At 43.2% G+C, this 71,430-nt stretch overlaps 1 protein-coding gene across 3 annotated transcripts; it reads left to right on the forward strand.

The window, feature by feature from the left end:
- The first annotated feature begins 11,164 nt into the window (after positions 1 to 11,164).
- On the forward strand, positions 11,165 to 57,321 carry USP31 (ubiquitin specific peptidase 31). 3 transcript variants are annotated; one of them, XM_036279262.1, is made up of 15 exons: positions 11,165 to 11,330; positions 12,520 to 12,608; positions 12,699 to 12,791; positions 13,371 to 13,506; positions 15,830 to 15,974; positions 33,712 to 33,889; positions 36,572 to 36,683; positions 37,290 to 37,384; positions 39,239 to 39,316; positions 39,981 to 40,110; positions 44,206 to 44,325; positions 46,543 to 46,768; positions 50,107 to 50,265; positions 53,330 to 53,482; positions 55,716 to 57,320. In XM_036279262.1, the coding sequence occupies exons 2-15, from the start codon at positions 12,541 to 12,543 to the stop codon at positions 57,260 to 57,262; spliced, it is 3,240 nt and encodes a 1,079-aa protein (XP_036135155.1). In that variant the 5' UTR covers positions 11,165 to 11,330; positions 12,520 to 12,540; the 3' UTR covers positions 57,263 to 57,320. The 3 variants fall into 3 exon arrangements, with proteins under 3 accessions (XP_036135155.1, XP_036135156.1, XP_036135157.1); XM_036279263.1 differs by lacking the exon at positions 11,165 to 11,330 and having other exon boundaries at positions 12,587 to 12,608; positions 13,391 to 13,506; positions 55,716 to 57,303; XM_036279264.1 differs by lacking the exons at positions 11,165 to 11,330; positions 13,371 to 13,506 and having other exon boundaries at positions 12,589 to 12,608; positions 55,716 to 57,321.
- Positions 57,322 to 71,430: the final 14,109 nt, after the last annotated feature.

Raw genomic sequence — 71,430 nt, forward strand, 5'->3', positions numbered from 1 at the left:
CGGGCTGATACTAACCGCTGAGCCAAACGGGCCAGGGCAGATAATGTCTATTTTGATAAGAATAATGTCTAAATTATTGTAGAAAACTTGGAAAATACATAAAAGTTAAAAGAGGAAAATTGAAAATGTATAAAAGTTGTTTGGCATATCTTTTTTTTGCTTTTCCCCCCTTCTCTGTGTGTTTCCACATAATTAGGATCAAACTGCATATACAATTTTACATTATGTGATTTTATTTCAAATGCTATCATGAGAAATTTTTGTCAAAGAAACTTTTCAGATCATTGTATGACAGCACGATAACCTATTTTTGATGGTTTCTGGTTGCATAAATATATTTTTTATGAGCAGAAAATGGTTATTATATATGAGTTACTAAAATCAGTAAGAAAACTACAATTACTTTTGACTATTTTTTAGGATATATAGAAGTGAAATTCCTGGTCAGTGGTTATCTGTTTTGAAGATTCTTCAGTCTAATGCTCTCCCAACTGAGCTATTTTGGCCAGGCCCTATTTTGAAGGTTCTTAAGTCATATTGTTACCTTATTTTACAGAAGGATTGTGCCATGAGCAGTGTGTTAGAATGTCTGTTGTACCTTATGTTGCAGAATAGGCATCTTTAAGTTGATAAGTGGAAAAGAGCATTTTATGTTTTTAAATTGCATTACCTTGTTGATAGTGAGGTAGGACAGCCTTATCTGTTCCTAAAGTGTAAGTACACCTCTGCGATGGTAATAGTTCAGTAATTCAGGGAGTTTTCCTATTTTGATTATATGGAATTCTCTTTGTTTACTCTCTATGTATTCATACACTCTACCATTTAGGTTTCACGTTCTACAGGCAGATGATCAAGGTCTGAACCAGCTAGGCTTGGTCAGGATTGGGGCAGGCCAGACCAGGCCAAAGCTGGGAAGCTTCTCAATTATACTTTACCAGGAAAAGCCTGAAGCCACGATGAGCTGCAGGCTTGTACCTCTTTTTATGCGATCTGATTCTTGTGAGGGTTGGGAGAACCTGTGGAGGCCAAGTTTGATTTGGAGACTGCCCCTGTGTGTGGCTTAGGCATCATCAGCCTGGCTGACTCTCAGGCATGCATGGCATTGGGTATTGAGAAGAGGGATATGGCCTGGGCCTTGAAGGCATCTCCAGCCAGTTCAACTTTATTGGAGTAATCTGGGTTTATGGCACTAAACGCGTAACTAATATGTGCTTTAAATCAAGATTATTTCCAGAATATTTTGGATCCTTTATAAAATTGGCTGTTTAGTAAAAAACATTTTAGAGTTGTTTATCATCAAATACCAATATATTCAAAACCAAGAGGATATATACTTTGCCTCTTGGTGCACGCATGTGTTCACATATGCACACACTGATTATAGAAGAAATACTTGCATGTTTGACCTTGTGATAGTTCAAGGCCTGACCTCCTGCTTCCTCCACTCCTTGTCTTTCCCACCCCGTTCCACCTTGAAGGATGTGTAGATCACTTCACTTCTACTCTAAAGAAGAGTGCCACTATCAAGAACATAGATTGACAGGACCATGTGCTGATTTTTTAAGCCAAGCCCATGTTCCCCATCTTCTTCCCTCTAGTTGATTGAGAAGCTGACTCTGATGTTCTTTTTTTTTTTTCTTTTCCTAGGGCTAAGCTTTCACCTGCTACCTGGCAAGCCACAGTGGCCTAAAAAAGTCCCTGATGGATGTCTAAAGGCATAAACTCTTCTTTTTCCCTCATTTTTCTTTGATGCTGGCTGCTGTCACATTTTTTCCTCTAGTGATAAGATCCAAAGCTTCTTTTTGGCTTTAGGTTTAGGATTAATATAGACAGAGATTTGTTGTAAGGCTCCCTAGGTCTGTCTAGTAGAGAAGACAGAAATTCTCAGTGGAGTGTATGTAGCCTACTTCACTGGGATTTGGGGCCAAAGTCTTAGCTAGAAATAAGCTGTCTTTTTGCCATCCTCACTTATGCATAGGATTCCGGTTCCCTGGCCAGGATACCAGGGTGTGCTGCCATCAGGTCATTCTTAAGTTCCATTAGTTATTGTTGTCAACAAATTCATTTTAGAAAATGTGGAAAATACAGAAGAAAGAGATAAATTGCCTAAAACTTGCCATTCTAAGATAATGACAGTTAATGCTTTAATGTATATTTAGAAGGATAAAAGACAAAAAGGTCTTCAAAATGTATTTTAAGTTTGAAATCATGTTCATATGTATTTTGTATCTTCTTTCCACTTAATTTTATTATCTATTTATTTCTCCATGTTTTCTTTTCTTTTTTTTTTTTTTTTGGTATGTGCCCTTAGCGGGAACCGAACCTGGGACTCTGGTCCATAGGCCAACGCTCCAGCCGCTGAGCCAAACTGGCCAGGGCATCTCCATGTTTTCTAAATGAACTTCACACATCTATAACATTCCATAATAGGGATATATAATACTTTTTTAGATATTTAGATGACTTTTCTAGTGTTTTAGTTATATCAGGACTGGGTGTTTGCTTTTTAGATTGTGTTGTTAGCCAGAAATTTCCTCTTCCTCAAAAAACAAAACAAAACATTATTTTACTGTATTGGGAAGAATCTTAGATTGTGTTGGAAAATGATAAGGAGCCCCAAAAGAATACACTATTGTAGACAGTACGGACTTCATCCCCACCAGCAGAGCAGTGACTCCTCTTGCCATTAGCTGATGAGAGGCAGATGGAGTTTTCCAAAGCCACATTCTTGTCTCTTTCTTCTTTGCTCTCTGTTGCAACTGGGGACACTCAGGCCAGACTGCGTTCTTCACAAGCTGCAACTTGATCTTCTGACATAGTCTGAATTCCTCCTTATTCCTCAGATAACATCTCAGTGAGATAAACTACATTTTTGGTTTTGGGCCATATTTCAGTCATAGGGAAAAAATGCAAATTACAACAAAACAAACACTGATTAACAAGGATTTATTTAAAAGCAAATAAACTCCCAGAAGCCTTAGCCTTGGTACAACTGTAGTTCAATCTCCTACATGTTTTATGTCTGCATTGAGAATTGACCCCCAGAATGAAGAACCTCAAGTCCTATATGATCCTGAATTATATAAGGGAAGGGAATCATTAGTGGAAGAGGATTATTGACAAAATGTTTTTAAGTCTGTTTCTTTTTTTTTTTTATCCTCACCCGAGGATATTTTTCCATTTTTTGTACAGATAGAGTGGGAGGGAGAGAGAGGAAGGGAGAGAGAGAGAGAAACATCGACATGAAGGGACACATCGAGTGGCTGCCACCCGCACGACCATCCAGGGCCGGGGACAAACTGCAACCGAAGTACGTGCCCTTAGCGGGAACCAAACCCGGGTCTCTCCGGACCACAGGCCGACGCTCTAACCGCTGAGCCAAACTGGCTAGGGCAAACATTTTTTTTTTTTTTTTTTTTTTGTACGTGCCCCTAGCGGGAACCGAACCTGGGACTCTGGTCCACAGGCTGATGCTCCAACCGCTGAGCCAAACTGGCCAGGGCTTAAGTCTGTTTCAGTAAGATAAGGTGGAAGAATAATGGTAACTGGACAAGTTACTTCTCTGAGCCCAAATGTTTTCATCTGTAAACAGTAACCATAATGATACTTACAGATAGGGAATTTTCAAGGGATTGATTTTATAGGAAACAATACCTATAAACAATTAGTGTAATGCCTGGTACATTATAAACACTCAGGTATGAACTGTTATTGTTGCTCTTTGTGTCAAGTATTGTGTTTGCTAGGTATGGGATTGGGGGAGCAGATAATATTGAATAAAGTATTCCTGATTGCTGTCTAGTGGTAGAGGCAGATATGAGACGACATTTCCTGATGATATGAATAAAACAAAATGTAATAAGTGATGGTAATCCAGTGAGGACATAAGAGCCTCCCATAAGTTTTAGTGCTTTTAGAAGTGAAACTTCAGAGCTTTTCCAGTGTGGCCATATTCTCTGTCAGTCTTGGCTTCACTTTAGAATTAGAACTGTTAAAGAATCACACTTGATAAATGATTGGCGATGGTCAGATTCCACCACAGACCTGCCTCTGCTGCCAGGACATGGTTTATAAGAACTTAATATGCATGTATGCGTAACCAGTGGACATAGACAACAATGCTGGGGGGGGGCAGGGTGTCTGCGGGGGGGGGGGGGAGGGGAGGAAAATATCAGTAACAAAAATAGTAAAAATTGAAAAAAATAAAATAAAACACTTCCCAGATGATTCTAAATGTGTAGCCACGGGTCAGGAGACAAAGCCTTAGATATTTTTTCCTATGCTTTCTTTTTATGATTTCCCAGGGTAATTCCTTTCTTTATTCTTGACTTTTTTTGTTTTTATCCTCACTTGAGAATAATTTTTTTAGAGAAAGTGGAAGGGAGGGAGGGAAGGGGACAGAGAGAAAGAAAGAGAGGGAGGGAGAGAGAAACATCGATGTGAGAGAGACACATTGGTTGCCTCCTGCACGTGCCCTGACCAGGTCCAGGGATTGAACCTGCAACACAGATATGCGCCCTTGACTGGGAATTGAACCCGAGACCCTTCGGTGCGTGAGCTGACGCTTTAACCACTGAGCAACACTGGTCAGAGCCATTCTTGACTTTTGAAAGTTACATAACAGCAGTCGTATAGAGTTTTAGAATTTATGAAATGCTTTTATGGTATCTTTGAAGCCCCACAATAATCTTTTGAGAAAAATATTACCATCACCATTTTGCAGTAAAGATAACCAAGGCTAAGAGAGTAAAAGGTGGTAGACAGAATCCAGTCTTTCTGTTTCTGTTTCATTTCTAGTGGAAACTTCTGATCACTGTTACATACTTGGTCTTCTGTCTTTGCTCTTTTCTGCCTGTATAGCTTTATGATCTGTTGGGAAGTCTTTGCTCATTGTTTATCTCGCTGAATCACTTGTCATATTTTCCTTTTTATATTTCATCCTTTTATGCCGACTCTAATGCTCTTGACCATACTTCCACCCTTAGTTATAATTTCTTAAAATGCAGTAATCCTTTCTCAACCCTTTTATAACAGTGTTTTCTTTAAAAAATTTTTTCTTTCCTTAATTGATTTTAGAGAGAGGAATTGAGAGGGAAAGAGAGATAGAAACATCGATGAGAGAGAACATCGGCTGGCTGCCTCCTGCATGCCCCCCCCTGGGGATTGGGTCCACAACCTGGGCATGTGTCCTGACCGGGAATCGAACTGGCATCCTCTTGGTGCATGGGTTGATGCTCAACCACTGAGCCATATTGGCCAGACATCAGTGTTTTATTTTAGACAAGATATATGCCTTCTCCTAGTCTATTCCAAGCAGTGAATTTCTGCCACCAAGTCTTTGTGGTACATAGGAGTTTGTTCAATATCCAAAGTCGGTTTTACAACAGTGCAGATAGCCCTTGCTATCCATGTCTGTTTAGTTCCTGAGTCTGACTCATGAGAACTTGGATACAGGGACACCTAGATTTGAGTTACCGTGTTAGGCCCTCATGTCTGTAAGGGTCAAGGATTTCTGTACCAGCAATAACTCATTTTTCCCTAGGGTGTCTTGACTCCTACTAATTTTCTTTCTCCTGTAACACTAAGGATGGTTAGCAGATTATCCTATGATTTGTTTTACCTGGGGCTAAAGGAAAATCAGTAGTCCTTTGGGTATCTGCAGCAGGAAGATGTCACTGTTGTGAAGGGGCAGAAAGAAGACCCTTTGTGTTTGTGTATGTTCAGTGAGCTCTGTAAACTTTCCTTTAGTTTGTGATGTAGTGATTTAGGGCCAGGTTGACCCAGAGCAGTTTTTGCCCCAGTTGCAGAAGGCTGTAGAAGTCCCTGGGCCTGTTGAATCATGCCCAGCAAGAATCTTGTTGAGCGGCTTTAGCACAGTGCCTGGAACAGAATGATGGGTGGACAGATGCTGGGTGAGTTGAAGTGATAGTGGCAGGAAGCATAAATCAAGTTGGATGCCAGCCTGATAAAGAACTTAATATTGACTCCACCCTGAAATTTGATGGACACTGTAAAATATTTGCTTTGGCACACAATGAAGCATTGGATTTCAGCGAATTTGTTTCTTAGGGTGCTGAGAACTTCCTGCTTCTGCACTGTAAGTTAATGAGAGCAGGTCCTGAGTAGAAGCTTGTCAGCTTCTGGCAGTTTGTGTGCCAGCTGCCTGCCGTGATACTTGTTTTTGCCCTTGCTACACGATTGAGACGTCCTCGTCCCCGTGGTGGTTGTCCTGTTCCCTCCACAAGCAAACCATCCAAAGCATACTTCCCTGCTTTCCTGTCTGTAACTTCTCTGAACCCATTACACATCCTTACCCCTCTTGTTTCTCTCCCACCTCCTTTTTTTTTTTAATCCTCACCCAAGGATATTTTTCCATTTATCTTCAGATTGAGTTGGGAGGGAGGGAAGGTGAGAAGGAGGGAGGGAGAGAGACAGAGACATAGACATGACGTGAGAGAGACACATCAACTGGTTGCCTCCCGCATCCCTCATGACCCTGACCAGGGCCGAGGACCGAACCATAACCAAGGCCCTTGACCGGAATCAAACCTGAGACTCTTTGGTCCGAGGGCCGACCCTCTAGCCAAACCCGCCAGGGCTCTCCACCTCCTTTTTAAGGCAGTTTTTCTACCTCTTCTGAATTCCTCCTTCTCCCCTTACTGAAGAATTGTCTTTCTTGCCCTGGCTGGTGTGGCTCAGTTGGTTGGAGTGTTGTCCTGCACACCAAAAGGTGGTGGGTTCAATTCTGGTCAGGGCACATACCCGGGTGCCTGTGGGAGGCAACCTATCAATGTTTCTACAATGAAGTCTCTCTCTTTCTCTATCTAAAATCAATAGAAAAAAAGAATCTCCTTTCTTGAAGTGTCTTCCTTCTTTTAGCTTTTTCCCTCACCATGTAAGTCCCTCTGCTGTGTCAGTTCCCCCTCTGCGTAGTTATAGCATCTTTTCTCCTTCCTTTTATTACTAAGCTTCTTGGATGTGAAGAGAGGTCTTTCAACCACTCAGTGTTGTTCGTTTTCCTCTCTTTCACCCTCTCTGATCTGCTTCACTGATTGCACAGGCAATTGCTCTCTTAACTTGCCTTCCAAAGGACCTGTCTCAGTGCCTGTCTTGACTTTTCTGTGCTAGTTTACATCGTGGCTTCTGTCTCCTCGGAGGTTCTCCTCCCTCTGCTTGTGTGATGCCACTCTTTCCTGGCTGCTACCTCTTATCTTCTTGGGCTTCTTTTCTGTGACTATGCTAGCATTCTTCAAGATTCTGCCCCGGCTGGGTTATTTACCCCGTGCTCACATGATAGGGATATTCTGCTCTGATTTAACTTTCTAGCTCAGATGTCTTTTCTTAGCACCACACCTAACCTCACTTGGGATCCTGTAGGAACCTCAAACTTGACATGGTCGACACTCTGCAGTCTTCTCCTGTTCCTGACTTCATTATTCGTCTAAGTCAGACACTAAAACCCTTGGTGTCTCCCTCTATATAGTGCCACCAGTCACCTAATTCTCTTCCATCTTGAGTCAGTAGTGCTGACTAGTGCTGATGTTTTTTCTTTCTTTTTTTAAAAATTTTTTTTTATTTTTATGGATTTATAGAGAGGAAGGGAGAGGGAGAGATAGAAACATCGATGAGAGAGAACACTGATTGGCTGCCTCCTGCACAGCCCCCATGGGTTCAGGCCCACAACCTGGGCATGTGCCCTGACCAGGAATTGAACCGGCGACCTCTTGGTGCATGGATCGACACTCAACTACTGAGCAACACCGGCTGGGCTGATGGTTTTTCTTGGTCCATTTTTCTTTACTAGGAATTTCCTCTTTCTTTTGTAGCTCACATTCTTCCATTGTCCATACTAATGGCTCTGGTTTTTTTAAAATGTTTTCATTGATTTTTTAGAGAGAGAGAAAAACATTGAGGTGAGAGGAGAGAACATAAATTGGCTGCTTCCTGCATGCCCCCTCCTGGCGATTGCCCACAACCTGGCATGTGCCCTGACTGGGAATCAAACCAGGACCTCTTAGTCCAGGGGATGATGTTCAATACACTGAGCCACACCGCCCGGGCATGGCTCTGGTTTTGATTCTCCTAAATGAGAACATAAGGCCACAAACCGAGCCATTTCAAGATTAAGGACGATATTAAGTAGATAAACTACTACAGGGAGATTGAGTAAGTTGAGGGCTAAGCAAGAAGAAATTGGGTTTGGTAATTTTGGTGACATCTGACTTCTGGGGGAAGTTTTGTTGTGTGGGGAAGACTTTTCCCCCACAGTCCTGTCTCCTCTTGTGTATCTGTTTCCGAGATGGCGTCCAGGTGGCACCCTTGCTTGTCATCGGGTCCTTCCTTTCCCTTGCTCACTTCATTCAGTTAATACCTTTTGCCAGCAACACCTCAATGTACTCTCCTTTTTGTCCCTTTGACTTTTTTTCCTCCATAAATTTCAATCTTTGTAAATCATCTTTCACATATAATTGACCATCAAATTGTGATGCTGCTTTTTGTTTGTTTGTTTGTTATTTGATAATTTTTGTTCAGATAGAGGGAGAGAGAGAGAGAGAAAAACATCAACGTGAAAGGGACACATCGAGTGGTTGCCACCCACACGACCCAACCAAGGCTGGGGACAAACCGCAACTGAGGTACATGCCTTTAGCAGGAACCGAACCCCGGTCTCTCCAGACTGTAGGCAACGCTCTAACTTCTGAGCCAAACAGGCCAGGGCTGATGCTGCTTTTTCATAATGGAATTTGAAATCTATCCCCTTTTGCCCGGCTGGTGTGGGTCAGTGGTTGAGCATCGACCCATGCACCAAGGGGTCGCCGGTTCGATTCCTGGTCAGGGCACATGCCCAGGTTATGGGCCCAATCCCCAGTGGGGGGCATGCAGGAGGCGGCCAATCGATGTTCTCTCATCAATGTTTCTATCTGTCGCTCCCTCTCATTTCCTTTCTCTCTAAAATCAATAAAGGAAAAATCTCTGTTATCATCTTAATTGGAAAAAATACAGTGGACAGCTTTTATTTCTTTGGCTTATTTTATCATTCTTCAACTTTGAAAACTATTGATCACTTTCTGCATAATTCTCTTCTCTTGACTCCTGGAACTCCATTCTCTTGATTTTTCTTGCCACATCTTTGATGACCTTTTCTTGGTCTCCTTGAGGGCCCCCTCAATATAGCTGTACTCTGGGCTCTGTCCTCTGGCTTCATCTCATGACATACTCATAGTTTCAACTACCACCCATCTGTTGTCTCCCAAATCTTGTCCTTAGCCCAGACTCCTCCATGGAGCCCGGATCTGTATTTTTCACTTGTTTACCAGATACTTCTACTTGCAGGTTCTGCAGAACTCTAAATGCAGTGGATTGGAGGGGGAGCTCGTCGTCGTCTTCCCCAGACTTCTTTCTTTTTTATTTTGTGTATAGATAGACAGATACATAATTTTTTTGAATCCTCACCGAGGATATTTTTCCATTTATCTTCAGATAGACTAGGAGGGAGGGAGGGAGAGAGAAACATCGATGTGAGAGAGACAAATGGACTGGTTGCCTCCCCCACGACCCTGACCAGGGTTAGGGACTAAACTGCAACCGAGGTATGTGCCCTTGACCAGAATTAAAACCGCAACTCTGGTCTGCGGGCTGATACTCTAACCGCTGAGCCAAACTGGCCAGGGCCTTTTTTATTTTGTCTTGGTGAAGTTAACTCCTGTTGCCCATCATCGAAATAAGACACCTGGGTGACTCTAATGCCTCCTTTCTCATTTTCCACATTCATTAGCTCACAAATTCTGATTCTACTGCCTCAATTCCTAAACCTCTCAGATTTGCCATCACATTTCTGATCTCACTGCCTTAGCTTAGACCCTCGTTATTTCTTTCCTCAACTGCTTTAGCTTTGTGCAGTTGTCTCCCCTCCTTCCTCCCTGCTTCCAAGTTCAGTGCTCATAGTTAAAATTGGAGTGCTTATTTATACCTCATTGACACGTGAAACATTTTGCATGCATTCTCACTTAACCATCACACTAAACCATTGTTGTCCTTTTCACTTTGAAGCGGAGTTGGTTCAGACCTTATACATAATGAGAGGTAGGACAGAGATTTGAACTGAGGCTACATGTCCAGAGCCCATGATCTTTTTTTTTTTTGGTGGTATGTGCTTCTAGTGGGAACTGAACCTAGGACTCTCTGGTCCGCAGGCTGATGCTCAACCACTGAGCCAAACTGGCCAGGGCCAGAGCTCATGATCTTAAATCGGTTCTCCTGCAGCCTGTTACTGGCTACTCCTTTTCCATGCTTGAGTCTTTGAAAGCAAGTCACTGTCATAGCCCATTTTCAAGGTGGAGAGTTCAGGCCAACACCTGGAGGGGCATTAATGACATAAATTATTTGGAATTCTTCTATAAGGAAGGTTTGTTTCTTCTTCCTACTTATTTATTCAATCATTTATATGATAGAGACTTGTTTACTTATTATTATTATTTTTTTTATCCTCACCTGAGGACATTTTTTCGATATTTTGTTCAGGTAGAGTGAGAGGGAGAGAGAGAGAGAGAGAGAGAAACATCGGTGTGAAAGGGACACATCGAGTGGTTGCCACCCACACGACCCAACCAGGGCCAGGGACAAACTGCAACCAAGGTACGTGCCCTTAGCGGGAACTGAACCCAGGTCTCTCCGGACCTCAGGCCGACGCTCTAACCGCTGAGCCAAACTGGCCAGGGCGACTTGTTTATTTTAATACTTTGTTCTATAATTAAATACTTTTTCTTTTTTTATTGAGGTATAATTGACATAATATTTTGTTAGTTTCAGGTATACAAAGTAATAAGGTATTTGTAACAGTTCTCATTTTTAAGATTCAAATTATCAAAATAATTTTTTTTTTTGCTATTAAAAAGCCTGATGAATAAATATCCTCTTAAATGTCTTGTTTTGATGGTTTCCTTTAGCTATATTTCTAAAACTGGAATTCCTCGGTAGGCACATTTAAGTCTTTGGTGAATGTTCCAGAGGGTGGGTTTTACATTGAGTGACTGTTTCTTGGTTTGTTTTTGAACACCTGTTTTTACATTGCTCTTTCCGGGAAGTCCTGTAACACCCTTGAGAGCTTGCATCCATCCCTCTTTGGGGTTATGAACAGTTTATCATAAAGCCAGGGCTCACAACTATTCATGCTGATTTATGTACCTCTCTAGAGTATTGTGTCAAAGAATGCACTCCAGTACCGGGGAAATTCCCAGCATGATGCCCAGGAGTTTCTGTTGTGGCTTTTGGATCGAGTTCATGAAGACCTCAATCATGCTGTGAAGCAGACTGGCCAGCCTCCTGTGAAGGTGAGGGCGCCCCGCGCAGCAGTCAGGAAGCAGGGAGCCCAGGGCCCGTTCTTCCAAACCTCCGAGGAACTATTGCGGTTTGGGCTCAGTTAATATAGTGACATTGAGTACGTTCTGGGTGAGTACAGAATTCATGGGTACATAGAGGAGTCTTCCATGTTTACCACCATGTTGGCAGTGTGAGATTCCAGAGGCGCTATCTCCCAGGAGCTTATTCTAATGAGATGGGACACATTTGAATTAGTGTTAGACAAAAATTTAGTGGTTATATCATTAAACTGTTACTAAAGCAAAAATTTGTTTTATAGTCTAGTGAGACCCATAACCTATAGGTCACTGGAATGGACACACAAACAGGAAACGTATGGATGTCTCTGTTGTTGGGATTGGACTCAAGTGCAGGAACTGAACCCCAGGATGTTCCTACTGAGAGAGAGTGATTTATTCTCAGTTTTTATGCACGTAACCTTACTATGATGAGTAAAGTGATTTTTGTAATAGAAATAATTAAGATAAAGAGTTGCCTTTCTCTTGCATCTTTTAAAGTTTTTGATAATTCTGCTCTGTACCTCACGCTTTAAATTTCTAGTTTTGGTAAGTTAAATTATTTTGATTCAAGGTTCTTTTGTGCCGGAACACGGTACTGCCATATGGCTGACTCTCTCCTATCAGATTGAAATGAATATCAGACGCTTTGCCTTATTTTTGTACCCTAAAGCCCTCCACAGTGTTCTCTGCACATAGTAGCAGGTGCTCAGTAACTAATCATTAGGTGGAGGGACACGAGAAGGTTAAGTGAAATATGAAATAGAGTGAGTAGGCACCAAAATCAGCAGCTAATAGGCGCTAGAGAATTTATTTAGGCGTGGGAGGAACCAGTGGCTGGGGTGATTTCCTGGAAGAGGTTAGAGTGGGACTTTGAGAGTTAGAGGGAGATTGGAGTGTTCTAGGGAAGAACTGCGTAGTTGGGCAGAGAGACGGGGATGTGTGGGAGAGCCTGTGAGGAGATGAATTCTTGTGAGCCACGTCCTGGCTGCTGTGTTCTGGTTTAGCAGATACCTGTTACTGAAACATCTGACCTGATGCATAGCTTATATAAGACATCAGAGACATTTGTGACACTTTCAGGGTCATCTTCAGCCAGTAATTGGTACTTCTGGTCTGTGAAATTGTACTTTCTTCTTTTAAGCCACCATCAGATACTGATACGATGTCTGAGGGACCATCTTTTTCGGTCTGTAGCACTTTTGTACAAGAACTTTTTCAAGCCCAGTACAGGTATGAGCAAATTAAATTTCTCTTTATGTTGTTTGCTTATGTAGTTGTAGGTGATCTTAATGTGGGTGTCTTACCTTTTTGTTTTTGAAGATCTTCTTTGACATGCCCTCACTGTCAGAAGCAGAGCAACACCTTTGACCCTTTCCTCTGCATTTCTTTGCCAATTCCTCTACCCCACACAAGGTAAGAACAGGTTTTTAAGGTGGGTCCTATGTGTTCCTTTTTCTCTATAGGCTCTTAAAAGGTCTTACTTATTTAGACGAGTAATGGGATTAAGGATACATTGAATCCAGGCATTGTTAAAACCTTACAGAAATTTATAAATGCCTGTCTGAGTTTGCAGGGTGCATGGGACAGGTGTGTGTATTCAGTTGGTCGTCCATCCACAGCGTGGGGGAAGGGGAAAGGTGGTTGGGTGCCTTCTAGATCCTCTAGAGGCCTCACATTGCACTTTCAGTTAATTGCTTTATTTGAACTGTCCCTCAACATTTTCAGGAGTTACGCTGTTTTAAGGAAATACAAAGCACAGAACCAAGTATTGATATGTTATATTTTTGTTTTTTTGAAACTTACCTTTTCCAGAGATCTCTTGATTATTGTTTGATAGTTTTACTTAGGTCCAAATGAGTTTTTCTGTTTGGCTTCTAAAGAAAGGTGTGGGTTAGCTTCGGTTTTACATTGATTTCCAATCAGGTTTATCTTGCTTCTGCATTTTAGTTGAAATAAGCAACTAATAAGAAGATCTGACTTTGATCTGTACAGGCCTCTCTATGTCACCGTAGTGTATCAAGGAAAGTGTTCTCACTGCATGAGGATTGGCGTGGCCGTGCCCCTGTCTGGGACTGTCGCCAGGCTTCGGGAGGCAGTGTCTATGGAAACAAAGATCCCCACTGATCAGGTAGTACGCCTGCTAACCCTGATTACACAAGGAGCCACGGAAGTGTGGCTTTTTGTTCTGGAATTTCTTTAACAGTTTTCTGCCAAATATGGTTAGATAGAAAACTCAAACCAGTTACTTCTGGGTTGAGGAAAAGGGAAATTAAGACCCAGAGGAGAAGAATGTACACAAAACTTTTTCATGTATCATTTAATTGTGTGTACATTTTCAAGAGGAAAAGCTGTGACTTTATAAAGTATAATTACTTAGCCCCCTTAAATCATCCCTGTGGAGGCTTATAGGGGAGAGCATTACCGTGGTATTTGAAAGTCAAAGAGGCTTAGGGAACCTGAGCAGCACCTCTTGAAAACCTTCCCATCGTGATGATTAGAATGGGTATCTGGCTAATTCCTGCACATAGATGCTCAGTTCTGTTTGTTCTCTGGTTACAGCTGGACCAGTCTCTTACCTTATTTAGATAAGAGAAAGGAAGTTGTATGCTGTAACCACCCCCCCCCCCCCCGCAACTTGCTTTTTAGGCTAAATTTTTGATATTTAAACTGGCCCAAAATACGTTTGACCTGTTTGTGACTTGACATTTTTTGTTTTTGGTACGTGCTGCTAGTGGGAACCGAACCCGGGATGCTCTGGTCCGCAGGCTGATGCTCCACCACTGAGCCAAACCGGCCAGGAATGTATTTTTGTATACATTCTTTACTCAGTTCACTATTATGATTTTATTTGGAAAAATGTTCCCTACTTAGGATTTACTAAGGAAAGATGATTCAGTGACTGAGTTGCTTGTCCCTGTATCACTTGTGGAAGCTGCCATACTTGCATAGTAAAGGGGTCATGTACTTTGGCTGCTGACACCTCATTTGGGAAGTTACCACAGTAAAACAAATGCCGTTAGCAGCATTGCCCTAAGAAGCAAATATGGTGCATCTTCATAGGCCCAGCACTGGTACATTCATAGCGTTCACGTTTTTCCTTACTCTTAAGAGGTCATTGATTTGATTTATTTTCCTTCAGGATGAGGGGAAAGACAGAGAAGGAGGGAGGCTTAGGTGTGTGTCCAAGGCAAATCTGGTTGTCTCTTTAAAGTTCTCAGTGCTGTCTGGTTCTTTTTTCATGCGGTTTGAATGAGTGATATAATTATAAGTTTGTTTTGACCTCAACTTGTTGGAGAAAGTGAATTATATTTGCATGTTCACCTGCAGAGTAACAACATGGTCATTAAAATCATTAAACGGGAAATGTGCCAGGAGTATTTTCCTTGGACTGTTTGTGGACTATGGCACCAGCCCTTTTTACCTCATAGACTCGTATTATGTTTGTGTTCATAAAAGGAACCTCAGGGGTCCAGTGTAAACCCTCATATGAAGGAGGCCCCCAGAAATCATGTGACTTGTTCAAGGTCACAGGGCTGGTTGGTGGCAGGCTGGACTAGGACCTCCTCATGCCCAGTGCAGTGCTTTTTCACTAGACAATGCTGTTGAGCATGCAACGAAGTCTCTAAATGTCTCCATTGTTTTTATCCATCTTTTGTTTTTCTGTTTTACTGTGCAATACTCAACCATTTCAAAAACAAAACTTAGAAAGTATCTCATATTAAATATCTTAGAACTACGGTTTACTAACTGTAATATTATGTTGTACATTCATTCCTATTTTTTCCTGTGCCTATACTATATTTACTATTTTATAAAAATGAACTCACATTGTTCTTTACCTTGATTCTTACTTATTTAGGAGATTTTTTTTTAATGTTAGTGCAAATATTTGTAGCTCAGTCTTTGTAATAGCTTTATAATTCCAGTAAGGCTATGCTATATTTAACTAGTTCCTATTGTTGGACATTTGAGTTGATTTCATTTTTTTTTCTAATACAAGTATTGATGGTTATTTGACATTTTTTAACCTGGAAAGAAGAACATTTAGTGATATAGGAGCAAGTCTTAGAGTCATATGTGGACTCCGTCCTTGCCATGAGACTGAATAGTTGTATTACCTCAGGCAGGTCACTCTGCCTTCTCTTTAGTTTCTTCCCCTATGAAAGAAGAACAAACATTCTGATCTCCTGGGTCTCTTCTCCACCAGAACTTGGAAGAACGCTGGACTTAATGCCATAGGCTCTGAGAGCAGAGTATATTGCTTGTCAGTTACAGAGGATGTTGTGCTGCCAGGATTCTCTTCTTAAAGGCAAATACTGTGAGCTCTGAGACAGGTGTTAGATCCCTCACAGGTTAGGTCCTGGTGGTCTGGGGAAATTTGTGACAAATTAGGAGATCTATTCATACTGACTTCCTGCTTGTCCAACTGTTTACATTTTTCCCATTTTTAGATTGTGTTAACAGAAATGTACTATGATGGGTTCCACCGTTCCTTTTGTGACACAGATGACCTGGAAACAGTGCATGAAAGCGACTGCATTTTTGCCTTTGAGACTCCAGAAATATTCAGGCCTGAAGGAATTCTCAGTCAGAGAGGTAAATGAGCATCTATTTCCATAATGCCACATAATAGGTTTGTGGTCCAGCCACTGTCTGCCCTTTAGATGTATGTTATAAGATGGTGTAATTTTTTAAATTGTAAGATACACAAAACACATGTTTTTCTAATGGTATAAATTTTATGGTAACATATTTTCTGGAAGAGGGCAGTGCTTACTGCTTTAGGCAAGGATATTTCCTTAATTTCTAACATTTCTGGGACTTTCCTTTCTTAAGTAGCCTCCTTGGCATCTTAAAACAGCACTCTATTTCTTTATTTATTGCTGTAAAATTTTTTTGGGGGTATTTTGCTTACCAGCTCTGATGCTCAGTGTCTAAATTCTAAAGTCCTTAATGTAGAAACATTTTCTTGATATTTTCTTTTAAGAAATCTGACATAAACATGTCATATGCTTTTAACTTTCCCTATTGTTTGCTGAGAACTTATATCCCCATCTTCTGTCTCATTAGCTCCCTCTTTGTCTCTCTAAGAACCCCTGCTCCCCACCCCATCCCTTGTCCTTTCCCATCCCAGTCCTAAGCAATCACTTTCTATACATTTCCCTCATCTAGACATGAATGGAATCATATAGCATGTGACCTGTTGTGAATGACTTCTTTCCCTTGGTATTCTGTTTCAAGGCTCATCCATGTTGCAGTGTATATCAGTCCTTCATTCCTTTTTATGGCTGAATATATTCCATTATATGTATATACCACATTTTGTTCATCCATTTATCCATTGATAGACATTTGGGGTGTTTCTACCATTTAGCCATTATGAAGCAGTGAAGTTGTGACCAGTCATGTATAAGTATTTGTTTGAATAAAATGCTTTCGGACTTCTGGTCAAGGTGGCATTGTAGGTAAACAAGTTCTCAGCCTTTCCCACAACCACATCAAACTTACAACTAAGCTGCAGAACAACCGTCGTTCAGAACCGCCTGAAGTCAAGCTGAATGGAAGTCCTACAACTACAAAATTAAAGAAGAGCCACATTGAGACTGGTAGGAGGGGCAGAGATGCAGAAAGGCTGGGCCCACACCTTCATATGATGGATAAAAATCAGGAGGGATATCTTGGCTGTGGAGGTTCTCCCTGAGGAGCAAGAGGTCTTCGTCCCACACCAGGCCCCCCAGCTCAGGATTGCAGTGCCAGGAAGAGAAGTCCCCATAACTTCTAGCTGTAAAAACCAGTGGGAATTGAGGCTGAGGGAGGATGAGGCTGTTGGAGTCCCAGGCAGCTCCTCTTAAATGGCCCACACTTGGATTTACTTGGGCTCACTCCCTCTGAGCTCCAGGGCAGGGGCAACAGCTTGAAAGGCACCAAAGACATATGGGGAGGAACTGAATTATTTGGCATCAGGGTGAGAGCTTGAGGGGCAGCTTTCTCCTGGGCAGAAGTGCTGGCAGAGGCCATTGTTCTTTTGATGAGTCCTTCACCCACAGAGCCAGCAGACAGCACCATAGCAGAGACTCCATCATCCTGACTCACACTGTTTGCCCTACCCTGCTGATTCTCTGAATTCCTCCCTCACCCAACTTGTATGCCCACCCAAGCTGTTTCCAGTGGCTTTTCCATAGGAATGGCCTGCTCATGCTGCAGAGTTTCCTAAAATCTCTTAAACAGGCAGCATCTGGCCTCAGCGAGCTCCATACCTCTCAGTAAATGGCCACAGGTCCGGCACTAGGAGCAGCCAGCCTTGGTTCACAGCTTGGCGTTGCCTGGGCACCTCTAAGCCCAGCACAAGAAGCAGCCAGGTAGAATGCAGGTAGTGGCTGACCTTGACTTACACCTCCTGGGAGGCCCCAGAGGCAGCACACCCAGTGGGCAGCTTCAGACCATGTCAAAGCACCATCACCCAAAACCCTCCACAAGTGACACACTCAAGAACTCTGCTGAGTAAATCTGGCTCTGTGTGGTGAGCCCCTGCACAGCTGATCCTCCGAGGTGGTTAGGTCGGTGGTCAGTGGTCACAGCCAGTTGTTGCAGCTGATCAACCTGAGTAAATCCTCCCGTTGATGTGCCAGTAACAATCAAGACTCAATTACAACAGGGGTGTACAGCCCACACAGAGTGTGCATCTCCAGTGCCCAACTAGGGTGATCAGGGATACTGTGCCACTGGACCCTATGGGACATCTACTAAATTAGGCCACCCTACCAAGCCTAGGAGACATAGCATCTCTACCTAATACATAGAAACAAACATGGGGAGGCAGGCAAAATAAGTGGACAAAGAAACACGTCCCAAATGAAAGCCAAATTTCAGAAAAAGAACTAAACAAAATGGAGAAAGCAAACTACTAGATGCAGAGTTTAAAATACTGGTTAAAAGGATGCTCAGGGAACTTAGTGAGGACCTTAAGAGCATAAAAGAACTAGTCAGAAATGAAGGATGCACTAACTGAAATAAAGAATAAGTTACAGGGAATCAACAGTAGAGTAGGTTGAAGCCAAGAATTAAAACCATCGATTTGGAATATAAGGAAGCAAAAAACACCCTATCAGAACAGCAAAAAGAAAAAGTAATAAAAGAAAATGAGGATAGAGTAAGGAGACTCTAGGACAACTTTGAGCATACCATGGAGGTGCTGGAAGGAGAAGAGAGAGCAAGAAATTGAAAATCTATTTGAAAAAATAATAACAGAAAACTTCCTTAACTTGATGATGGAAATAGACATACAAGTCCAGGAAGTGCAGAGCGTCCCCATCAAGATGAACCCAAAAAGGCCCACACCAAGACACATCATCATTAAAATGTAAAAGGTTAAAGACAAACAGAAAGTGTTAAAGGCAGCAAGAGAAAAGCAGTTAGTTACCACCAAGGGAGCTCCCATGACTGTCAGCTGATTTCTTAAAAGAAACTTTGCAGGCCAGAAGAGGGTTGCAGGAAATATTCAAAGTGATGAAAAGCAAGGACCTACGACCGATATTACTCTATCCCGCAAGGCTATCATTTAGAATTGGTGGACATATAAAGAGCTTCCAAGACAAGAAAAAGCTAAAGAAGTTCATCATCACCAAACCAGTATTACAAGAAATGTTAAAGGGTCTTCTAGAAGAAGAAGAAGAGAAAGAGGAGGAGGAGGACAGGGGAGGGAGAAAGAAGAAGAAGGAGGAGGAGGAGGAGGAGGAGGAAGAGGAAGAAGGAGGAAGAGGAAGAAGGAGGAAGAAAGAAGGAAGAATAAAAATATGGATAATAAAATGGCAATATATACATACCAACAATTGAATCAACAAACAAAATGAACAGCAGAACAGAAATAGACTCATATATACAGAGAAGATTTTTTGGTGGTTGCCAGATGGGAGGGGGGCCATTGGGGGAATGGTGAAAAAGGTGAAGGGGTTAAGAAGTACAAATTGGTTGTTGCAGAATATCATAGAGTGGAAGGGGTCAATGTGGGGAAAAGGGGGGAACATCTGTAATACTTTGAACAATAAAGATTCAATAAAAAAAAGAGAAGCCCTGGCTGGTTTTGCTCAGTAGTTAGAGCGTCGGCCAGAGAGTTGCGGGTTTGATTCCGGTCAAGGGCCTGTACCTGGGTTGTGGCTCTGGTCAGGTTGTGTGGGAGGCAACCAGTAGATATGGCTCTATCACATCGATGTCTCTCTCTCTCTCTCTCCCCCTCCCTTCCACTCTCTCAGATGATAAATAGAAAAAAATATTCTCGGGTGAGGAATAAAAAAAAAAGAATAGCCTGTTTTCATTTCTTTTGGGATATATACCTAGGAGTGGAAATTCTAGGTCATATGATAATTCTCTGTTTAATTTTCTGAGGAACTGCCAAATTGTTTTCCACAGCAGCTGCATTATTTTTATTTCTACCAACAATATATGAGGGTTACAGTTTCTCCTCATTCTTGCCAACATTTCTAATTTTCTTTTAAAAAAAAAAAATTTTTTTTTTTAATCCTCACCTGAGGACATTTTTTCATTATTTGTTCAGATAGAGTGGGAGAGGGAGAGAGGAAGAGAGAGAGAGAGAGAGAAACAGCAACATGAAAGGGACACATCGAGTGGCTGCCACCTGCACAACCCAACCAGGGCCGGGGATAAACCGCAACCGAGGTACGTGCCCTTAGCAGAACTGAACCTGGGTCTCTCTGGACTGCAGGCCGATGCTCTAACTGCTTAGCCAAACTGGCCAGGGCTAAAAATATTTTTTTTTGATTTTTTAGGGAGAGAGAGAAACATTGATGTGTGAGAGAAACATCCATCGGCTGCCTCCTGCATGCCCCCTACTGGGGATCGAGCCCGAAACCTGGGCATGTGCCCTGAGTGGGAATTGAACTGGAACCTCCCAGTCCATGGGACGATGCTCAATCCACTGAGCCGCACCAGCTGTGCTATTTTCTGATTGTGGCCATCCTAGTGGGTGTGAAGTGGTATCTCATTGTATTTTTGTTTGTTTTTTTTTGTTAATCCTCACATTGATTTTTAGAGGGAGGGAGGGGAGAAAAAGAGACAGAGAGACAGAGACATTGATGTGAGAGAGATACATCGATAGGTTGCCTCCTTCACATGCCCTGAACAGGGCTGGGGATCAAACCTGCAACACAGGTACATGCCCTTGACCAGAATCAAACCCGAGATCCTTTAGTTTGTGGGCTGACAGTAACCGCTGTGCAACACTGGCCAGGGCTCATTGTGATTTTTGTTGTCATTTTTCTAATGCTATATGATGTTGATTATCTTTTCATATGGTTGTTGGTTATTTATGTATCCTCTTTAGAGAAATATCTATTCAAGTTCTCTATTTTTAAATTGGGTTGTTTGTCTTTTTGTTGTTAAGGTGTAAGAGTTCTTTATATATGCTAGGTACTAGACACTTATCAGATATATGATTACAATTATTTTCTCACATTCTGTGGGTTATCTTTTTACTTTCATGATAGTATCTTTAAAAAAAAAAAAAAAAATTTGCAATTTAGCCCGGCCGGTGTGGCACACTGGTTGAGTGTTGACCCATGCACCAAGAGGTTGCCAGTTTGATTCCTGGTCAGTGCACATGCCCAGATTGTGGGCCCAATCTCCAATTGGGGCATGCAGGAGGTGGCCAGTCGATGTTTTCTCTTATTGATGTTTCTATCTCTCTCTTCCTCTCCCTTCCTCTCTCTCTACAATCAATAAATAAAAAATATTTTTAAAAATTACAGTTTATGTATAATATTATATTAGTTTCGGGTGTATGACACCATGATTAGACATTATATAACTTATGAAGTGGTCACCTAAATAAATCTAGTACACATCTGATACCATATATAGTTATAACAATATTATAACTATATTATGACTATATTCCTATGCTGTGCTTTATATACCCATGACTGTTCTGTAACTACTAATTAACTACTAATCTGTACTTTTAAATCTCATCATCTTTCTTACTCATCCCTCCAACCCCTCTCTTATCTGGTAACCATCAAAATGCTCTCTGTTTTATGAGTCTTTTCGTGTTCTGCTTGTTCATTTATTTATTTTTTTTAATTTAAAAAAATTGTTTTTATCCTCACTTGAGGACATTTTTGCATTTATCTTCAGATAGAGCGGGAGGTAGAGAGGGAGGAAGAGAGAGAGAGAGCAACATCGACATGAGAGAGACACTTCAAATGGTTGCCACCCACACGACCCCAACCGAGGCCAGGGACAAACTGCAACTGAGGTACGTGCCCTTAGCAGGAACTGAACCCGGGACTCTCTGGTCCGCAGGCCGATGCTGAAACCACTGAGCCAGACTGGCGAGGGCTATTTTGTTTTTGTTTTTTTAATTCCACATATCAGTGAAAATATCTGGCATTTGTCTTTTACTTACTTCACTCAGCACAATACCTCTAAGTGCATCTATGTTGTTGCAGATGACAAGTGTCATTCTTTTTTTATGGCTGAATTACATTTCATTATATATATGTCCCACCTGTTACTTATCTACTCATCTACTAATGGACACTTAGGTTGCTTCCATATCTTGGCTATTGAAATAATGCTGCAATGAACATTGGGATGCATATATCATTTTGTTTTAGTCTTTTGGGTTTCTATGGATAAATACACAGAATTGGAGTTGCTGGGTCCGTCTTTGTCTCTTGTTATAGCCTTTGTTTTAAAGTCTTTTTTGTCTGATGCAAGTATTGTTACCCTAGCTTTTTTGTTTTGTTTACCATTTTTATAAAATATCTTTTTCATTCCTTTACTTTTAGTTTGTGTGTGTTTTTTGATCTGAAGTGAGTCTCTTGTAGATAGCATATGTAAGGATCTTTTTTTTTTAACCATTCAGTCTTTTGATTGGAGCATTTAATCCATTTGCATTTATAGTAATTGTTGATAGACATGTATTTATTGCCATTTTATTATTCATATGTTTGATCATTTGTTTTCTTCTTCTTAAGGCCCTTTAACATTTCTTGTAATACTGGTTTGGTGGTGATGAACTCCTTTAGCTTTTTCTTGTCTGGGATGCTCTTTATCTGTCCTTTGATTCTAAATGATAGTCTTGCTGGGTAGAGTAATCTTGGTTATAGGGTCTTGCTTTTCATCACTTTGAATATTTCTTGCCACTCCCTTCTGGCCTGCAAAGTTTCTGTTGAGAAATCAGCTGACAGTCTTAATGGGAGTTCCCTTATAGGTAACTATCTGCTTTTCTCTTAATGCTTTTAAGATTCTCTGTCTTTAACCTTTTGCATTTTAATTATAATGTATTTTGATGTGTGCCTCTCTGGGTTCATTTTGTGTGGGACTCTGTGCTTCCTGGACTTGTATGTCTATTTCCTTCACCAGGTTAGAAAAGTTTTTGTCTTTATTTTTTCAAATAGATTTTCAGTTTATTGCTCTCTCTCTTTTCCTTCCAGCACCCCATGATGGGAATGTTGGTGTGCTTGAAGTTGTCCCAGATGCTCCTTACACTGTCCTCATTTCTTTAAAATTCTTTTTTCTTTTTGCTGTTCTGATAGGGTGTTGTCTGCTTCCTTACATTTCATATCACTGATTTGATTCTCTGCTTCATCCACTCCACTGTTGATTTCCTGTAACTTACTCTTCATTTCAGTTAGTGTATCCTTCATTTCTGACAGATTCTTTTTTATGGTTTTCATGTCCTTTTTTATGCTGTTGAAGTTCTCACTAAGTTCAGTGAGCATCCTTGTAACCATTGCTTTGAACTCTGTATCTGGTAGTTTGCTTGCCACCATTTTATTTATTTATTTATTTATTTTTTCCTGGAGATTTCTCCTGTTTCTTCATTTGGGACACATTTCTTTGTCTCCTCATTTTGGCTGCTTGCCTGTGTTTGTTTCTATGTATTAGACAGAGCTGCTATGTCTCCTGAACTTAGTAGAGTGGCCTTGTGTAGTAGGTGTCCTGTAGGGTACAGTGGCACAGCCTCCCCAGTCACCTGAGCTGGGTGCCCCAGGTACTCCCTCTGTGTTGACTGTGTGCACCCTTCTGTTGGCACATCACTCGGGGATTGGTCCCCAGGTTGATCAACTGCGAGGACCGGCTCTGACTATAGCAGAGGAGCTGCTGTACTGGCTCAGACCCCACGGAGCAGGACTTGTTTCAATGGGGCTTTGGTGCCAGCTGAGTCTGCTGCTTGAGTGGGTCCCCCATGGTGGTGTTGGGTTGTAATATGGCATGGGCTGAAGCTGACTACTGGGTGGACTGTCTCTGGGCCTCCTGGGAGGTGCAAGGTCAGCCACCACCTGTGTCCTGCCCAGGGCCTCCCCACATGAGCTACAGAGTGATTTGCAGAATACTGCTACCTGTGATGGGCTTGGAGGTGCCCAGGAGAGGCCAAGCTATGAACCAAGACTGGCTGTTGCTAATGCCAGGCCAGGTGTCACTTAGTGAGAGGTATTGGGCATGCCCAGGCCAGATGCTGTTTGTTTGAGAGATTTTGGGAAAGTCTGAAGCATGAGCCAAGACAGGCTGTTTGTATGGAAAAGCCACTGGAAGTGGCTTGGGTGGGCCCTAAAGTTGGGTGGGGTCTCAGGGAATCACCAGGGCGGGGTGAACAGTGTGAGCCAGGATGATGAAGACTCACATATGGTACTCAGTGTGGGAGGGCTCAGAAAAGAAATAATGGCCTCTGCTAGAACTCTCTGGAAGAAAGCTGTCCCCCTATCCCTTGCCCTGATGTCACACACCTCAGTCCTTCCCATATGTCCCTGGTGCTTTTCCAGCTGCTGTGCTAGCTCTGGAGCTAAGAGCGAATGAGTCTGATTAAATCCATGTAGGGGCCCTGTAAGAGGAATACCTAGGACTCTAGAAATCCTCTTCACCCAGTCACAATCTGGTTTTTACAGCCGGAAGTTATGGGGACTTCTCTTCCTGGCACTGGAACCCTAAGTTGGGGTTCTGATGTTGGTCTGGGACCCCTTGCTCCTTAGGGCCCTGCAGCCAAGATATCCCTCCTAGTTTTTATCTTGGGGCCAGCCCCTTCTGTGTCTCCTGCCCTTCTGCTAGTATTGATGTGTCTTCTTTTTTATATCTTTAACTGTAGGACTTCCGTTCAGCTAGATTGTGTGTCCTGAATGGATAGTGTCTTTTGATGCAGAAATGTCCTTAATTTTGATGAGGTCTGAATTATTTTGTTGTTTGTGCTTTTGGTGTCGTATGTAAGAATCCATTGCTAAATCCAAGTCCATAAAGATTTATCCCTGTGTTTTCCTCTAGAATTTTTATAATTTTAGTTCTTACATTTATGTCTTTGATCCATTTTGAGTTAATTTTTGTGTGTGGTGCGAGGTAGGGGTCCAGTTCCGTTCTTTTGCATATAAATATCCAGTTTTCCCAGTACCATTTGTTGAAGAGACTATTCTTTCCTCCTTGGATGGTCTTAGTGCCCTTGTCAACAGTTCTTATTTTAGTACCTCTCTTCTTTCACCCACTACTTCCAGAGGTCTCTGGTGCCTATAGCTTCTGGACCTTTTGGTAACTTTATGTCTTTATGTATTGGGTTGGTTAGCTTTCTCTGCTCTCAGTTTAAGATTCAGCTTTCTTTGGTCTAATCCTATGAACATAATTTTCTGGACAGTCTGTTATTTCAGTTTTCATTATTCTTTGACCCAGGAGCTCTATTGTTTGTTTTCTAGTGTTCTCATGCATGTGCTTTTGTTTATTTGAATTGCTTTCTAATTTTAATTGCATCACAGTAAAAATACTCAATCATCACCTTGTTCAGAAGTCTTTCCTCACTTCCCCCATTCCCAGCCAGCTGACTGACTCCTGCCCTTCTGTGCTCCAGCTGTGGTTTCTGCTCATCTCTGGACTGGAATGTTGTGTGATGATCTGTTTTCTGCTGTGTCTGTCCCACCACACTGTGAATTCTCTGCAGTTGGGATTGCGTTTTGCTACATCTTACTGTAGCCAGCAGTTAAGTATAATTCCTCATACACAGCAAAAGCCCAGTTAGTGTTTGTTCAACTGAAATTACCCAGATCCCTCTTTGCACCCCAACTACTTAGGGTTAATACTAAGTTTCTGTTTGTAAGTGAATGGTGGTGAGGTCCAAGTTTATCATATTCTACCAGAGACTGCCTTTGTTGGAAGAAGATACCACTTTGTGACAGTGTATTAGCCTTTGTTGTAAAGGCCTTATAATATTTGGTTCAGTGCATATGAGGCTACTACTTTCCCCAGTTTACAAATGAGGGAGGAGACTTAGGTTAAGGCTTGCACAGCTGGTGGTAACTGGGTCTGGCTTCGAATGTACAGCCTGTCTGCAGCTGGCAGGTGTCCCTTCATCTCACTTTTAGCAGAACAGGTCTTCCCAGCTTACTTCTGCCAAGAGCCTGGGAAATGAGGCCATTTTTGGTCTCAGATGTAGACTTGTTATTTTTATTTTCTCACACCAAAGTTTAAAGTGGTTAGCAACTGAAATCTGCTCTTTTGTGATTTTTTTCATTGTGTTCAACCTTAAAAAGTTTTTTCTCTAGTAGCTTGATGAAAACTCAGTGTTTTCCGTAAAACTCAGTGTTTATCAAGAATTTATTTTGGTATTAACTATGTAGTCATCATTTTTTAAAAAAAGATAGATGGTAAATTTAATTTAATATTTTTCTTCATTTTTTTTTTATTAATTTATTTTTGTTACAGATGTTTCTCCTTTTTCCCCCCTAGACTCCCTCCTCCCCATCTTGCCCCCCCCCCCATCCCCCAAGCATTGTTGTTTATGCATACATGCATATAAGTTCTTTGGTTCATCTCATCCATCCTCTCCCACCCCCCTATTCTGAGGTTTGTCAGTCTGAACTCCTTTCCATGTCTCTAGATCTATTTCGTTTATCAGCCCACCTTGTTTATTATATTCCACAAATAAGTGAGATGATGTGGTATTTGTTTTTCTCTGATTGGCTTATTTCGCTTAGCATAATACTCTCGAGGTTCCTCTATGTCGTCTCAAAGGATAAGAGATCATTCTTTCTTACAGCTGCATAGTATTCCACTGTATATGTGTACCACAGCTTTTTCATCCACTCATCTATTGATGGACACTTGGACTGTTTCTAGATCTTAGCAATTGCAAATAGTGCTACTGTGAACATAGGGGCACATATATTCTCTCTGATTGGTGTTTCAGGCTTCTTAGAGTATATTCCTAGAAGTGGGATCACTGGGTCAAATGGCAGTTCCATTTTTAATTTTTTGAGGAAACACCATAGTGTTTTCCATAGTGGCTGCACCAGTCTGCATTCCCACCAGCAGTGTACTAGAGTCCCCTTTTCTCCACACCCACACCAGCACTTGTTTTTTGATGATTTGTTGATGGCAGCCATTCTGGCAGGTGTGAGGTGATACCTCATGGTTGTTTCAGTTTGCATCTGTCTGATGATTAGTGACATTGAACATTTTTTCATATGTCTCTTGGCCATTTGTATGTCCTGTTTGGAGAGGTGTCTATTTAGCTCCTCTGCCCATTTTTAAATTGGGTTGTCTTCCTTTTGTTGAGTTGTATGAGCTCTCTATATATGTTGGAAATTAAGTCCTTATCTGACGTATCATTGGTGATTATGCTCTCTCATACGGTGGGTTCCCTTACCGTTTTGATGGTTGTTTCTTTTGCTGTGCAGAAGCTTTTGAGTTTGTAGTCCCATGTGTTCATTTTTTCCTTTGTTTCTGTTGCCTTTGGTGAGGTATCAGTGAAAATTCTGCTATGTATGATGTCTGAAATTTTGTTGCCTACATTTTCTTCTAGGATTTTTATGGATTCACGAGTCACATTTAAGTCTTTTATCCATTTTGGGATTATTCTTGTGTATGGTGTTTGTTGATGGTCTGGTTTCACTTTTTTGCATGTGGTTGCCCAATTTTCCCAACACCATTTATTAAAGAGGCTGTCTTTACTCCATTGTATGCTCTTGCCTCCTTTGTCAAATATTAATTGAGCATAGTGTTTTGGGTTCTCTGGGTTCTATTCCATTTCTGGGTTCTCTGTTCTATTCCATTGATCTATGTACCTGTTCTTTTGCCAGTACCAGGCTGTTTTGATTACAGTAGCTTTGTAGTATAACCTGATATTCAGTATTGTGATCCCACTTACTTTGTCCTTCTTTTTCAAGATTGCTGTGGCTATTCGGGGTCTTTTCTGGTTCCTTATGAACTTTTGAAGTATTTGTTCTAGTTCTGTGAAATATGTCATTGGTATTTGATGGGAATTACAATAAATCTATAGATTACTTTGAGTAGTATGGACATTTTAATGATGTTAATTCTTCCAATCCATGAACAAGGTATGTACTTCCACTTTTTTATATCTTCCTCTATTTCTTTTTTCAATGTCCCATGTGTAGTTTTCTTCAAATAGGTACTTTACTTCTTTGGTTAAGTTTATTCCTAGGTATCTTAAGTTTTTTTGCTGCGATGGTAAATGGGATTGCTTTTTTAGTTTCTCTTTCTTTGAGTTCATCATTGGTATATAAGAATGTTGTCGATTTCTTGATGTTAATTTTGTATCCTGTTACCTTGCCAAATTTGTTTATTAAATCTAGTAGATATTTATTTATTTATTTATTTTTTTATCCTCACCCAAGGATATTTTTCCATTTTTTGTACAGATAGAGTGGGAGGGAGAGAGAGGAAGGGAGAGAGAGAGAGAAACATCGACGCATCGACGTGAAGGGACACATCGAGTGGCTGCCACCCGCACGACCAACCAGGGCCGGGGACAAACTGCAACCGAGGTACATGCCCTTAGCGGGAACCGAACCTGGGTCTCTCCGGACCGCAGGCCGACTCTCTAACTGCTGAGCCAAACTGGCCAGGGCTAAATCTAGTAGATTTTTGATGGAGTCTTTAGGGTTTTCTATATATCATATCATGTCATCTGGGAATAATGACAGGTTCACTTCATCCTTTCCATTTTGGATCCCTTTTATTTTTTCGTCATGTCTGATTGCTGTGGCTAAGACTTTCAGTAGTACGTTAAATAAGAGTGGCGAAATTGGGCAGCCCTGTCTTGTTCCTGTTCTTAAGGGAAATGCTTTTAGTTTTTGTGCATTGAGTATGATGTTGGCTGTAGGTTTTTCATATATGGCCTTTATTATGTCGAGATATGATCCCTCTATTCCCATATTGCCGAGTGTTTTTATCAGAAATAGGTGCTGGATTTGGTTGAATGCTTTTTCAGCATCTATTGATTTGATCATATGGTTTTTATCTTTCATTTTGTTTATGTGATGTATCACATTTATTGATTTGCAAATATTGTACCAGCCTTGCATCCCTGGGATGAATCCCACTTGGTCATGGTGAATAATTTTTTTGATGTATTGTTGTATCTGATTTGCTATATTTATCAGGGATATTGGCCTGTAGTTTTCTTTCTTTGTAATGTCTTTTTTTGGTTTTGGAATTAGAATTATGCTGGCGTCATAAAATGAATTTGGAAGGCTTCCTTCTTCTTGAATTTTTGGAATAGTTTGAGGAGAATAGGTGTGTGTTCTTCTTTGAATGTTCAGTAAAACTCCCCTGTGAAGCCATCTGGGCCTGGGATTTTGTTTGGAGGGAGAGTCTTGATTACATCTTCAATTTCCTTAGTTTTATTAGTCTGTTCAAGTTTTTTATCTCTTCCCGGTTCAGTTTTGGGAGACTGTGTGTTTCTAGAAATTTGTCCATTTTGCTTAGATTGTCCAATTTGTTGCCATATAATTGTTCATAGTATATGTTAATGATCCTTTGTATTTCTGTGGTGTCAGTTGTTACTTCTCCTCTTTCATTTCTGATTTTGTGTATTTGGGTTCTCTCTCTTTGTTCATGGTGAGTCTAGTTAAGGGTCCATCAGTCTTGTTTATCTTTTCTCAAAACCAGCTCTTTATTTCATTGATCCTTTGAATTATTCTTTTGGTCTCTGTGTCATTTATTTCTGCTCTGATCTTTACTATTTCCTTTCTTCTGTTTGCTCTGGGATTTTCTTTTTTGTTTGCTTTCTAGTTCTTTAAGTTGTGCGGTTAGGTAGTCAATTAGAAATTTTTCTTGTTTCTTGAGGAAGGCCTGTAGTGCTATGAGCTTTCCTCTCAGAACTGCTTTTGGTGCATTCCATAGATTTTGTGTTGTTGTGTGTTTATTTTCATTGGTTTCCAGGAAGTTTTGAATTTCTTCCTTGATCTCCTTGGTAACCCATTCAGTGTTTAGTAACGTGCTGTGTAGCCTCCATGTGTTCAAATGTCTTTGCATATTCTTGTTGCAGTTGATTTCTAGTTTCATGCCATTGTGATCTGAGAAGATGCTTGATGTGATTTTAGTCTTCTTGAACTTATAGAGACTGGTCTATCTTTGAGAATGTCCTATGTGCACTTGAGAAGAATGTGAATTCTGTAGTTTTGGGGGTGTAATTCTCTGTAGATATCTATTAAATCCATTTGATCTAGTGCTTCATTTAGAGTCTTTCTTTCCTTGTTAATTTTTTGTCTAGAGGATCTATGCAGTGATGTCAGCAGGGTATTGAAGTCCCCTGCTATGGTTGTATTGCTGTCGATTTCTCTTTTGAAGTCCTCCAGAAGATTTGAAATATATTTTGGTGCTCCTATATTGGGTGCATATATGTTTCTCAAGGTTATATCTTCCTGTTGGATAGATCCTTTCAATATTATGCAGTGGCCTTTTTTTGTCTCTAGTTATGGCCTTCATTTTTAGATCTACTTTATGAGATATGAGTATTGCTATCCCAGCTTTTTTTCCCTTTCCGTTTGCTTGGAAGATTTTTTTCCATCCTTTCACTTTCAACCTATGTGAGTCTTTTGTTGTGAGATGGGTCTCTTGTAAACAACATATATATATGAGTCATGCTTTCTTATCCAATCAGCTACTCTGTATCTTTTGATCGGTGTATTCAGTCTATTTACATTTAAGGTTATTATTGATATGTACTTATTTATTGCCATTTTGGCTTATTGTGGTTATATTTTTCTTCCTATTTCTACTAATTATAGTAGTCCTTTTAACATTTTTTGCAGTGCTGTTTGGTGCTAATATATTTCCTTAGCCTTTTTTTTTTTTTGTCTGGGAAGTTATTTGACCTTCTATTTTGAATGATAGCCTTGCTGGGTAGAGTAGTCTTGGATTCAGATCCTTGTTATTCATGACCTTGATTACTCATGCTATTTATTCCCTTCTGGCCTGTAGTGTTTCTGTTGAGAAGTCAGCTGATACCCTAATTGGTGTTTCTTTGTAGGTAACCTGTTGCTTTTCTCTTGCTGCCTTTAGGATTCTCTCTTTGTCTTTAATTTTTGGTATTTTAATTACTATGTGTCTTGGTGTGGGCCTGTTTGGGTTCTTACTTGGGGCTCCCTGTGCTTCTTGAACTTGAATGTCGTCTTTCTTCACCACGTTACGGAAGTTTTCTGTCACTATTTCTTCAAATATATTCTCTAACCCTTGTTCATTTTCTTCTTTTTCTGGAACTCCTATGATTAAGATGTTGTTACGTTTACAGTTGTCCCACCGTTCTCTTAAGCTGTCTTCCTGTTTTTTCCTTTTGGTTTTCTGATTGGTTGATTTTTTTCTATCCTGTTTTCTAATTCACTGATCCAGTCCTCAGCTTCCTCTACTCTGCTGATTATTCCTTCCAGTGTGTTCTTTATTTCTGCGATGCCATTCTTTATTTTCACTTTCTTGGTTTTCAGTGTTTCTATATCTTTACTCATGCTGTTGAGCTTCCTCAAGATCATGGCTCTGAACTCTACCTCTGATAACTTGCTTAACTGTATTTCATTAATCTCATCTTCAATAGAGTTCTTTTATTCTTTCATTTCGGATTTGTTTCTTTGTTTCATCATTTTGACTATCTCAGTGGGTTTTGTAGCCTGCCATATTTTCCCTGCAGGTGATGGTATTCTGTTTGTGGCTCCCTCTACTGGGTTTGGATGAGCGTGGGAGGACCCACTTTAAACACCACTGTCAAGTCTTACTTTCCTGGTTAGTTTTGCAAGTCCAGGAAAGGTTCAGTTATCCTCTAGCTTTTTTCCTGGAGGCCATTAGTCTCAGTTACTTGATGAGCCTTGGGTTGTAGCCCTCAGCTGAATGAAAAAGTCCCTCAGGTGTTCAGCATAAGAGGATTTCCAGAGAGTGGGGCAGATGATGGCTGTTAATGAGCCTCAGTTTGCATTTCTCTGGCTCAGCTGGCTGGGGTTAAATCTCCGAGGGAGGGGCTACTGCTTCCCACAGAGGTCCAGGAAGGAGTAACATGGCCACCTTCCTGTGTGGCCACGACTCAGCAAAAACTCTGAGCACCCTCCAAATCTCGGGTGTCCCCACAGAGTTCCAGTCCAGTCTGCTCTCCTTCTGCCAGAGCCCAAGGTGAGTGGCTGTAGCTAATTTAGTGCTCCGTCCCAGCCCTCTGTGCTGTGGAGCTGGCTTGGGATTTTAGCCCAGAGGGAGCTGCTCACAGCTAAAACAGCTGCTGTCCGTGGCTTCCAGCCCGCTTTCTCGTTCCTCTGCGACCTACTAGGCTCAATTCAGTGTCTTTTTTTCCTGTCCCTGGTTATATGGTCCTCTCCAGCTGTTTTTCTGTTGCTTTTTTCTGACGACTTGTCTTTATTTTAGTTGTAATTCCAGGTTGGTCCTGGGAGATGGTCTGTGTAACTTCCATTCACTCTGATGCCATTTTGGAATATGTAGTCATCATTTTTAATCCTCACCTGAGAATATGTTTTTATTGATGTTTAGAGAGAGAGGAGGGGAGGGAGAGAAACATTGATGTGAGAGAGAGACATTGATCTGTTGCCTCCTGTATGTGCCCCAACTTGGGATTGAACCTGCAGCCTCTTTGTGTATGGGATGATGCTCCAACCAACTGAGCCGCCCTACCAGGGCTATGTATTTGTCATTTTAAATTACTCTAATGCTGATGTACTTTCATAGGTTTCAGCATTCTTGTATTACTGGATATTTAGGTTATTGCAGATTTCTGCTATGAATACTTTTGTGTAAACACTTTATTTTATTCTCCTTCTGGTGTTGTTATTATTATATTTTGGGTGGTCATGGTGGTGGAGGGCTTCGTTTTTCAGTTGGATTATCTTTCCTTAGGCAGTACTTTCAAAGGATTATAGAAATTAACAGTTATTTAGTCAGCATTTATTGAGTCCCTACTGAGTTCAGGGTCTGTTGCTTGGTGCTGAATTGCTGAGTGCCTCTGATTGACAGATAGCTCTGTTTTGGGACAGTTCTGAAGACCTTGCTTTCATCAGTCAGTATAGTGCCTACCAAACACGTATCTTTGTTCACTTGAATATAGGTTGATGCGTATCTTTGTTCACTTGAATATAGGTTGATGCAGTTTAGGCGATTGTATTGAAGTTCTGTAGTGGCTGTGATTCTAGTTAAGAGTAATTTTTTTTTTAAATCATCACCCTAGGAGATATAAATATATATATACACACATATATATGTGTATATATATGTATATATATATTTAGTTTTTAGAGAGAGAGGAAGGGGAAAAGAGCGAAACATCAGTGTAAGAGAGAAACATCGATCAGTTGCCTCCCTCATGCACTCTGCCTGGGGATCAAACCTGTAAACTCTTTGGTGTATGGGATGATGCTCCAACCAACTGAGCCACCTGGCCAGGGCAGATGTGGTTTTTTACAAGTCTGGCTCTTAAATCAGGGAGAAGAAATGGCATTGGAATGTTGAAGATCATTTCACTTGTACAGTATTAGCCTTTATTTTTTACTTGAAAAAAATTTTTTTTTCTTTATTGATTTTAGAGAGTGAGGAAGGGAGAGGGAGAGAGAGATAGAAACATTGATGAAAGAGAACATCGATGGGTCGCCTCCTGCATGCCTCCCACTGGGAATCAGGCCCACAATCTGGGCATGTGCCCTGACCAGAAATTGAACCGGCAACCTCTTGGTGCATGGGTTGATGCTCAACCACTGAGCCACGCTGGCTGGCTATTTTTTACTTTTAATAAAGTTTATTGGGTTGTTGGTTGTGTGGCCACACTTTACATTTGTTGTGGCAAATAATCTCTGCAGACTTGCCCTTCTCACACTGGAGGTTTAATAGTCAGTTTCTGACAGGTAAGGCCAGTTTAAATAATAATGCTAAAGAAATGATCTGAGTGGCTAGAGGAGTCATCTCAAAGCAGATCATTTGTTCCTTCTTTCAGTTGTAGTTTAAATTATATAATGACAACTTCTTAATTTCTCTATTGGGTAAATTACTTTGTAATGAATGAATGAAAAGAATTTTAAAGAGATGAAGTAAGTTGTTTTTTATTTTATTTCAGGAATCCACTTAAACAACAATCTGAACCACTTAACATTTGGCTTGGACCATCATAGACTGTCTTCTGCACACGCAGCAGCAAAGCAAGGGAAAATGGACCTGCCTGTGGCGAGAGCAGGGAGCGACAAGATTGTCCTGTTAGTGTGCAACCGTGCCTGCACCGGGCAGCAAGGGAAAAGGTGCAACAGCTCACTTTCCAATAACTATGGAGGCTTTGAAAAGTCTAATATTTTCAGATGTTTCAAAAGTAGGGGTAAAAACATCCATACTTATAGTAGTAAGTTTTTGATTCTGATACTTAGAAAGAATATGTGTCTAATCTGATCTGATTTGAGGGATTGGCAGGGAGAATTATAAAATTGGGTAGTTTTTTTTTTGGGTGTGTGCCCCCAGCGGGAACTGAACCCAGGAGTCTCTGGTTCGCAGGCCGATGCTCCAACCACTGAGCCAAACCATCCAGGGCAAACTCAAGTAGTTTTAAAGCCTCCTGTCACATGTCTATTTCCAGCTCTTGCGGCCCAAACCTATACACCTATATCCAGCTACTTTCATAACAGCTTAAAAAAAATCTTAACAAATATTAGGCTCCAAACTGAGCTCCTTCTCTCTCCCTGCACTCCTGGCCCTCCAGTGTTTCCTGTCTCAGCAGTGGGACCTCTCTTCACTCAGCGGCATAAGCCAGAAAGTCAGGAATTGGAAATCTCGCATGTCTGTTTCCCTCTGTGAGAACCTGTGGAAGTTTCAGGCTGTCTTTTTTAAAAGTAGGTTTTTATTGATTTTTAAGAGGGGGAGAGAGAGAGAAACATCTATATGAAAGAGAAACATCGATTGGCTGCCTCCTGCACGCCCCCTACTGGGGATTGAGCCCACAACTCGGGCATGTACCGAGACCAGGAATTGAACCAGGGTTTCTCAGTCCATGGGCTGACACTCAATTCACTGAGTCACAGTGGCTGGACCAGACTGTTTTAAAGTAACCTTATCACAGTAGTGATGTTACCTGAGTGATAACAAGCAAGACGTGGATTTGTTTAGGGAAGAAGGGACTTGGTATTTCTAATATTTGTCAGGGTAGCCTTTATATTAGCCTTTTTTACAATGTTGCTTTGAAATAAGTTTTTTTTTTTTTTTTTAAAGATGGTAAATAATGTAAGGGCAAAATGTGTTGATTTGTGTAGTTATGATGTTCATGAACAAATACTTGAGCATTCACAGTATGTTGGGCACTGTTCTAAGCACTTAGGCTACAGAAGCTGTCAGTCAGGATCTGCCTTTGAGTGAGGCTTACACCCTAATTAGGACAGAGTGGCTGTAAACAAGGGAACACATTTGACTGCAGTCCTTTCCACTTTGAAAGATTCTAAAACTGGCTGGGATGATAGCGTGTACTGGGGTTGGGGACACTGCAAATTGCGGTAGAAAGGGAGGGCTGGGAGGGCTTTCTTGAGGAGGGAGCCATTGAGCCTGAGTGAGGAGCGGGGTGAGCTGTGTGAGCCTCTGGAACAGCGTCTCATGAAGAGGGAACATCGAGTACAAAGACGCTGAGCCTAGAAGGAGCTTGGCATGTTTAAGAGACAGGGGAAGGGATGCTAGTCTTTTGAAAGTGAAGACATGGTCATGAAAAATGTGGCCAGACAGTTTACACGTGCTTGTTACTTATTTCATGTCACACTCATTTTTAGGCAGATAGGTTCACTGTTGGGTGCCACTGTGTGTAAACTGTTTTTTATTAGGAGTTGGGTTTCTTGGTGATCTTAGCACCTGTGCTTTGGCTTGAGTCAAGGTTTATCTGATTCCTTGTTGTTCGTTCGTCATTCATTCATTCATTCATTCATTCACATACTAAGCATCTACCGTTTTCTAGGCATTGAGATTTGGGCTACTAAGATAAGTAAATCACAGTTCCTTCTGTTAGATAACTCACAGTGCATCGGTGGGGGCAGAAGAATGATCAGGCAGTGTTAGTGCAGTGGTGCAGAGAGACAGGGAACAAACTGACAGGGTGCTTCCTGCAGAAGCATACCTCACTGGTCTTGACGTGGGTGAGTAGGACCTAGCCTAGAAGAAGGCAGGGAAGGCTTTCCAGGCTGAAGGAATTGGCTGAACAGAGACCTGGGTGTGTGAATAGGACACATTCAGGGCACACAGCAAGGAGCTCTGAATGGCTGGAGCTTGGGGAGATGGAGGTCAGGCCAGTGGTTCTCTACCTTGCTGCATGTTAGAGCCACCTGGGGAGTTTCTAAAAAATCTCAGGCCACCCACCAGAGTGACTGCAGCAGGATCTCTGGGGGCTGGACTTGGGCCTTCTTGTTTACAGCTCCCTCAGTGATGTCAGCTTGCATCCACAGTGAGAACCATGGCCCTGCCTTTCATTCCCCAGTACCTGACAGCCCTGCACTGGCAGGGGCTTTTCCCTGAGGCGAGGCGCTGCCTTTCAGTGCCTTCTTGTTGTCAGACTGTCAGGGCAGGGCCTCCTGCCTGCTCGACCTTCCAGTCCTGTCTGCTCTCTGGCATTAACCCCTTATGTTTGACCCGTGCTGTTTGCCAGGCTCCTGACAACTCCCAACTTCTTTTCTCATCATCTCCGTTGATCCTGTCCTCTTGCTACCTAATATCCTAGCATCATGCTCCCCCAGAAGCCATTTTGGTATAAGAGCTGTTAAATTTCATTTGGAAATCTCAGCTTCTCTTCTGACTTTTTCATCCACTTATGAGACTTACTATTAAATTTCCTGTTTGTTTTGTGAACAATCCTAAAACCAATTATATAGCGATTCCATTTAAGAAGGTCATGAGTAAGGAATTGCAATATTAAAGGAATTGCTGTAATTTAGGGTGATTGAAATGTTTGTGTGTCTTAGGTTTGGACTACCTTTTGTGTTGCACTTGGAGAAGACAGTAGCCTGGGACTTGCTGCAGAAGGAAATCTTGGAGAAGATGAAATATTTCCTGAGGCCCACGGTTTGCATTCAGGTGTGTACGCACTCTGGTACTCCCGGCCCATCATGGGTCTACCAGTGAAGAATCGGCCTTTGCAGGGAAATTCGAAGTTTAGGCCTTTGCTTTAGGGAAGATGGACATGGAGCTGAAGTGTTGGGAAGCCCTGGTGCAGAGCTGTTCAGTAGAGTCAGCTGTGTTCAGATTTTCAAGACTATGAACTTAGTCCTCATTCTAGGAAGCAAGCTGCTATTTGGGTTGGTGAGAAATTGGACAAAGACTGCAAGGTTTCCCTTTCTAAGATTTGTCTAATAATGTTTAGCACATGAGAAGTTCCACTTTGTAGAATGTCTCTGTATATTTTCAAAATTACGATTTCATTGTAAGGTATCCACGGGAAACTTGTATTTAATGTTCCACTAACGCCACATATTACCTGTCTTGCATAACATATTTGATGTGCAAATTGCATTTGGGAACATCATATTTAAAGTGTATCAGAAGCTCAATAGCTAATGGAACATCATGGAGGAGCATTTTGCCACAGTTTGCTCCCCCTCTAGCCTGCTTTGGAAATACCACTGTGAAGCAGATGCCCTTGGAGAGAAGTCCAGCCTAATTTTTCTTCACCATTTGATGCAGGTGTGTCCATTCAGCTTGCGTGTGGTCAGTGTGGTGGGAATAACATACTTGCTGCCCCAGGAGGAGCAGCCCCTGTGCCACCCAACAGTAGAAAGGTAAAAAAATCCCCTAGAACTTCACATGTGCTCGCATGTAATTTCCAGTGATGTCAGGTATAATTTCCACACAAGTGTGGCAGGTTCTTTAGGCTTATTTAGAAATTAAGTACTTATTTTACTTTTGAGTCATATTAAGGTATAATATGTTTTAGGATCTGTTTGAAGTCAGAAAAGCCTGGAGTTACTCATGTTAGGAAAGCAAATTACTATATGTTCCAGGACTACTGATAAATGACACTTACATATTCACCAGGATTGATGTTTCCCAAAGTAGAGTTCCAGTCATACCACTGCTCCTTGCAATCCTTGCATGGTAACCGGTGTTGTAAAAGACAGGTTCCACAGTGCGTGAATTATTTCAGTTTGAACCCTGATTGTTTCCCTCTGTTAGGCCTTGCTCTTCTATCCACCATCATAAACCTTCAGCCGTGTCCACGCACTGAGCAGTGTTTGGACACACGATACTATTTCATGTGCCTTTGCGTGTGTTGACAGTAATTTTCCTCTGAGCCCTTTTCACACCGTCCATTCTGCCCCCCGTGGTCAGGTTAGTCACTGCACTATGCTCCCCCTGTGACTTCTGCATACTTCTTATATTACAGCACTCTACTGTATTAAAATAAGAGTTATGCATGTATGTGCACTGTACATATATGAAGCACATAAAAGCTCATGTTACTGTTTTTGTTATAATGATTTTTTTCAACTTATGTGGTAATGCCTGCATTTCAGGATTTCAAAAGTCTACAACATGGTTCTGTTTGAAAGGTCACTGTTTGGTTTTGTTGTTATTATTTTCTTAACATCTTTTTTTTTCTTTCTCATTCGAGGACATTTTTCCATTTTTTGTTCAGATAGAATGGGAGGGAGAGACAGAGACAGAGAGACAGAGAGACAGACAGAGAGAGAGAGAGAGAGAGAGAGAGAGAGAGAGAGAAACACTGATGTGAAAGGGACACATCAAGTGGTTGCAACTGCTGAGCCAAACTGGCCAGGGCTTAACATCTGTTTTTAAAAATTGATCTTAAAGGAAGGGAGGGGGGAGAGAGAAACATTGATGTGAGAGAGAAACATTGATCAGTTGCCTCCCATACTCGCACTGACTGGGGATTGAACTTGATTGAACTTGTCATGTAGTTATGTGCCCTCACCAGGAATTGAACCTGCCACCTTTTTTCATGTGGGGTGACACTCCAACCATCTGAGCCACACTGGCCAGGGCGAGTCACTGTTTGGTTTTAGAGATGAGAGTTAATAGATTAGATAATGCTTCAAAACATTGCAAAGCATAAGAAACTTAGATGAGTAGTATTGACTGTTACTCCTGAGTTTCTCAGGAGATGGAATGAGCCAAGGCACTCAGTGGGCTTTATGAAGGAAGGAGGTGGAACTTGAGCAGGACCTAGCAGAAGTCCAGTTTGGTATGGACAGTGTCCAAGGACAGGCATGGTTTATGGGGAGTGGGGAGGGGTGCAGGAGCAGACCTTGTTCCCAGAGAGACTGGTTGGTAAGAAATTGGACAAACAGTTAGAAAGGTCATGAAGAACATCTAAGAATGAATGTGGATAGCCTTATAATAGATTCTGAAGTTCTTCTAGTCTCTCCATTTCTGTACTGGGCATTTTAATTTAAGGATTTTTTTTGTTTTTATTTTTTTAGTTCAAATGTAACTACTTATTATATATGGGGTTATTATAATGGTCTCCCTAGAAACTTTTTCTGGTGGAAAACGAAGATTTTTAGAAATCACATGATTTCAGATTTCAGATAAAACAATCATATTTAAGTAAAATAATTTATTTAGAAAATAACATGTGACTCCCCTCCCCATCCCCATTCCCTCTCCTACAGGGCATTAAAATCTTGTGGACCAGGTGGCACTGCTCATGTGAAATTAGTGGTAGAATGGGACAAGGAGACAAAAGATTTGTGAGTATTTTTTACTTAGTATTTATTGAGTCATTGTTTTAATTATTTAAAAAGCATATCTTTGCCCTGGCCAGTTTAGCTTAGCTGTTGAGCATCGGCCTGCGGACCAGAGAGTCCTGGGTTTGGTTCCCGCTAGAAGCACATACCACCAAAAAAAAAAAAAACACAAAAAAACCATATCTTTGATCTTTCAAATTAACTGAAACCTAAATCTCTCCTCTTTTTAGCAGTTTAGTGTCCAGTGTGTTGCTAATCTTTTATTTAAGTAGTTTATAATTTCTCTCCTATACATTCTGTTGTTTGTTACTAATGAGACAGAAGCTGTATATTCATATATATATTATATATTTTTATTGTAAGTCCAATTACTTTGATTTGTATTATAGGCCTATTAACTCTAGTGAGTTACGTGAGATGCATGAGCTTAGTTAACAAAGGATGCTAATATATGAATGAGCACAGTTCATGGACAGTCCCAGAAAAACCAACTCCAGGTTATTTCTTCTTGAAAATAACTTTATAGATAGAAAATTTTTCAAGAACACTTTGGAACCTTGAAAATTGCTTTCTTACACATTGGTCTTTTTGGTTATGAAGCTGTGATTGTATTTTGTGTCAGTTTTGCAAGATATTTTCTGATAAATGCTTTGTCTCCCATTGGCAGCTTGTTTGTAAATACTGAAGAGGAGTATATCCCTGATGCAGAAAGTGTCCGTCTGCAAAGGGAGCGTCATCATCAGCCTCAAACTTGCACTTTATCCCAGTGTTTCCAACTCTACACCAAAGAGGAGCGGGTAAGAGCTGGGCAGCATTTCTTGGGTGGTGCAGTGGTAGGGATGAGGGTCATGGTAAGGTGACAGTGGAGAAACAAATTATGTCCCAGAAAGCTCCCTAGTAGTTTTGCATTTATGTAGGTTCTACACATGTAATGGGTATATTTGTGTTATTTTTTTAGGACTTTCACACAAAATTGTTTTAAGTTTTAGAAAAACTTGTTAATTGAAGTGCTCTAGAAATGAACCTTTGTTGATAATTTTTTTCCTTTTAATGGTTAATAATAAACTTACTTTTTGGTTTTAATTTACAAATTTTAAATCATTTTCCTTAGTAACTAGAACAGTGATTCTCAACTTTTTGGTACTGAGAAGATAAGTGTGAGGACCCATTTAAATTTAAATTAATTTTAATGAAATGAAATTAAAAGTCCAGTGCTTAGTTGCATCAGCCACACTTCGAGTGCTTGGTAGACACATGGCTGTCACACTGGGCAGTGCGCACATGGACGGTTCTGCTGGGGAGTGTGGACGTGGACAGGGTTCTGCCGGGCAGTGTGCTTTAGACCACCTAGCACAGTGCTTTGCAGGTAGTAGGGACTCGGTAAGTATTTGCATATAAGGATGGAAAGATAGACAACAAGTCTCTGTGGATGGGGCTCTGGCCCGTGTGGTCTCCCCAGGTTTGTGCACCTTGAGAAACCTTGACTAGGATACTTGGAGTTCATCTGGAGTTGATGTTTAGGATCATATTTTTAAAAAATTGATGAGGTGGTTGGAGGGGAATGTTGATTTGTTGTCCACTTACTTATGCATTCATTGGTTGATTCTTATATGTGCCCTGATTGGGGATTGAAGCTGCAACATTGGTGTATTGGGAAGATACTCTAACCAACTGAGCTACCTGGTCAGGGTAGGATCAGTGTTTTGACTACTGATTGTTACTGCTCTCTCTAAATACATAGGGAGTTATGCAGTTTCAGGTAAGAGAGTTCTTGAAAGTTCCTTTTTCTCTGATGGTTGGTTCTATCAAATTTTAGATATAGGTGTCTGGTCAGCCCCTGTTTATATACTTTGAGTTGAGGTGTTAGCCTACATAGGAGACGTGCCATTTCCTCTTTGGCTATCTCTGATGCGACTGAAGTCAGCCTGAAATAGGTACCCAGGTCTGTGACCACATGTGTTCTCTCTCTCGAGTTCATTAAGGACAGTTGAGGACAAATATTTATCTATCCTTTAAATATTTGAAATGTTTTCATCTTCCCACTTGAGATTTTTTTCCACCAAGTTCATAGCTAGTTCCTTTTTTTTTCCACTTTGCAATTTCTAGTCTTTATGTTTTTTAATTAATTTATTTTTGTTACAGATGTTTCTCCTTCTTCTCCCATTGACATCCTTCTCCCAATCCCACCACCCATCCCCCTCTTCTGAGGTTCGTCAGTCTGAACCCTACTTCTATGTCTCTGGGTCTGTTTTGTTCATCAGCTTCTGTTGTTCATTATATTCCACAAATAAGTGAAATCATGTGATATTTGTCTTTCTCTGATTGGCTTATTTTGCTTGCTAGTTCCTTTAATAATAGGTTTCATAAGAAATCGTTTTTCAGTTTGGAGCTTATATAAAATAGTTAATTGGCTTTGGAACCTGTTGATTGCATGCTCGGTGTAGCACCTTATCCTATTTAGTTTTTTTTTTAATTGATTTGGGAGATGTTTGAGAATGGCACAAACCTTAGAGGTGAGCAAACCTACTAGATGACAACACTGGTATTCTACAGAACCTCTCACTGATTTAGAAGGATGAATTCAAGCTAGCAGGAGCCATTTTGGTAGGGATTCATTCATTCGGTAAATGTTTATTGAGTCCATACCGTGTGCTAGGTCCTGCACTAGATCCTGGGGATTTGGCTGGACCAAGACAGACAGCATTTCTGCCCTCAAACAAGGAAGTAAAGGAAGCAGACGTCATGGGATAGGCAGGAACTGGCAAGGCTGAGAAACAGAAACGAAGCCAGTGTAACTGTAGCATGGGCAGGGGAGGGAGATTAGAGACTCTGTGCTGGTCTCTGAATGATCTTTAGTATCTGCCGTGGAGCCCAGCTCATAGAAAGCATTCGGTACGTGTGTGCTGGAGTGATGGAATAAATGAGAGTTACGTAGGGAGTTCAGGCATTGCATTAAAAAATAACTACAAATACAGGAGAGGAGGAGGTGTGACTTGGCTGGCAGGAGGCTGTGTGACAATCACTTTGGGGGTGGTTGCCTGCATGCTCAGTATTGCTCAGCAGTGTCATGTGGGCATTAGCCACTGTTGGCCACCTTAAGATTGCTTTAGAAATTGTCCAGAATTCAGAGAGGGAGGTCACCACTCTTTTCATTACCTTAAATGTTCCCTGTTAAGACCGTGGCAAACTGGGCACAACCAGAGAGAATGGATAGGAATGGCACATCTGGAAATCATGACATGGCTGAAGGACTCAGGCAGTTCAAGGACCATCCTGGGGAGGAGAGGGTGGACTTAATTTTATCTAAAAAGCAGAACTTAAAGATTGGAAATTATAGGGAAAATGATTCTGTCTTCACACAGGGAAGAACTTTGTAATGGATTGTCTGGAACAGGAGCAGCTGCCTGCTGAGCTAGCCCCGCTTCGTGTGTGCAGTAGGGAGCTAGACTGGCGGGCCCAGTGCGGTCTGCAGGGCGCGGAGTTCTTGTAGCAGTTTACAGCTAGATGAGTACGGGGATCAGAGAGGTGTTTTAGACTGGTAGTTACTAGACGTTGTCACGACATTCTTAATGTATCTTACGGAAGTGTTGTTTGTAATGTATTGGCAAATAAACAGCGTGCCCCTTTACCACATGCGCTGGACTGGCTGCATGTGTGTGGACTGTCACTGTGTCACACAGATGTGGACTTACCAGATGGCAGGTTAAGTCCCCTCCAGTCTAACTTTCTGGTTCACTTGCACCCACCCAAACTTTTCCTGCAAATATGATTGGGTCTCCCTGTCATGAAAAAATCTCCCTCAGTTCTGCACCCTTTTAGGTGTCCATGCTTGTTTTTCTCCTCCTCCTTTCTGCCTGACTTCACCATTAGTGGTCCCAGTGCTTTCCTCTCTCCTCCCAAAGCCCTGGTCTGTCTGATCATACTCCTCACTCTGCTCTTGCAGCTCAGTCTATGCTTGGCCTCTCCGCAGGGTTGGTGTCGGCAACCCTCCGTCCTCACTGCTCTGGTTTTGGTGTGCGTGGAAGGAAGTACTTCTGATGTCCCTGGTTTTCTGACTCTTGTCCTCAGGCTCTGCTGGTTTCCAAACTGTTGTGCTTCCCTTGAAAATAGGCATTCCCACGGTTCTGTCCGTGGCATCTTTCTCTTCCATCTCAGTGGTCTTGGCCTTCCAGTCCTTCCTGTGGCCTCCCTTACCTCACTGTGATATGGTCGCAGATCTGATGCAGCTTCTGATTTCCAAAGCAGATAAGAATCAGTCCCCTGTTAGTATCTACAACCTAACCCCATCCAGAATCCCTGACCTGCAGAGATGACACCTGTAGATGTAGGTGATATTTTAAAAGATTGTGTCGGTAGCAGAAGGGGATGATAGTTTGGAGCAATTCAGTGCTGGGGCAGAGAGGACAGTTAGATTGGGGACCATCGAGGAAAAAAAATGAGTGAGGACTTTGAACTCAGGTGGTGGTAGTCAGGGTTAGAAGGAGGAGCCAGGACGAGAGATGGCAGAGAGAACGAGTTTGGGTGGACAAGGAGCGGGAAGAAGATGGAGGCGTTTGAGGGTTTGTGATGACTCCCAGGGTCTGCCTGTGCTGGGTATGCCTGGTTCGCTGAGACAGGACAGGAGGAGAAAGGGGTCTCTGTTGGTGGAAAGGTGATGAGTTTGGGATTATGCTGAGTTTGAGGTGCTTCAGGGTCATTCCTCTAGACAGTCATTGTTACTTTCTGCAAATGTTTGGGTGCCACTTTCGATGATGTTTTTCCGTTGAGTCCCATCATGTGCAGTTTCTGGAGAGATTCCGAGTTGCCCCAGGCACTGCCCGAGAAGAGTCCAGGTGTCTCTGTCAGAGAGCCTTGCCCCGAGGAGTGCTTAACACAGTCCTGCTCGCTTTCAGCTGGCCCCCGACGACGCCTGGCGCTGCCCGCACTGCAAGCAGCTGCAGCAGGGGAGCATCACGCTGAGCCTCTGGACCCTGCCCGATGTGCTCATCATACACCTGAAGAGGTTTCGACAGGTAAGGACAGAGCTGTGACCACCTGGGCTGGGTGGAGTTCTCTGGTGTCTCTGTTTGATCCTGCACTCCTGTCGGAGTGTTACAGACACACATCTGCCCCTTGTTGGGCGTCACCCTTTGTTCTTTCCAAGCAGAATTAGAGTGTCCTGTGACCCTTTAACCCTACTCATTTCAGTTCATACTGTGGATGTTTTACTTTGTTCTTGAACATTTGCTTTGTATTTGTAAATACTGTGCTTAAATTTTGGTCAGTTACTTTGGATTAAGAAAAAAAAGTAGAGCTCCTTTTTGGGGGGCAGGTAGAATTATGTTTCTTCCTAAAGTAATAATGGGTGTCGTCCTGCTCCCAAGGAGCGGTTGTACAGTTGGGGAAATGAATCAGAAACATGTAAAAGAAAGTCTGCTTTGAGTTATATTGCTCTGTGAGTCAGTCCATTTTTCCAAAATAGCTGTCTGTTCCCTGAGGTGACGGTGGTCCTGGACAGCCCCATTGTAAGAGGGCTAAGTGGGAGGTAAAGGGTAGAGGGGTCTCTGAGGCCTTGCTTTAGGACGTTTTGTATCTGAGATTGGGGTTGGCATTTAGTGGGAGTGGGGTGTGAAAGCCCTGCGGCCTGAGGCGTGTGGCCTGCGAAAGAGGCCAGCAGCAGCCAGTTTGGCTGGAGCACCAGAGAGCTGGAGAGAACGGTGTGAGTGGAGGTAGATGGCGCGGGGAGGGATGGGTTGTGCACACACAGCCTTGCAGGCACAGTGGGAGTCTGATGATGGATTTAAGCTGAGAAGCAACAGCACTACATTTATGTTTTGAAGAGAGTATTCGGGTTGCAGTGTGGAGAATTAGAAGCGACCAGAATGAAGATAGCAGATCTGAAGGGGCCATTGCAATCATAGGGGTGGGGGAGGGATGCTGATGGCCTGGACTGCAGTTGTGGCAGAGGAGCTAGAGAGACCTGCAGAGGTTTAAGAGATGCTAAGGCTTGCTGATGAAGTGGACATGCCATGGTTCCAGGGCTGGGCATTCACATAGAGGTTGGGGACCAGCTGTGTCCCAGCTGCACACTCCCATTGGGATCTGCAAGTGGGTAGCTGATTGAGGGTTGGGACCCCAGCCTTCTCTGTCTCCTTCTACACACACAGCCTCATTTATTTTGCTTTCTGTTTCTTTTGAAGGCATATCATCACTCTTCCAGAACCCTGGACTAAAAACTGCAAGGGCATCTTTGACTCTCCTTTCTTGTCCCTCTCACCTGGGCAGTCACCTCTTCTGCTTGGTTCTGCCTCTCCGGTGCCTCCTGTATGTGTCCCCCTCTCCTTGTTCCTGCTGTCCCGCTGCCAGTTCAGTTTTCATACTTTCCAGCTGTTGCAGTTTCAGTGTCTTTTAACTGACTTCTTAACCTAGATGACTTTTTCTGCCATGTTTTATGCATTTACGTACACAGTTCTTCACCCACAGCTCTGATGACGTCACCGCCTCAGAGCCTCAGTACTTCCCCCTTGACTAAGAGCAAAGTCCAAATTCTTGAGCCTGGCCTTCCTGAACACCAGGACCCGTCCTGCCTTTGTCTTATGAAAATATTTCTTCCCTTAATAGATCTATATCTTCTTGGGGTAGCCACTATCCATGCCCGATTCATTTTTTAAAGCTCCTACAGACATGGGAAACATTCATCTGACAGTTGTATTCCACAGGATTTCCCTGTAGACTTCTGGAAAATATAGACTACCCAGGATTGTCACTTAAATGAATGTATTAAGCTAAAGGAGGGTTAACTTTTCATGCCACTGCCGGAGGGGTGGGTAAGAAGGGGCACTGCTCACTGAGTGGCCGCTCTATGCCGGGCACTGTGCTTGTCCTCATATGTCATTACTCCATTACCCTCATGCCTCTGTGACAGGTATCAGGACGAACCACCCGAAATGGTCAGTTGGTGAGTCAAAAACCTGAAAGTCCGTTATCAGAGAAGAAATGGAGACTCAGGGAGGCTCATTGCCCCTTGAGTGTAGGGCATTGCTGGTTCCACTTTAGTGATCTTAAAACCTGTTCCTCCAGACAGTCCAGACTGTTAGTTCGTGTCTGTATATTGTGTGTGTCTTGGAAAACATCACTCAGGGAAAGAAACTCAAGCCCCTTCAGCTGCTAGAGTTCACATTCCACACTGAACCCATTCAGCTTTGTTTGCATGAAAATATCATCAGGACTTGTTTTTCTTCTTGTGACAGGAAGGAGACAGGCGTATGAAACTTCAGAACATGGTCAAGTTTCCCTTGACTGGCCTGGACATGACACCTCATGTGGTTAAGAGAAGCCAGAGCAGCTGGAGTTTGCCATCCCATTGGTCTCCATGGCGACGACCTTATGGACTCGGGAGGGACCCTGAGGACTACATCTATGACCTGTATGCTGTGTGCAATCATCATGGCACCATGCAAGGGGGGCACTACACAGGTCTGCAGTGCGAGAGGCTGGGTGTCTGTGCGGACGATTCCTCAGGCGTGTTTGCTTGTGACAGGGTCACTTGGCCTTAGAGCCTCACTGCCCTTTCAGAAGCCAGTGTGCCAACTGTGAGGGCAGTTTTTGTCCTCTGGATCTTCATCCAAGAGCAAACGAGCGAAAGTTCTTTTCCTGAGTGGGCCCGTCGGTGGTGTCTGGCTGGCTGGGGTGTGCAGATGGATAGCACTGTCGGCCCCCTGGGCTCTGTGCTCCCCTGTCCACACTCCCCACTCACAGTTTCGCTCTACTTCCTGATTTGGAGCGACTGTGAAGCACCTTTGTAATGTCTTTAAAGTGATTTGGAAAGGTTTTTCTTTCTGTATCAGGTTACATTTACTCTCTATCTTTAAAGTAACTATGTTCATCATGAAATTTAGAGACTTGAGAGAGGGAGAAAGAACAATTCCATCATCCATGAGCTTATCAGTCAAAAACCACTGGTAACAGTTTTTAAAATTATGATAAAGTACACATAAAATATACCATTTTAACCATTTTTTAAAAAATCTTCACCCAAGAATATTTTTTCCATTGACTTTTAGAGAGAGTGGAAGGGAAGGAGGTGGGGGGGCGGAAAGGGGGGGCTTGAGAGAAACATCTATGGGAGAGAGACACATCAATTGGTTGCCTCCTGCACGCACCCCTACGAGGGCTGGGGATCGAATCTGCAACCCAGGTATGTGCCCTTGACTGGGAATCGAACCTGTGACCCTTTGGTCTGTGGGCCGATGCTCTAACCACTGGGCAACACTGGCCAGAGCCATTTTAATCATTCTTTTTAAACTTTTTTTTTAAGTCTTTTGTTCATTATTATTTTTTTTTCTTGATTGATTTTAGAGAGAGAGGAAGTGAGAGGGAGAGAGAGAGAGAAACATCAATGAGAGAGAACATCGATTGGCCGCCTCCTGCATGCCCCCCACTAGGGATCGGGCCCACAACCTCGGCATGTGCCCTGACTGGGAATTGAACCAGTGACCTCTTGGTGCATGGGTCAATGCTAACCACTGAGCAATACTGGCCAGGCCATTTTAACCATTCTCGACTGTATGGTTCAGTGGCATTAAGTACAGTCACAACTTTATGCATCATCCATGTCCAGAATTTTTTTATCTTAAGAGGAGCTCAGATACCTTTTACATTCTTCCCCTTTCCATGCTGAGGCCATGCCACTGCTTGTCTGGTCTTAGATTGGAGAACACTTTAAATATCTCAGCATTGTTGAATTAAGGACACCTTGTGTGTAAGTTTTCATTTGGAATGTTTACTGTAATGTCTTTATTTTGCACTGGCTATACCTATAATCACATGGTACATGTATGGCTAACTCATGTAAGGATTCTAAAACAGTGCTTTCTCAAAGTGTCTGTGATGAAGAACCTGTTTATTTATTTTTTTTTTGAAAATTTCCAGTCTTTCTTGAACCAATACTTTTGCAAAAATGTAAATAGAATATCATGGTAGTGTCACATTGCTATAAGTTTTCCAGTGCTTTTCTCACTTTTGGTGTTTCTCTTGTGGAATGCCACAGCCTGCAAACCACAATTTGAGTAGCGCTGGTCTAGAAAACACTTTAGTAATAGTGCTAGAAAGAAAAGCAGATAACATTATTTTATAATGTGCCCGGCCTGTGTGGCTCAGTGGATTGAGCATTGTCCCATGGACTGAGAGGTCCTGGTTCGATTCCCGGTCAGGGCACATGCCTGGGGTTGCAGGCTCGATCCCCAATAAGGGGCGTGCAGGAGGCAGCCAATCTATGTTTCTCTCTCACATCGATGTTTCTATCTCTCTAAAGAATCAATAAAAACATTTAAAAATTGTTTAAATGCATCCTTTACCCATTAATGAATTACCGCGCTCCTTTTCACACTGTGGCTGGGGACAGACCATCTGAAGGAAGCAGACTGAAGCTAGTGCAAGGTTTCTCTGTCACCTTCCCTTGGGCGTGTCCCCTTACAACCCCACTCCCACTCCAGAAGAGCAGCCACTGACCAGCCCACTGCCATTTCCCTGGCCCCATTTGCTGCTTATAGCATCATTTCTCTCCCTTCTGCTTCCAGAGAGTCCAAGCTGTGCATGACTTCCTTCCCTACAAGCAGGAGGGAAGATTCTCACTCTCCTCTTCTTTTTCTGGACCTGTCTGCTGTAGCCCTTTCTCACCTGGGTTCCCTTCATCTCTTTGGGTTCAATGCTTGCAAAAGTGGTTGTAGCCTATTGAAGAAGTCACTCCTGGTGCCTCTCTCAGGACCTTGTGTGCCCTGCCCTGGAGCCATACTAAGTCCGTTTCAGTGGTCAGCTAAATATTGTAGCACTTCTTTACTCCCACCGCAATAAGTAGGTGTTTTTAGAAAGTGTGGTAGGAATGTGCTTTTCTGGATCAAGTTCATCACACCCCTTGATATCCATACAGGATGATATAAGCACTAAATTGTCCATTCCTGTGGTGTTTGAATGCTCTTTATTTCTATCCCAGACTTAGAACTGGCGAGAAGGCCACACGCATGCGTGAGCTCAAATGTTCTTCGTTTGCCAGGGACCTTCCATGGGCGTTGTTTGTGCTATCCCAAAGGGAAGCAGGGTCGGGCAGGGGACTAGATAATTCTGAAATGAGCTGGGCCCTGTCCTTCACCAGTGGCATGACCTTGGGTGAGCTGGTTAATCTTTTTGAGCCACTGTAAAATGGGAATCATTGCAGAACCGATCTCATAGGATTAAGTGCCATGTTTGGCACATATAAGTGCTAAACAAATGGTAGCTGCCGCTGTTATCCATTAATATTATCATTTCTAGTTCTGTTATTCTCCGTATCTAATAAATACCAGGCTGTTCCAACATGCTTAATCAGGGTTTCTCAGCCCCGGCAGTGCTGTCAGTCCGGGCGGACAATTCCACATGTGAGAGCCCGTCCTGGGCATTGTAGGATGTTTAGCAGCATCGCTGACCTCTGCCCACTAGATGCCAGTAACACCTTCACCCCTAGGTTGTGACAGCCAGAATGTCTTCAGACTTTTCCAGTGTCCCCCGGGGGTAGACTTGTCCTTGGTTGAGATACACTAGTTTAACTAAATAATTATATTGTGTTTCCTAAGATTAAAAAGAACTTTATCCATTCAGAATTTCTTGAAACATTTTGCCTGAGTGTGATATGGAATTTGGGTTTTTGCTCTTTCTCTGTTACTACATGCAGCCTTATAAAGGTCTTGAGCTATTTATATGAGCCAAAGAAATGGTCTCTGTGGGTAGAGGGGCCCAGCCAGTGCAGCTGCCCCGGTGCTAACGGTGACTCTCTTTGCCAGCCTACTGTAAGAACTCCGTGGACGGGCTCTGGTATTGCTTTGATGACAGTGAGGTGCAGCAGCTGTCGGAAGATGAGGTCTGCACACAGACGGCCTACATCCTCTTCTATCAGAGGCGGACTGCAATACCGTCATGGTCAGCCAACAGCTCAGTGGCAGGTAAGGTCGACCCTGTTCCTAGGCAGCTTTTTCTAGAACAGAAGATTGTTATTAGTGGTCTAGAGAAATTCTCCAGAATCTGTCGTCTGTGTCCATTGGTTATCCTTATATGCATAAGTTCTTTGGTTTATCTCTTTCCTCTCCCCCGCCCCCTCCTGTGAAGTTTGTCAGTCTGAACCCTACTTCTATGTCTCTGGGTCTATTTTGTTCATCACCTTACTTTATTCATTATATTCCACAAATAATTGAGATTATGTAATACTTGTCTTTCTCTGACTGGCTTATTTTGCTTAGCATAATATTCTGAAGGTCCCTCCATGTCGTCTCAAAAGATAAGAGATCTTTCTTACAGCTGCATAGTAGTCCATTGTGTACATGTACCACAACTTTTTTATCTACTCATCTACTGATGGACACTTGGGCTGTTTCCAGATCTTAGCGATTGTAAGTAGTGCTGCTATGAATATGGGGGTACGTATATTCTTTCTGATGAGTGTTTCAGGCTTCCTAGGGTATATTCCTAGAAGTGGGATCACTAGGTCAAATGGCAGTTCAATTTTTAATTTTTTGAGGAAATATTGTTTTTCATAGTGGCTGCACCAGTCTGTATTCCCATCAGCAGTGTACTAGGGTCCCCATTTCTCCACACCCTTGCCAACACTTGTTTGATGATTTGTTGATGGCAGCCATTCTGGCAGGTGTGAGGTGATAACCCCTTGGTCGTTTTAATTTACATCTCTCTGATGATTAGTGAAGTTGAGCATTTTTTCATGTCTCTTGGCCATTTGTATGTCCTGTTTGGAGAGGTGGCTATTTGGGTTTTCTGACCATTTTTTTTTTTTTTATCCTCACCCGAGGACATTTTTCCATTTTTTGTTCAGGTAGAGTGGGAGAGAGAGAGAGGGAGGAACAGAGAGAGAGAAACATCGATGTGAAGGGACACATCGAGTGGCTGCCACCCGCACAACCGACAAGGGCCGGGGACAAACTGCAACCGAGGTACGTGCCCTTAGCGGGAACCAAACCCGGGCCTCTCAGGACCGCAGGCTGACGCTCTAACCGCTGAGCCAAACTGGCCAGGGCTTCTGACCATTTTTAAATTGGGTTCTTTGTCTTCCTTTTGTTGAGTTGTATGAGTACTCCATATATTTTGGAAATTACCCCTCACATTTGCATTTAATCTTGAAACCAGAATGATTGCAGTTAAGGAAATGGTGATGGTGTGTGTGAGCAGCTATGAACCAGCAGAGTTTCCAGGGAGGTGGACTAGTGCCTGGGAGATTCACTTGTGGGATAAAAGAGCTAAAATATAGCATGGCACATACTCTGAAAGTAGAGGGAATGAGGGATTTGGAAATACAAAGGAGACTTGGCTTTGCCATATTTTGGTTGGGTTACCTTGGAGCATGTCCCATCCAACGCACATATTATCGTCTGTAATTCTGGTGTAATAACACTGCCTGCCTCTTGGGGTCATTGTATGCATCAGTTTAGGCAAATGTACCTTAAAGCCTTTTGTAAAGGGGAAAGCGTGGTTAGAAATAGCCTCCCCACCTCCGTAAGATCGGCCTATTCTGTTATGGGAGAATTGAAGGCTGTGATAATATTAGATGGCTTGAGTTTACCTTGATGGGTCTAGTCTGTTAGTCTGTTGTTTTAATAAGTGCAGGAATCAATGCCCACACTTGATGTGGGTTCAGCCCCATGCAATCTATTTTATTTTTTAGTCCTCACCCAAGGATATTTTTCTATTTATCATCAGATAGAGTAGGAGGGAAGAGGGGAGGGGAGTGAGAGAGAAACATTGATGTGAGACACATCAACTGGTTGCCTCCTGAAAGACCTAATCAGGGCCGGGGACGAACCACAACCGAGCCGAGGTACATGCCCTTGACCCGAAGCTGATGCTCTAATTGCTGAGCCAAACCTGCCAGGGCGCCACATGCAATCTAAATAAGGAGTGCATGCTTCACAGTGCAGGGTTTGAGTTTAAGAGCACATGACAAGACTGGGGTGTGGGAATGTGCTCAGGTTAGGGAGTATTAACCCCTGCTCTCCTTGAGGCTTGTGAGGGCTAAGTTAGAAGCTGCTGAAAGGAGGTCTTTCTGGAGCAGAGTGACCCCTGCTGGAGTCAGACCCACTCCCTCCCATTGTACCTATCTGTCTGCCACTCACTTTGTTAACAGAAATGGAAACCCCAGTGCTCTAAAGCCTGTTCCCAGTGCTTCCCAGAGTCTGATATGTGCTCATACATGACACCCTCTTGAGGGCAACTTGAGACTGTCATGTTGCTTCATGTTCTCAATTTCAAGAGCAATTGCTGTTACTCTAATATATATTTAAGGGCATCCTTGGGACAGACAGAACAGGTTGACATAAAGCCCTATGTTTGTGTATATTAATATTGTGAAAATGATTTTAAACATTAAAAAAAATTTTTTTTCTTTACTGATTTTTAGAGAGAGAGGAAAGGAGAGGGGGAGAGAGAGAGAGAAACATCGATGAGAGAGAACATCGATTGGCCACCTCCTGCATGCCCACCACTGGAGATTGGGCCCACAACCTGGGCATGTGTCCTGACTGGGAATGGAGCTGGTGACCTCTTGATGCATGGGTCAACACTCAACCACTGAGCCTCACTGGCCAGGCTGTGAAAATGATTTTGAAATTCAACAGTGAGGCTAAGAAATTAATAGGGCCCTGCGGCTCTTTTTTTTTTTTCCTGTGTGTCAAATATTATGGCAGGTACTCGGAACAGTACTGATGTGTAGTGCTTAATAAATATTTGTAAAAGGGATGAATATGAGTGATTGTCTATGTTCTGTTCTATAGCCAGCCCTTGACACTTGCATTTTATACTGCAGACGTGGGTGGGAGTCTGCTGTCCTTCCTTTTCGTCTCAGCAGGGGCTTCGAAGCAGGCACGCTGGGGTCTGGGAGTTCCTGCTCACCTGGCAGTGAGGACATCAGCTGCCTCCAGCTCTGGCAGCACCTGCATGGGGGTGTGTGCTGTGTAGGCCAGCCGGGCCCTGGCCTGACCGCGGCGCCCCCTCCCTTCTCTGCAGGCTCCACGAGTTCCTCCCTGTGCGAGCACTGGGTGAGCCGGCTCCCTGGGAGCAAGCCCGCCAGCGCCACCTCGGCAGCTTCCTCCAGACGCACCTCCCTGGCCTCGCTGTCCGAGTCCGTGGAGATGACCGGGGAAAGGAGTGAAGATGATGGTGAGTGTGTGTTTTGGTGATATACTTCTAAGAGGCAACTCACAGACAGCGCAGGTCCCTAATGCGTAGGAACCAAGTCCCAAGAAGGTTGTGGGTCGCGCTGCATAGTGTTCTGACTACCAGTACGTGTGATGTGAACTGGGTGTTTGCTTTTTCTCTCTGACCTAGGACTTCTTTCTTCTCTTTCATCATTTTTGACTTGAAGGCTTGGAGTTTGGAGGCCGGAGCCTTAATTCTGTACAATAATGAATACTTTTTTTTCAAAGAGCTTTTTAAAATCTTCAGAGTAGCTGTAAGGGGACTCAGTGCAGTTGTGACTTGTCCGGGGCCACCTGGGGACAGATTGCCGTGCAGGGCCTGGCAGGGAGTCCCCGGCCTGCTCAACTTCTCACCTTCTCACGCTGCTTCCCTGAGAGGAGTCTGTGGCATGTTCCTTTTGGTACAGGAGTGTCTAGAACAAAAACTTGCCTCTGCTGGAGATAGTTTTTGGGAATTCTGAAAATAAGCACATTATAAAAACTTTGGAAATCTGATAAAAATTGAACTGCTCTGTTTTACCTTCACTTACCACTTGAGTAGTGGCAGCAGGGCCCTTAGTCCCAACAGGGACCCCGGGTGGTGTGGGAGCGATCAGGCAGCCAGCACTCCGACAGCTGGAGCAGGAGAGGGTGAGCTCAGCTTCCAGAACGAGCACGGTGACTCACCTTCCAGCAAGCCTCACTCTGCGGCCAGCGCTTCGATGGCTGTGGTCAGTTTCTAGTGGTGATGGGTAATTCTGAGAACATGGAATGGAGGAAAGGCAGGAGGCTGGGAGAGCTGTGCCAGATCGGAGGTGTGCTGCACCGCATCAGCTCCCCCAGCTCTGGCGTGTTGCTTCCCCATTTGTGAGAGTGCTGGGCTGTGATTGCCAAGCTCCTGTGCAGCTCCTGACATGATATGAAAAACTGGCCAGTGAGTCTTGGCTTGTTCAGGTAGAGGTTATTTTCAACGCAGCCTTTAAACGTAGACTTCATTGTCACTTTAACAGTAAGTCTAGATGTGGTTTGCCCGGATCTATTTTTAACCAGTGTGGTTGGAGAATCAGTACCCTCTCAAGTGTCATTATCTTCCAGTGGTGGTGGTGCCCACAAGACGGGGCCTGTCTCCTAGGATCTCCTCCAGACAGACTTTGACAGATTCCACAGCTACAGTAGCAAGTGTGTATAGAATTCAATGTGGAATATTTTCTTTGGAAGTTTTAAGTCGCTCAGGATAGGAATACATTGTTTCTTTAGTCCTTTGCATGGATCTGCTCTTATAGTCAACAGTGACACTGCATGTGCATTGAGTGTGGGGCTAGGGCTGTGGATCTGGTGTTTGCTCTGCTTCTGATTATTCGTATCATCTTGGGCAGAGACTTCCTTCTGCGAGCCCCAGATGTCCTGAGTAAGTTGAAGAAGCTGGATCAATAGCTCACATTTATTGAGCATCAGTGGAATGCCAGGTGCCTTACTGGGCACAGGATTTTTTTTTTTTTTTTATCCTCACCCGAGGACATTTTTCCATTTTTTGTTCAGCTAGAGCGGGAAGGAGAGAGAGGAAGAGAGAGAGAGAGAGAGACATCGATGTGAAGGGACACATCGAGTGGCTGCCACCCACACGACCAACCAGGGCCGGGGACAAACTGCATCCGAGGTACATGCCCTTAGCGGGAACCGAACCCGGGTCTCTCTGGACCACAGGCCGACGCTCTAACCGCTGAGCCAAACTGGCCAGGGCGGGCACAGGATTTTTAAATATTTTATTTAATTCTCATTGTAGCCCTGGGGGTTACAACAGGGGTCAACAAACTACAGCCCCTAGGCCAAATGTAGTCCCTACCTTTATTTTAAATAAAACTTTATTGGAACACAGCCATGCCCATTTGTGTATGGCTGCTTTCATGTGATGGCCCACAAATCCTAGAATATTTACTGTCTGGGCCTGTACAGGAAAACTATGCTGACTCCTGGTGTAGAGCAGGAAGGTAAAGAGATAGTTTGCCGATTCCTGAGTTAGAAAGTCCCTATTTTATAGATAAGGGAGGGAACTGGGCTCAGAAAAGGTGACGTCCATGGCTGCTCCTTGGCCCCAGACATGCTGGCTCTGAGGGTTGGGCTCCTGTCATTCCAGGAGGCTTGCTTTCTTTTCATCATGAGATGCTACTAGGGCTGTTTTCTGTTTAGCTTAACGATATTCTCTTTGCTGCATTCAGGAGGTTTCTCAACTCGACCATTCGTGAGAAGTGTCCAACGTCAGAGCTTGTCATCCAGGTCTTCTGTCACCAGCCCCTTGGCTGTCAATGAAAATTGCATCAGACCTTCTTGGTCCCTGTCTGCTAAGCTGCAGATGCGCTCCAGCTCTCCTTCCCGGTTCTCAGGGGACTCTCCAATTCACACCTCTGCCTCCACCTTGGAGAAGATCGGGGAGGCAGTGGATGACAAGGTCTCCATCTCTTGCTTTGGTAGCTTGAGGAACCTTTCTAGCAGTCACCAGGAACCAGGCGATGGTCCCAGTCGACGGGAGCACAAGGCTGTGGGCCGGGCCCCTCTGGCTGTCATGGAAGGCATGTTCAGAGATGAGTCAGACACCCGCAGATTGAACTCCGGTGTGGTAGATGCACAGAGCAAACACTCAGTACAAGGGGCTCACTTACCCCCCATCTCTGATCCATTTGATAACAATAACCAGATAGCTTATGTGGATCAGAGTGATTCTGTAGACAGCTCTCCCGTCAAAGAGGTGAAACCCCCGAGCCACCCAGGCTCCCTCACAAAGAAACCAGACAGCACAACCAAGAGCCCCCCCAGCTCCAAAGGCGCTTCTGAGCCCGATAGAAGCCTGCGGAAGGGGAGGTCAGTGTTGGCAAGCCGGGAGTCATCTCAGTCCAGTACCTCCCCTTCCTCTCCTGTTCCTGTCAAAATTTCTGTGAAGCCCTCTCGCTCCCGAAGCAAGGCGGATTCTGCCAGGGCCCCTGCCCCTCCCAGAAAGGAGCCCTCCCCCAGAGCCCAGGACTCTGTGGCCTCTCCTTCACCCCAGAAGCCAAAGTCAGCTTCTTCTCTCCCTTGCACTGCTTCCTCCATACCTGCCAAAAAAGCCTCGGGCCCTGCCACGAGGGGCCCGGTCCCACTTGGGAAGGGCAGGACTTCAGATAGGGGCTTAAGTAGAGAGGGCTCCAGACAAAGCCTGGTTTCTGACCGAGCCAGTGTCGCCTCCAGCTCCAAACCCAACTCCCCTCGGGTGAGCCAGGCCCGGGCTGGGGAGGGCCGGGGCGATGGGAAGCAGCACATCAGGAGCTCCTCCATGGCCAGCCTGCGCTCCCCCAGCACGAGCACGAAGTCTGGTCTGAAGAGGGACAGCAAGTCGGACGAGAAGGGGCTGTCCTTCTTCAAGTCAGCCTTGAGACAGAAGGAAACTCGGCGGTCCACTGACCTTGGCAAGACGGCCTTGCTCTCGAAGAAGGCAGGTGGGAGCTCTGTCAAGGCGGTCTGTAGGAGTGCTGGGGACGACCAGGCAGAGGGAGGGCACCATCCTCCAGGTTCCCAGCATCCAAAGGCCAGTTCAGTTGGAAAAGAGCAGCTCGTCTCCAAGGACCCTGCTTCTTCTAGACATTCCCTGCTGTCCAGTCGCAAATCCAAGTCTTCCCAGCTAGACTCTGGCACGCCCTCATCTCCTGGTGGCAGGCAGACCACTGAGAAACCTTCCCAAAAGCTACCTTCGAGCATGCCAGCTTCTGCACGGCCTTCTCAGAAACCTCAGTGACACCGCTGCACTCCCAGTGTTGACCTGTAAAGGTGTTTATTTATTTAGAACCCCTTCCCTTCCACCAAAGCCCTCTATGCTTTCGTTTTGTATTTTTTGGGTCATGTGCCTGATGTACGAGCTTTTGTGTGTGTGTGCGTGTGTGTGCGTGTGTGTGCGTGTGTGTGCGTGTGTGCGCGTGCAGAATTCAATTGCAAATTGTTAAAAGCGTCGCCTTATTCTGCCATTGAACCAAATAACAGCCATAGGCAAAGCATCGATACTGAGCTAACTGGAAAATTGCAGACGATACCCTGGACAGCCCCTTCAGCAGTTGTACACATTTCTTTCTGGAGAACTCTAATGCCTTGTTGGACACTAGGGTGTGGGACCTGGGAACCAGTTAAGCTGTCATTACTGTGTTCTGTGGAAGGACGAACTATATGACGTGGGTTTCAGCTGAGCAGGACTTGTCCTCGCTGGGGACTGTCATGTGACACCAGGAGTTCTAAAAAACGGTGACATTAACAGTGAAACAAACCGAGATAAATGGTTGCTTTCTGCACTTTGGCCCCACCCACCAGTCTTTGTAAAGGGCAATATTTTAAAACTAATGTTTCTCAGGTATATGCTCAGCTAGTCTCGGAAGGATTGGGTGTCAGTGAAGAGGTGGCCTGTCAGTGACGGTCACTTCTATGCCACACATGGACGTTTTTAGAGGTAGAAGTGGTCTTTCACTGCTTTCATATCTGCAAAGATGTGTGCACTATAAGCTGTCTTGACTCTTGGGATATGTCCCAAGAGGTGGCAAATTGGATGTCCAGAAAACCAGTCACTAGTAGTGAGTTTTTTTCTTCTGAATTTGCTAGTGAAGGCCATTGGGCGTCTGAAATGTAGTAGAGCAGTTAACACCTTTGAGAGTCCTGGAAAAAAAAAAAGGATTCTCAACTGCATGTATGATCTCTGACATCTTCCTCCTCTGTTGCTGCTTTGTTCTGTGTTCGACACTGAAAGCCCCACGTCCCAGCGCAAGTCCACGTTTCCACCAAATCGTGTCAGTTATGGAGAGGAAAGAATGGCTGAGGCTGGAGTCAGTGATGGTTGAAGTGATGTGGAACAAAGTTACACACACTTCCGATCCTGCCTGTCCAGCTCAGTGTGACTGCTTTTCAGTAATTCACTTTCTTCTTTGTGCTTAAAATTTAATCTCTTACCCAGAACTCAGCAGGACCGGAGCACGTTCCCTCTGGCATTCTCTGTACAAATTGCATTTCTTAGTGGGAAAATGAGACCCTCCCCAAAGTCTCCAGATAAGTAAGACACATGGTTTTTCATGCTTTCTGGAGTATCCTGGCAAGTTTTAGGTTTTTTCCTCCTTGCTCTACATGTCAAGAGAGTGATAGTTCTGATTCTGTTTGAATAGCATTTGTCACTTTGCCATGAAAGGTAGCATGCTATGTGTATACGCTCTTAGGTTCTCCCTGCACTCCTGGTGCACAGACCCGTTTCTAACCCCTCAGTGTTGCTGTGTGTGAGTTAGCTGAGCACGGACACATGCACAGCTGTGAGTTCTGCACTGCCTTCTGTTTGGTTTGGTTTCCTTTTTATTTTTTATTTTTTCCGTGAATACCTCTTGGGAAGATTTTCTAGTAGTTACTTAACTTTATTTTGCTGCTAATTTGAGCATTAGCAGGTAACTCACAAGTCTGGAGGCCATTTTTGTTGAGGGTAGCTGGAATTTTAGACCCTTGTGATATCCAAGACTCACTCAGCCTTGTGTATGTTACCGTAGTGCTCCGTGAAATGTATGAACACAGTCTGTTTGCCCACTGCACTCAGTCCTGTCCTTGTCTCACTGTCCCGGTGTCTGCGATGGTGATGAGACTGCCTGTGATACGGTCATTGCTTCCCATGGCCCGGTCCTGGTCAGCCGGTGCTGGTTTCCTGCAGCACAGACGGGTGGCCAGTGTCAGCAGTCTGGTGCTTGTCTAGTTGAACCTCATCTTTCTTTCACAGGCAAAGCATGTTGGGAATCCTGCAGCTCTGCAGAACCTTAGAGTTATGGTTGGGCTACATAAGGTTTATTAACATCTTTTTGGGGGCTCTGATCAGTTAAGCATTGATAGAAAGTAGTTTAATTTTCACAGTGGTAAATATTTTTATTCTTGAGTTCTTCAGGAATGGATTTTCCATTTGGTTTAGTGTAATAAAAAAACACTACAACTCCTTTAATTTTCCATGAGATCTAGAAATAACACTTAAGTATCTATAAAATTGTATGTCTGTGGAGTTTATTCCTTGTTTCAGGTTTAAATGGAAAATACCAGGAAGTATTATGGCATTGTCTAGGCATCTTTAAGCTATTACATTCCTGTGCTTTTTAAGCAATGAAAATTTTTATCCCTAACTACCAGGTATACACTAAGCCACTGAGAAGGATATTTGCCCAGAAGTTTGGAGGTGCCCTTTGAGGTGTAAAATAGGGGAACTTGTTACTTGGTTCAGTTCAGTTCTTTGGTAGGTTAGGGACTTTGTGTTTGTTTTGTTTTTTATTTTCCCAGTGATGTTTGGCACAGAGCATATGTGTATTTTGGGGTTGAAAATTGCCTGCTAAGGCTGGTAGGCCTGGGTATCTGGTGACAGTGGGTGGGCCTGACATGAGCATACATTGTCTGGTAGGCACCAAATAATCACCAACTGTAGACCTGCATCTATAATGTTCGTCTGCTTTCAAAAAAGTTTTGTTCTTGAATTCTTTTTCAGTAAACATCCAGTGCAGAGGCTGTCTCATTCCTTACGACAGCCCTGTGCCTTGCCTTGAATCCCTTCTGGAATGTGGAAGCACAAGGGAACTGTTAGCTCATGTCATGTCAAGACCATGTCCCACCCTTTTGTATTTTCTCTCCCTAAAAGCAGCCTAACTGAGAGTAAGTAATACTATGCTGGACCAATAGTATAGAAGTGAGAGTATTTGTGATATGGTAAAATGTTGTAATTATCTGTGAGGCTGCCCTCAGCTCTTGTAATCATTCTGTCATCGTTTGTTCGTTCATTCGTTCGTTCGTTCATTCTGCAAACATTCGTTGAGGGCCTGCTCTGCCTGTAAAGGCAAACTGCAGGCTTCAGGAATTTGCTGTGGCTGAGGAGCCCTGGGAGCACAGCTGATGGACCGGGGATGCTGATTGTGTCCTAAGTGGAGTGACAGTCCTCTCGAACAGAAGAGCGGACGGGTTCTGACGAATCAGCCAAGGCTGCTGGTCCTCTTGAGCAAGTGTGTCTGGAAACCAAAAGTGCCCTTCTTCATCTCCAGAGACATTTTTCTCTACATCCACTTTTTCAGACTGAGCTGTTGCTACTACTTGCGGGTTGAAAATTTGGTCATCCACATTGGTATGAGATGGATATGGGGATTAGGTGGGGGAGGGGGGTTGAGAGAAAATTATCATCCCTCTAAAATAACTATCATGAAAAACAGGACCAACGTGTAAAGGACAGTAGTGCAGCCTTTGGGAAAATGGAGCAGAGAAGAGCTGTGAACAAAGCTCATTTGTTTCAAATAAACGTGTTTTTCAAGTAGATTGACATTTGATGTTACATTTTATTCTGACAAAGTTACTGAAGAGCTGAAGTTACTGTTTCCTGTGGAGGTTATTATAATTATTGGATGCAAAGATAATTAGTGTTTCTGCGTTGGAATTTTGAGATAGTATGCAAGTGATAAGCACAGTTTCAATAAAACATATTCTGTGAGGTGGGTTGGACTTTGTATTCGGAATTGAAAAGAGCAACATTTGCTGACCAGCCAGTTTCTGTGTCCTGTCCTAACCATAAACACAAAAGCTAGTTGTCACCACAGGCTGTCTGTCTTTAATTTCATGAAGGGTGCATTATTGCTAAACCTGATTGAGTCTCTTTTTGGTGAATTCTATGCTTTTATTTTATTGAAGAGCCGTGTCTCACACTGCCTTTTGGTCAACTCCCCATGTGTGTTTTGCAGCTGCACTTTGAGCATGACCAGTCATTTCCCCCAAGAAATAAGAACAATTTTGCATGGCCTCCATCTAACCCAGAAAGCATGCTCTTACTACCTATGCAAAGCAACTAATCAACACTATCCACTACACTAAATGTAAGTTTTTTTAAGGCAACTCTTACATGATGGAGCTCTATTTTCGAATTTGTAATTTACTAACTGTGGTTTAATTGTCAGTATGGAAGAGCATGAATGTGGTTTCTTGTTTCGCTCTGCACATGTTTCCCTTGGCCGACTCTTCTGGCCCTTGGCAAGGCTGTGTGCAAAGTGTTTGCAGGCAGGAATGGGGTTGGGGTGTTGAACACATGCTGGTTTGTATACTGTATTTAGTCTGAAGACTTTCCTAAAGTATAGAAATGTTCTAAAAATAACCTGCCATTTTCTATAGATTTTAATTTTTTATATCTTCTAGGGTTCTATTGTGGTCACAAGGAGAGAATGTGGCTTCTAATAGTGCTAACAATTTTAAAATGCTTTTTTAGAGACTTAGAGCTACTATTTTGGAAAACTTAGAGCTCCCCAACCACTGGTCACATGAAGACAAAGCTTGTGAGATTTATGGTGGTGTCATAGGATCCATCTCACATTAATTTTAATCAGATGTTTTCCAATTTGGGGGAGAAGTGAGATCCATAATGGACTTGGGAGGCTTTTTCAAATCTCACATGGACTGTCCCCAATTCTGTGAAGCCTGTTCTGAGTGATTCATCTGAGATTTTGACACCCAGCATTCATGAACAACGTCTAGGGCACTAGTAGATCCCTAGGCCCCTCCCCTTACACGCTTTATATTAGTGTGTGTGTGTGTGGGGAGTCCCAGGAGTGGCCGTGTGTTAGAGCTCGCAGGGTTTTTGAGGTGTGGTCAGAATTGAGAGGCACTGCCCAGAACCAGGGAGAATCACTCAGGGGTGGCACACTCCACTGCTGTGCTGGGCAGGAGAGAGAATGAAAACTGACGCCAGCCTCCTGTTTGAAGTCAGAGGGCTGTTCTGATCTGAGGCCCCTTTTGGGAGCTTGGAGCTTTTGGTGGGTGTCCCAGCACTTGCAGGTCTGCTGGGAATTGGTGCTCTAGTGTTTGGGGCAGGCAGTGTCCCCATGGGCCACATCAGGGCCAGGTCTGGGGGTGGGTGGGGCTAGGGAAGTCACTGAGCTAGGAAATGAAGTAAAGCCTTCAGTGGCCTCGGAAAACCTGTCCCCACTTTTGATAGAATGATGGTGTAGTAATTATAATAGCAAACCATAGGCTGCCCCCGAATTTCCCGTGTAGCTCATTCTCTACTTATCCAGAATGTAGTTTCAGGAAGTATTTTTAAATTTAAAAATGAATGTGAAGCATTTTTATTTGGAGTCTTTTTTTTTTTTTTGTAATCCTTGGTATTCATGTAATTTAAAAAACATCAGATAATACTTATCCAGAAGCTTGGCCATGTACATTACCGATGGAGGCCAGTGGAACTGAGCTCAGTGTGGTGGGCTGGGTGTGCCACAAGGGCTGCAAAACCTCTGCTGTGCAGCCCGGGTTTGTCCCGCTGAGCGCTGTGCTGTCAGGAGAAGGAGAACCGGCCGGTCGCCTGGTGGGCAAACGTGCGGGCTGGCAGTGTGCCTTTAGAAAGGCCTGGGGTGGAGGCCCATGGCCGTGGAGGAAATGCAACACGGGACCCTCGGTGCTGCTCTCCCTGGCCAGAGCACACGACCCGAGGGGCTGAGGCTCCGAGGGCCCTTGAGGTCTGCATGGATTCCGCTGTGCCTCTCACCACTGGCTAAAACTGAACTCAGGCCCATCACAGAAACGGTTTCTCATGGAACGTGTCAGTCTCTACACTGGGATTTCTGTTCTCTCCAGCGCTGCGTGTCGTAGCCCCACGCGGAAGGCTTGGCACCGCCCACGCAGCACTCGCAGTGCTTTCTGTTCCTCTCTTCGGTTGTACGGTCTGTGGAAGGCAGGCGTCTTCCCTCGAGTCGGAGAAGAGTATCGCACATTTTAAATTATTTTAGGACAAGTGCATGAGATGTGTCACTGACTTCTGTTATTTATTTGTATGTCTTACTATTCAAGGTGTATGCACTTTTAAGATGCAAAATTTATATTTTTATGTTTAAAAAGTTTTATTTCTGGAATAGCAGTTGATTATATATAGCATACAGTTGGAATTAAGAGAAAAGTGGAAACTGTAACAAAATACAATAAATTTATTACAAGATGCCCTTCACGCCATACTCTTCTTTCTCTCCCTTGCCAAACTACACTTCTGATATTGATTAACCTTGGAAATTAAGCAGATGTTGGTACTACATCGATGTATACAAAATGCCTTAAAATTGTACTGTTAAATGAAAAAAAGTTACAGGAGGATAAATGCAGATACTCTCTCTGTGAACTTTTTTTAAAGAAGTCGCATCATGCTTATTGAATTTTCACAGTCAAGGATGAACGTTCCACTTTCTGCACGAGGCCTTGTGTCCCAGAGCTGCATAACTCACGTTCAGTCCAGCGGGCTTCCGACGGTTCGCATTGTCCCCTTCTTCTGCCACGCTCTGTGATGGGAGGGGATAGCCGTGCAAAACCTGCAGGGCTTTTCTGGCTCCTCTTTTGCCCTTTCCAGCTGTGTTTTTAACCGTCCTGTTCTGGTGACATTTCCAGCTCTCCTGACCATCACTCAGGACAGGACTCCCTGTCGAGGATGTCATACCTCGTATGACCACATGGGGACACTAAAGCTTACCATTATCAAGATGCCTTCAAAGTCAGCGTGTGTCCTCAGCCTCTGTGAACTGCTTCTTCAGTATGCATTGAGGGTGTTCCGTCTGTGAGCAGGGTTTCATGAGAGAGGGCCACAGCCATCATTTTCCTAGAAACTGGAATGCAGGTCACAACAGCATATGGCTTAGGCCGGGCAGGGACACGTGGACCCTGCCATAAAACCCCACACAGCATTTACAAACCTCTTGGACTTCAGATGGGAGAATTTGGCTTTCGGGTCTATTAAAGAGTCTGTCCATGTAGTACACTGATTATTCAAGAGGCTCATTACACGTGGAAGTTGCATGTCATGAGATCCACAGATTTAACAGCTAAGCAAATATTTGAGGAACATTCTGTTTCCCTAGAACTTGGAGGGTTCTTTTCAAATATTTGATTGACCAGTATCTTTTCCTGGAGAAAGCCCTTGAGTGGTTCTGGGCCAATGTAACCCACAAAATGCCTTGAGGCCTGTTGCCCACCCCACGTCCCCTTCCTTGCCAGGCCGGCTCCTGAGTTCTGCCAGGCGGATGTTTCACGTTTCCTTTCTGCAGCCCTGTGCTGTGTCGCAGGCGTCTCCATGCGGGTCATCCTGTAAGTACCCTGTCCCGGGGTGCCTCAGGGCTACCTCATGAACCTTCTCGAATTCAGTCTTGATTTGGTCTGGTCTTCGCCATGCCTCCCACCCCTGACAACATTTCTGCACAGAGTGCAAGGCCTGTCCTCCCAGAGTGGTCGGGTTTTGCATTATACCGGGTCATCCAGTTGCCTGGCCCCCACTTTTTTTTTTTTTTCTTTTAATCCTCACCTGAGGATATTTCTCAAATGTTTTTCAGATAGAGTGGGAGGGACAGAGAGAGAAACATGGAGATGAGAGACACATCAATTGGTTGCCTCCTGCATGACCCTGACCAGGGATCAAACTGCAACTGAGGTACGTTCCTTGACTGGAATCGAACTTGCCTGAGACCCTTTGGTCTGCGGGCCAATGCTCCAACCGCTGAGCCAAACCGGCCAGGGCCTGGCCCCTTTCTTCAGGGGTGTTCAGGGAACCCTGGCCAGTTTGGCTCAGTGGTAGAGTGTCAGTGCGTGGACCAAAGAGTCGTGGGTTTGATTCCGGTCAAGGTGCCTCAGTTGCTGTTGGTCCTCGGCCCTGGTCGGGGTCATGTGGGAGGTAACCAGTCGGTGTGTCCCTCTCACGTCCATGTTTCTCTCTCCCTTTCCCTCCCTTTCCCACTCTATCTGAAGATAGATGGAAAAGTATCCTCAGGTGAGGATTAGAAGAAAAAAGTGTGTTCAGGGACATGGCATCAGTTGACTAGCAGCTCAGTTTCTCCTAAAGCAAGTGAGGAGGTGATGGAGTAAAGCCCCAATTGCAGTCAGAATCGGGCTCCCTGTCCCTGGCGGCTCTCCCTGCCTTTCCTTCGTGTGGGAAGAATGCGTGAGGCCCAGGTGTGCACACGGTTTCAGGGCCTCGGGGACAGGTGTCAGACCATTCCTTCAGGGAGGACGGGGAGGCACAGTGGGGCGGCAGGGGGGGAGGGGCGGGGGTAGCGGGGAAGGTGCTGCTTTACGGTCCCACTCAGAATTGAAGTCCCAGCTCCTTCCTTTAGTAATGTCCGTGTTTCCAGAGGCTGGGGATATGGCCACACCCCGAGGAGGAGCTTGCTGTCTAGTCAGGGTCAAGTTCTTAACACCTCAGTGCTACTGTCCTGCATTGACTCAAGTCATCACCACTCCCAGCCCACTTCCTGGCGCCGCCTGGATGGCCTGAGATGCCTGTACAGTTCATTCCCTCACCTTGTCTTCACTCAAATGCAGTGTCTCCTGCACCTTCCCTGACCACACGTCTACAACAGTGCAGGCCTCTTCCCCCTCCCTGCTTTCTCTTCATGTCACTTCTCACCAACTACCGCAGTGTACATGCAGTATGCACACAACATACAGAGGATGTGAATACAATACAGGCCTCTCTGTCACTGTCCAGGACCCCTCTCAGCAGAATTGCAGATGCTCAAGGGCCTCATATAAAATGATATAGTACCTGCATGTAACTACACACATCCTCTCACAGACTTTTCAGTGATCCCTAGATAACTTATATTACTCGATACAATGTAAATGCTGTGTAAATAGTTGTCTTACTGTACTGTTTAGGGAATAGTGACAAAAAAGTGTACATGTTCAGCACAGACACAACCATCATCATCATCATCATCATAGGTCTAACTAGACACATCAGCAACAATGTAACTTTTTGCCAAATATTGGTTGGACCCACATATGTGGAACTCATGGGTACCAGAGCTCAGTGGGCTGACTGTGCTCACAGGAGGGCAGGGGTGTTCGCCTGTTCTGTGCCCTGCTCTTTTCCCAACACCGGGCAGGGTGCCAGGCACGTGGTAGTTATTTAAGTAAATATTTCCATCTGGATTAATGGATTTGCTTGGGTCGTCACTTAACCAGTCTGAGTGTGCCTTCCTGTGTAGGAGATGGAGAGTGACTACCTGCATTGTAGGGTTGTGAGGGTGAAATGGGAATGATAGCCATGAAGTGTTTGGTGCAGGTTGCAGGGGGTGCAGGGGGCTGGGGGTTGGCAGAAACCTCGTCTAGAAGGACCTTTGATGACTGACTACATTTGTCTTGAAGCAAATGAGAACCCAGGAAGACATTTTAATTTTGGAGAGAGCCCAGATCTAGTTTGTGCCTTAGCATGGTCACCATGGCAATGATGTGGGCCAGCTCGTCCCTGTTAGGAGCTTGTGGGAACCTGGCTGACCTAAAGCAGTGTTGGGTAGACAGGAGGGGGGCTCCTGGAGGGGTGACATGCTCAGGCCCCGGAGACAGGATGCTGAGTTCCAATTTTGGTGCTATGACTTCCTAGGTGGCCAACCTTGGGCAGGTCACAACTTCTCTGTGCCTCAAATTTTTCACCTGTAAAATGTGGCTAATCGTATGCATCTAGTCATCAGGAAGCTTGACTGGGGTGCAGGTTTGCTCACATTTAACATAATTACGAATGTATTTGGTTGTATTTACTATCTTGCTGTTTCTCGGATATGCGGCCCACCGGCTTTATAGTCTTTTCTCACCTTTCTTTTAGATCAATAAAACATTTTTTAAACTCTGGTTTCTTATTTCTGGTAACTTGTTTGTTATACATTCTTTTCTTTGTCTTTTTAGTGGTTACCCTGTGATTTCAACATGTGTTCTTGATTTATGAGGGTAAGAGAAATGAGATTTCACCCCTCAGGGCCTCAGGCCTCTCTAATCGCATTTCCTCTTCCCACCATTTGCTATTTGCTGCTGTGCTAAGTCTGTGCATATCTCACATGCATAGACACACACCTGCTATGACTAACATTATTATTAAAGCCAGAAGTCAGTATTCACTTAGATTTTATCAATATTCACTTCCCCTTGCTCTCACGCCTTCCTGTGTCTCAGTGTTGCTTCTGTGATCGTTTTCCTTCTGCCCAAAGAATTCCCGTTAGTATTTCTTTTTGAAGCCTGGGCTGATGGTGCAGTCTCTTCCCTTTCGTTTCCCTGGAAATGTCTTTATTTTGCCTTTACTTTTGAAGAGTATTTTCATTGGGAATAGAATTCCAGGTTGGAAGTTATTTTCTTTCCAGTCTTCTGCCTTTTATTATTTCTGCAGGTAACTCAGTTATTAGTCTTCCAGCTGCTCCTTTGAAGGTGTCTTTTTTTTCTAAATGCTTTGTAAACATCACTTTTTGTTTTCCATCAGTTTTATGATGGGCCTAGGTGTGAGTTTCTTGTTTTCTATCCTGCATTTCATGAGTGTGTTTGGGAACTTTTCAGGGATTATCTCTTTAAATATTGCTTCTGATTTGTTCTTCCAGCCTCTTCTAGGACTAAGTGAATGGCATCATCATCCATCCACTTCAGCTGTTCAGTCCAGAAACCAGGGATCCATCACTCACCCCCTCCCTGACACCTGCTCCATTTACAGGCCCTGTCCAGCTCTACCCTCCCAGGCATGTCCTAAATCTTCCCACATTGCCTTCTCTAAATGGATCACACCCAAGCCCCATCATAGTCTTGATGGGGCTTCTGTGTCCATCAAGATGGATAAATCAGCCTGTTCCAACCTCATGTGATATCATTCTTCCTCCATCCAGGTACAGAAGCCACCTTGTCATGTGTCGACCACAGTGCCTTGGCACTTGCTGTTTCCTCTGCCAGGAATGCTCTTCCCCTGGGTGTTCATATGTCAAGTCCTTTTTAAAATTTTGAAATCTTTATCGTCAACAGCATTACAGATATTCCCCCTCCTGTTCCCCATTGCCCCCCTCCGCCCAGTTCCCACCCTCCCCAGGCCTTCACCACCCTATTGTCTGTGTCCATGGCCTATACATATATGCATATAAGTTCTTTGGTTAATCTCTTCCCTGCCCCCCCCTCTCCACATCCCCCCATCTCCTGCCCCTCTTCCCTCTGAGATTCATCAGTCTGATACATGTTTCCACACCTCTGGTTCTATTTTATTCATAAGTATATTTTGTTCATTAGACTCCACATACAAGTTAGAACATGTGATATTTATCTTTCTCTGACTGGCTTATTTTGCTTAGCATAATATTCTTCAGGTCCTTCCATGTTGTCTCAAAGGGTAAGAGATCCTTTTTTTTTTTACAGACGCATACTGTTCCATTGTGTAAATGTACCACAGCTTTTTATCCACTCATCTGCTGATAAGGATGTGAGCTGTTTCCAGATCTTAGCAATTGTAAATAGTGCTGCTATGAACATAGAGGTGCATATATTCTTTCTGACTGGTGTTTCAGGCTTCTCAGGACATATTCCAAAAGTGGGATCACTGGGTCAGATGGCAGTTCCATTTTTAATTTTCTGATGAAACTCCTTACTGTTTTCCACAGTGGTTGCACTGGTCTGCATTCCCACCAGCAGTGTACTAGGGTTCCTTTTTCTCCACATTCTCAGCAGCACTTGTTTGTTAATTTATTGATGACAGACATTGTGGTAGGTGTGAGGTGATACCACATTGTCATTTTAATTTGCATCTCTCTGATGATTAGTGACGCTGAGCATTTTTTCACATGTCTCTTGGCCATTTGTATGTCCTCTTTGGAGAAGTGTCTATTCAGGTCCTTTTCCCATTCTTTAATTGAATTTTTGTCTTCCTTTTGTTGAGTTGTATAAATACTTTATATATTTTAGAAATTACCCCTTATCAGATGTATCATTGCCAAATATGTTCTCCCATATAGTTGGTTTCCTTTGCATTTTGAGGATGGTTTATTTTGTTATGCAGAAGCTTTTTTCTTTGTTTTGCTTGCCCTAGGTTATGTATCAGTGAAAATTCTGATACATGAGATGTCTAAGATTTTGCTGCCTACATTTTCTTCTAGGATTTTTATGGTTTCATTTAAGTTTGTTATCCATTTTGAGTTTATTCTTGTGTAAGTTGGTGGTCTAGTTTCATTTTTTTGCACGTACTTGTTCAATTTTCCTAACACCATTTATTGAAGAGACTGTTTTTACTCCATTGTATGCTCTTATCTACTTTGTCAAATATTAATTGTGCATAATGTCTTGTGTCGATTTCTGGGTTCTCTGTTCTGTTCCATTGATGTATATGCCTGTTTTTGTGCCAGTACCCGGGTGTTTTGATTACAGTGGCTTTGTAGTATAACCTGATATCTGGTATTATAATCCCTCCTACTTGGTTTTTTTTTTCTTCTTAAGATTGCTGTGGCTATTTGGGGTCTTTTTTGGTTCTATATAAATTTTTGGAGTATTTATTCTAGATCTGTATTTTAATAGGGGTTGCATTGAATCTGTAGATTGCTTTGGGTAGTATGGACATTTTAATGATGTTAATTCTTCTAATCCATGAACTCTGAATATTTTTCCACTTGTTTGTATTTTTCTGTCTCTTTTTTCCAACATCCTGTAGTTTTTCAAGTTCAGGTCTTTCATCTCCTTGGTTAAGCTTATTCCCAGGTATCTTATTTTTTGTTGTTGTTGCAATGGTACAAGGGATTTTTTTTCCTCTCTCTCTCTTTCAGAGAGGTCATTATTGGTGTATAAACATGCCATTGATTTCTGGACTTTAATTTCATATCCTGCTACTTTGCCGAATTCATTTATCAACTCTAGTAGCTATTTGGTGGATTCTGTAGGGTTTTCTATGTACAATATTATGTCATCTGTGAATAATGACAGTTTTATTTCCTCCTTTCCAATTTGGATGCCTTTTATTTTTTCTTCTTGTCTGATTGCTGTGGCTAAGATTTCCAGTACTATGTTGAAAAAGAGTGGTGAAAGTGAACGTCCTTGTCTTGTTCCTGTTTTTGCCCATTAAGTATGATGTTGGCTGTAGGTTTGTCATATATGGCCATTATTATATTGAGGTATGATTCCTCTAGTGCCACTTTGTTGAGAGTTTTTATCAAAAATGGGTGCTGGATTTTGTTGGTTGATATGATTTTTTTGTCTATTGATAAGCATTTTATCCTTCATTTTAAAAATGTGATGTATCATATTTATTGACTTGTGAATATTGTAACAGCTTTGCATCCCTGGAATAAATCCCACTTGGTCATGGTGAATGATCTTTGAAATGTATTGCTTGATCCTATTTGATAATATTTTGTTGAGAATTTTAGCATTTATGTTCATCAGGAATATTGGCCTATGATTTTCATTCTTTGTAGTGTCTTTATCTGGTTTTGGAATTAGGATAATGCTAGCCTTGTAAAAAAGAGCTTGGAAGTCTTCCTTCCTCTTGAATATTTTGTAATAGTTTGAGGAGGATAGGTGTTAATTCTTCTTTGAATGTTTGGTAAAACTCCCGTGAATCCATCTGGGTCCAGAACTTTTTGTTTGCTGGAGTTTTTTGAGTACTGCTTCAATTTCATTAGTCATTATTGGTCAATTCAGGTTTTCTGATTCTTCCTGGTTGAGTTTTGGAAGATTATATGTTTCTAGGAATTTGTCCATTTTGCCCAGGTTGTCCAATTTTTTAGTATATAGTTATTCACAGTATTTTATTACACTCCTTTGTATTTCTGTAGTGTCAGTTGTTACTTCACCTCTTTCTTTTCTGATTTTATTCATTTGTGTTCCTTCTCTTTGTTTCTTGATGAGTCTGGCTAAAGGTTCATCAATCTTGTTTATCTTTTTAATGAACCAACTCTTGGTTTCATTGATCTTTAGTATTGTTTTTTCAGGCTATATGTCATTTATGTCTGCTCTGATCTTTATTACTTTCTTTTTTCTAGTTACTCTGGGCTTTTCTTGATGTTCTCTTTCTAATTATTCTAGTTGGTGGGTTAGATATTTCATTAGAGATTTTTCTTGTTTCTTGAGGTAGGCCTGTAATGTTGTGAACTTTCCTCTCAGGACTGCTTTCGCTGTGTCTCACAGATT

Source organism: Molossus molossus, unplaced genomic scaffold, assembly GCF_014108415.1.
Source record: "Molossus molossus isolate mMolMol1 unplaced genomic scaffold, mMolMol1.p scaffold_m16_p_3, whole genome shotgun sequence".
NCBI lineage: Eukaryota > Metazoa > Chordata > Mammalia > Chiroptera > Molossidae > Molossus > Molossus molossus.

Coding starts and splice junctions, on each gene's coding strand:
- USP31 (XM_036279262.1), top strand. CDS start 12,541: ATGTCTGAGGGACCATCTTTTTCGGTCTGTAGCACTTTTGTACAAGAA. Junction 15,975..33,711: donor AGGAATTCTCAGTCAGAGAG/GTAAATGAGCAT, acceptor ATTTTATTTCAG/GAATCCACTTAAACAACAAT. Junction 50,266..53,329: donor AGCCAACAGCTCAGTGGCAG/GTAAGGTCGACC, acceptor CCTTCTCTGCAG/GCTCCACGAGTTCCTCCCTG.